Genomic DNA, 72,089 nt, shown 5'->3' with positions numbered 1-72,089 from the left:
GTGTCACACCTTTCCGGGCAAGCCTTGCGTGCGACTTGCAAAGAACAATTTTTACTGTCCGGATGTCCCCAGAATGAGCCGCACATGACAATACCTAGCACGTATCTCACCCGCAGTTACCCGGAGGTGTGCACGCAAATATTTTTACCCGCAACCATGTTTAGGCCCTGTCACACCTTTCCGGGCAAGCTACGCAGGCTTGTTGCGTGTAGGAATTTTCCAGCATACCGGAGAATTTCTGAGGGCGAACAAGGATGTGGGCGAGTCAATGCATGTGTCTTACTTGCTGGACGCGTTCTACTTAAATTCTACATGCGGGTATACTGTGTGACCTTTGTACCAGTCGCGTGGGGGCTGACAACTCAGTGATGGAATTCCTCTGAAGGAATGGCAGAAGTCCCACGGAATGTCATTATCTTGGCGGCATACGAGGACTGCAAAGTACCTGCGTGGGAGTTGCCTGCAAAGTGATACCGCAAAGGGCCTCCTACTGGCGTTCTGCGTGGACCTTTCTGGGCATCCCCGCGACTCACCCGGAACAAGTTTTGGTCATGCTCAAAACTTGGCTGCGGTTAAATCGGACTTGCGTGAGCACCTCCGGGTAACTACAGGCGAGATACGCGCTAGGTGCTGTCAGGTGCGGACCAACTGCGGAGAGCTCCGAGTAACAAATTTGCTTCCCCGCAAGACAAGCCGCAAAACTTCCCCAGATACGGTATGACAAGGCCTTGAGTATGCTTAAAACTTGTTCCGAGTGACTCGCGGGGTTCGCTCGCAGAGGCACACACAGAATACCAGTAGGAGACCCTTACCGGCACCACCTCGCAGGAGTTGGCTCTCAAGCAGGTCACACGGAACGCACGCAAGTAGAAGCCAAGTAGCACGTCGGTAAGAAAGAAATGCGAAAATTGCAAACATTCTTGTTATCTCGCGGAAAATTGTGTACGTGCTGGAAACTACCTCCTCGCCACAAGCCCGCGCAGCTTGCCCGGAAAGGTGTGACACGGCCTTCAAACAAACCCATCAAACTAAAAGCTGCCGATAAAATCAATTTGACGTTTATGCCAGCAACAGCTTACCCCTATCCACGCGCATCCAAAACGCATAATAAAGACATTCTTCCATCATATACACTAACACACAAGCACATGCACCCACACACACACACGCACAAACGGACACTCAATTGTCGTGTGCGCGCGCACTTATACATACAGTACTTCCTTGGAACCTCACCATGAGTTTTTACATGGCTTGTTTGCATGGATGTAGCCATGTAAGTTATGTTTTGGTATGTAAATGACTATGTCTTGAAAGAATGATATTACCCAGCAAAATGTGCTTCGAGGGCGGTCGACAATTTTTGTCACCAACCCTTATCATAAATTGTCGCCAGACGACAATTTATGACGGGATGACAATTTAAGGAGCCATCTCCGTCAAAAATTGTCGCCTGTTTCAGGGGGCGACAGTTTTTGACGGGGCGACAATTTATGTCGCAACACACGTATTTACTTCATAAAAAGTATTCATATACATCGCATACATGGTATATCATTGTTTATCACTTCAAATTTATATATGCATAGGGCGCGAGTTACCAAACTACATAGCATCGTGGAAGACCTCACCTGACAGGTCGAAGTCTTGTCTCCGATGATCTTATAGAAGTCCGCGTGGAATTTTGAATTCGTTATTGTCACTTTGCGCAGTACACTGCTAGAACACATTCCCTCCGCCAATTCACGTGACGTAGTTTTTCCGCAGTTGACTTCGTCAATAGATAACGATTTCTGATGTATGAAGCAAACATCAATTCATTGAGGTAGAACAATAACGATTCATAATATTGAGGTGGAACTCCAATTAAATGCAGTAGCATTATTTCGGGGGTGGGGGCAATTAATAAGGCGTGATATACTGTATTCATGCTTTTATTCATTTTATGCCTTTCTGGTCCTGGATGGTAATTATGTAAACTGAGAAAGAAGACATGCGTACCCTGCTCCATTTCTTTACAGGGCTGACCCACAAGTGAGGTATTGAGACATGGATTTATAATACATTGTACTTTGAGTCCGAAATGTACATACAAAAGAGTGTATATCGTATCGAGCTATTAAGACAGAAAACCGTTTAGAAATTGGTCTGGTTTGTCAAGAACATGAAAGAGTTGCACTTCTCTCTCAATAAATATCTCTATTTCTTTTTGTCTTTTGAAACACAGTAGCTTGGTTCGATCGAAACATTTCAAGCACACTGTTCATGTGACATTAAACGTCGTATTTATATCATTAACAACACATACAGACAATTCATAACAGTTTCGTATCAACTCAAACGTCATCTTCATTGATAAGACGAAAGCATTTTAAATTAAATGCAACATTATACATCTCAGTGCTAAGATAGGCCAACGACGATCAGATTAAGTTTTCAGAATGTTAATGATTATATAGCACAGAAGGTTGAAGAAGTCACACTCAATCACACAGAAGAGAAGACATCACTAAGAAAACTCACCAAAAATATTACACTACCATTTTTCATACATGTAATACACTTTTCAAGTCGATATGCAAGTTGTGTCACTTACAGCTTGATCATAGCGCACCATGAATGCTACTCCTGATTTTGTATGTTCCGGCATATTCGATGATATCTGGTATTCTTCCCACCCTTCTCCAACTGTTCTGGCGGCCTCCTCAGTATGACATTCAAACGCAACATTAATGCAGAAATACTTGTCAGCCCACCTTAGAAGATCTTTTATGATATCACGGCCAAGTTCTTTCCCTAATGATGAGGCGAAGTAAAGTAGGTAGTTGAACTCTTTATGTCGAGTACGAAGAAGTGTTTGTTTCAGCTGGTCGTACTTAGCACGATCACTGACGTATACATTCGCAACATAAACCCCTCCAACATATTCTTGGAACAGTTTATGGGGGAAAGACACCACTGACTTAACGACAGATCGAGTAATAACATCATGTTGCCGTTTCCCTCTGGTGACATCTTTATCTATTGTTAGAACTCCGACTCTGCAGCATGTTTCCATGGCTTCATGACACTCCTTGAAGTGTTCTTCAGGAAATGAAAGCGTTCTGTCAAGCAAACCGTTCAACGCTTTTTCACTTATACCTTGAATCGCTTTTTCAGCTTCCGTCAAATGATCAGCAACCTCTTGATCCTGTAAATGTTTACATACTTTTGATGCAAAGTGTTCTTTCAGAAAAGAGATCATTTCTCCAAAAATCTCAGAAAAAGTTTGTAGTTTTGTCATTTCTTTCCTTTTTTCTTCACTAAAGTCATCCCACATAAGGCAAAGCATTGCACAGTAGATGGGAAACGGGGCCATGTTCGACCGGATGATATCATTTTCCTCCATAAAATTGATCAAACTGTCTGCAAGAGCGTTCTTTTGCCTAATCGTAAAGTATCGTCTGATATAAGTTGTTAAATTCTCTTGGTTAAATCCGTCCACGCTGATAAAAGAATAAGTTTCAGCAAGTTCTTTATTCATCTTGAAACCGTAGCTTCTCCATGGTCTTGTGGTTACTATCACCTTACATGACTTATACTGCTCTATTGCTAGAATGCGAACAACCTCACTGTTGCTCCTTTCTTTTATATCTTCGCTAAACTCATCAAAACCATCAAAAACAAGAAGAATTTTGTTTAGTGTTGCAGAGATATAACCGTTTATCTCGTCCGGTGTTGCTGCATTATAATCAGACAAATAGCTTTTCACAATAGCACCAATACTTTTCTCAGCAGTGACATCTCGAAGAGGAATTACGATTACCAAATCCAGATCGTGGAGAATTCTTCCCTGGCACCAGTCCCAGGCGATCTTGGAGGAAAGCGTTGTTTTACCAACACCTCCCTCACCCTCGATCAGAAGGCGCTTTGAAAGCTTTCCGCTCTCGTCATTGGCCAAAATGTCGTCGTAGGTTATTGGTGTTTTGCGCATGTTACCTCTGTCTATTAGGCTCAAATTTGTGTAAATGTCATCCAAGTTAACACGTTCCATAAAGTTGAGTGGATCCACCGTGACCGTACGCCGTGATTCACGGTAATAATTCTTCAGCTCTTCCTTGCATTGCTGTACTTGCTCTTTCGTAAGCGAGGATGGGCTTTGTGGACTCGGTGGACACAGTGGGCTCATTGGGCTCGTTTTGCTGGTTGGGCTGGGTGGGCTGGGTGGGATCGTTGAGCTCGTTGGGTTCGATGGGCTGGATGCTGATTCTTGGAAGCGAGGCAAAAGACAGCCAAACATAAATAAATGCATTATGTGTTCATCTATATGTAACTGCATCACACGATCAATTTAAAGTGTCACCCCTTGATTTTACGTGAGGTCTGAAAAAAAAAATGAAACGGTCCAACCATGCCAATTTCACATTGTCCATGCTTTCTGAAAGAATTATTCCTCTTCTACATCATTCCTACGGTTGAGATTTTAATTTGAAAGGAAAGTGTCTTTGCAACAGCTTTTTACTACCATTTTTGTGTAGATTAGATATGTCGAGGCTTCTTTTCATTTCAAGAAAATTCTTTGCATAATCTTTACTTTTAACTCTACTAACTTTTGAAAGTAAAATGCTACTGCTTTGAATATTTCATGGAGAGAATATGATAAATAAAATTACAACGTTTCCCATACCTAGCATTAACTGATCCTCCTCATCGAATCGCTTTGGTTCGAGTGGTCTCCGCCAGCAGGGATTCCAGCCACATCCTGTGAAACATACATAGTATCAATGACGGCAACAAAGTTGCGGCAACCGTTGAAGAACTATGATGATGATATATATTATATCATCATAAACAATCATAGATTGTTAATATGTATACATATAATATTATACAGATATTGACTGGTACGGGGTGGAATATAACATTCTTTGGACCGCCAGGGAGTTATATTTTCCCAAGGGATTATATTTTCCCGAAGCGCGCAGCGCTGAGGGAAAATATGATCACGAGGGAAAATATAACTCCCTGGCGGTCCAAAGATTGTTACATTCCACCCCCTACCAGTCGATATCTGTTATATTAGATGGCCTTGCCCTCGATTGTGCTTTGCAGAAGAGCCTACACTAACGACGTATAGCCTAACCGTTTTACTACGCTCATATCAGCCCGACCAGACGCTGTATGCACGCAGACTGTCGCGATGTTGTAGTTGTAAAGCGGCGACTGGACCGTGTAGTTGCTAGGCTCACGTCCTCTATAAACGACAGGAGGCCCTAGGGTCTACTAACGTTAACGTTAGGCTCAAAGTAACGACGCTTTAGGGCCCTATATAGTCAAATTAGGCTCAAGTCCAAAAGATGTTTTAGGGTCTACTCACAAAACAAATCTAACTTTAGGCCTTAAACGTTATTGCCTACTGTACTGGGCAATCTCTATCATTTGACATTTTGTTTCTACAGGTAGGCCCTAACTTTATCTATGTCTAGATTCTAACGTTAATTAGCTCTGAGTCTAACACATAGAACCTTCTGAAGTTCTAGACAACTAGGCTCTACATGTTTGTTAAATGTTATAGGGCCCACTAGAGATAGACTATATTATAACTGTAATAGACGTAGACCTAACGTTACCTTCTGTCATCAGGAATCTGCAGCAATTTCAAAATCAGTCTTTTTTCCCCTCTGTTGCAGAGATGAACATTGTAGAAACACAGTGATATGCAAACCAGTCTGCTCGGTGTCGAACAGTTTATAGTCCTCCACAACAGTGGTTTGTTCGATGTAACGTTAGGCCTGGATCTAACGTAAGTCTAACTCGTCGTTAAAGGACAAGTTCACCTTCATAAACATAAGGATTGAGAGAATGCAACAATATTAGTAGAACACATCAGTGAAAGTTTGAGGAAAATTGGACAATCGATGCAAAAGTTATGAATTTTTAAAATTTTTGTGTTGGAACCGCTGGATGAGGAGACTACTACAGCTTGTGAGTCATATGCGTACAACAGTATAAAGAAAATGTAAAGAAAATTCAACATATTTTCACTTTTTTCGCATAATAAAAGAGCACTTGACTTGCCTCTTTCTAAAGGCAGGGGGAATGATATTACCCATAACATTTGTCGGTAACGAGTCGGGGGAATGTGTACTTTTCTCAAAAGATGAAATTTTGTGAAATTCTCTTTATATTTTCCTTATATTGTTGTACGCATGTGACATCTAAGTTATTCACACACTGCAGTAGTCTTCTCATCCAGCGGTTACTGCACAAAAACTTCAAAAATTCATAACTTTTGAACGGATTGTCCGATTTTCCTCAAACTTTCACTGATGTGTTCTACTAATATTGCTACATTCTCTCAATCCTTATGTTTATGAAGGTGAACTTGTCCTTTAAGTTACGTCAATACAAAGATGCATGAATTGCCCTCGTTCTAAGAACTGAACTGAACTAAATGTCTCTAGACTATTAACTCGCTTGGTTTAGGCCATGTTTTCCTTATCCTCCAAAATCCTCGTCGTCATTAATATAGACAAAACGGGGCTCCATTTTGAGGTGTGAATCCAAACTTCGCGGGCCGAATGATACGTGCATACGTAAACGGTACATTGGGTAGCCTACAGTACTAGTATGTAGCATGTATTTATACACTGTACGTATATAAAGCGTAACGTTTAGCTTCCCGAATTCCATCCACATGTACGTATACCAGGCAGGCCTAGCGCATGACGCTACTCCGCGCCGCGCCGTCTAGTCTACTCTCTCACGCATCGTGTGTGTGTGTGTGTGTGTGTGTGTGTGTGTGCGTGGTGGTGGGGGGGGGGGGGATGAGTTGGAAAAGATTATATCGATCCTCGCAAACAGCATCACGTGATGAGCTCTCGACCAATCACGTACCAGAAACTGTCTAAGCCATCTATATAATATATATACTATCTACAATGATTTATAATGTGCTTGTCATCGGTGTCTTTAAGAGGCTTTTTTTAATCCACTATATAAAGTTATCAAAGTTTATACATCTATAATTATGAAACATTCCACTAATTCAAAATATATTTCCCATCGTAATATAGTAATCAGTCATTTCTTTACGAATATGTGTTATTATATGTATTGTGATTATGCTAAGATCTTAAAGAAAATATTATACAAAAATACTTTATTAACAGAATGTAAATCGAATAAATTTGACTATCAAAGATGGAAGATGATTTAGACACATGAATATAACCAACTCTAATTTTCTCAAACTGAATAAGAAAAATAAGAAAGGAGAGAAAAAGAATCAAAAACAACTATAAACCCTTTCGCGGAAGAGAATCAGGATGGTATTTTTGCAGACACTTTCCAATAAGGAGAAACATGATGGACACGGCAACAGGTATACCAATGATTAGTCCGATGATGAGACCAAGGTTGTTACGCCTTTCTGAAATTTGAAAGCAAAGTAAACATACGTGATTGACATGACTGATTTTTTTTTCAGGATTAGGAGAAATTCAACATGTTCAGAATTATAAATTGATGACTTTACAATGTCCATGTATTACACACGTTACTAAATAAGAAAGTGTTTACATGCGTTCAACCGTTATACATTATTATAAATGCAAAAAAAAATTGTCGTGATACTTAACAAAAAGAAAATGTAACTCCTTTCTTGTATATCTTACTTTTTGAGGGGGGGGGGTTCAGGAAACTGGAAGCTTATTTCATTGAGTGGCGAGGCATTTATATTTTAGTAAGAACCACCAACTATTTATATGTTACACGCCGTGAAATCAAAAACAAAAGATTTGTTACATCTTTGTTACGTCTCTGTTATGAAGACTGTGCAAAGAAAAGCTTAGTTATGACCCTTTAATGTTCAAAAACACAAAATTGATAACGTTACAAGAGACCTGATACAGGCAGAAGAAGAATTTCCTCAGTCGTTGTTCCATTCAGCTATATTACATATATTCAGTAACTTTACGTGTGTTATCAATGGGGGGGGGGGGCATTAACTTCGGCCAGGACTTGTTTTTAGAACTTCACGACATTAAACAAACTCTTAATGTGTGTGTTTTTTTCTTAATGTACTTTAGTATCGCCACAAAAGCTTAGTTGTAATTATTTCTTTATTTAGCAAATACAAAATGTATGATGTTTCACAAAACCTGGTACAGGCAGAAGGGTGATCTCCTCAGTCGATGTTCCATTCAGCGAGTCACCGATAGCCGTGCACGCAAAGGTTTGCTCAGTCCCATGTTTGGCTGAAACAGTGATTGTCTCGAACCTCTCGTATGTGTCGTCAGATAGTGTTTTCTGTCGTGAAACCGTAGAATTTAGTATCTTCCCAGATGTGGTCCATAGCATGGAGATGTTTGGTTTGAATCCACTGACGATGCACGTAAGTGTAAGAGAAGGAGAAGTCGACGGGTATTGGTGTGTACACCGGCTTTGATGGGATTGGCTCTTCTCGACGCATTCCTCAATTGCATGTCTTGATGCCATTGCTTTTGAAACAGGAAAAAATGAACAGGGCATAATGAGAGATGGGGTATATTTGTATATCGCATTGCAATCACATTATCTGTCGAGCTAGTAGAAAATGTGAAAATGCGTTTATGAAAAAAGAAGAAGTTAATTTCTTTTTTATGTCATTCTATTCATTGCCACATCCATATGATACAAGATTAGTACAAGGTAACGTTGACAATAACACATATGTAAACTTTCGGCAAGTTTGTACCGACCCTGAAGGGTTCTACCCAGGATCTCTCATTAAAAGAAAATAATAATACAAAAAGAACGAAAACAAAATGAAAGTACACTGACAACATAAATTAGGAAAATCGTAGAAAAGCAGACTTTATGAAGGCTCTAAATTTATGGCGCTCTGATCTTCGGACTAACAGACTAACTAAGAAAAAGAAATGTTGCCAAAATCTTTAAAATGAGTACGAAAATATGAAATGTAATGGCGCTTGCAAAACAGTAACTATGCTAAAGAAAGAAAGAAAGAAAGAAAGAAAGAAAGAAAGAAAGAACCAAAGCATAAACATGTTTGCTAAATCTACTGCAAAAGGTGTCAAATTGGATGCCCAAAAATGACTTTTAATGAACGAGTGCAGCATGTCCATGATAACGTGACTATGAAAGAATAAAACAATGGTGCCCTCTTTATGAATTTCAATTGAAGAAATTCAAATTAAAATGAGGCTAAAGGTAATTTGAATGCTCCAAAATAAATTTGAATGAGGTGATCATTAAATTGAAGTACTAGTCATGTACGCCAAATTTTGCTACAATATGATGCAGCAATTAGGAATTGAAGACCTGAAAGAACGACCCAATTCCAATTTGTGGTCAGATTCAGTTTGACATGGGAAATTGTAGCTTTAATATCCATGGACTCATCTTGTCTATAAATGATAAATCCTAATTACCCTGGGAAATGCCTGATATGAATGAGTTAAATCTTATATGAATGTAAGAATGAAGGACTTGGATCATTCTTACATTCATATTATAGCGCGCTCTCTCTCATCCTTCTCTCATTTCTATAGCAGAATATCATGTATATGATTCAAAGAACGACCCAAGTCCATATGATTCAAAGAACGACCCAATTCCATCACACAAAATGACCTCTCCACAATTGATGTAAATGTTAATTGTCATAATAGTATATGTTCTAATTTGTATAATGTGACCGCGCATCACAAAACAAACAGTGGCACACACTGATTTGTGTGAGGACTGAAAAAAGGTGAAATGGGTCAACCCAGCCGATCTTGACTTTTTTTATTTTCTGAAAGAGCAAGTCTTCTTCTGCATTATGCTAAAATTTGGGTTCATAAAACGAACAGGAAAGTGTGTCTTTTATCAGTTTATTTCGAACAATTTTTGGTAGAATAGTTGTGTCTTTAAGAGTCCCCTGTCTATTTCTTAAAAACTTTATATACACTTCATTTTCAACTCTAATAACTTTTGAAAGGATAAAACTGCTGTTTTGAAAGTTGGCGTTAATTTAGGACAGAATGTCTTAATAAAGCATATCACATTTCACTTTAATCTGATAATCCCTTCACTGTTCTTATCCTGGTGGTTTACATCATGATTTTTGTCCCATTCATTGCACAGCCACCACGGCTTGGTAAAGATTAAGCGCTTGAATAGACACCGTACTTCAGAGCCTCTTTTCTCAGTTCACACTTTTCCTGAGTGTGTGCTTTCTTTCCAATATTTAGATAGGTTAGGAGAGTCAAACTGGTTTGAGTTATACATCATTTTAAAACTAAAAGTCTGTTCTTTCAGAATATGCTCTTAACTAAAATTTCATGTCTGGCGACTTTCTGTTTGTTTTGTGATGCAGGGTCACATATTCTGAGACAGGAAGGTAGTCATGCTTTGAGAAAGAATTCTGTTTTTCCAATTTGTATAACTTCTACAAATTTCTGTTAAGATGAGCATAATAGCAGGTAAAGTTAAAGAGGAATGCCAAGCTTTGTTTCGACATAAATTGTATGACGAATCTATTTTCATTTTTCTTTTGAATGACCAGTTGCTAAATTACTGTCAAGGCATGACTTTTGCACATAAGATCGTAACCAAAACTTAGAATGTACTAGAGCAAATCTAGTTGGGAATACCGCTTGATAGTCAATCACCACACAGAATGCAAGCCGTATAAGAGAGGAACAAAAGCACGATAAGCGCTTTCATTGTGCCCCGGGATTAGCAGTGATTAGCGATTTATCGATGAGTTTCGGCGGCTTTGTTTGTTGAGCAGAATATGCGAAGTTGGCACGACGTCGACTGAGTCGGACGTGCGAACATGGCACATAAAGATTTAATCAACGAAATCATCTGACACATATACAAAACAAATGTGCACTTTTACATTGAAAAATAAATAAACTTCTGCAACAAAACGAGAAGTGGATATATCTGTTTTTGCTGCAAAACACATTGAAACTATAACATTCTTATTTCTTGCCTTTCCTTTGATCATTTAGAGTCTAACATGTCAGCAGATATTAGATGACAAATCAGACTTCAAATTGCGTCAAAAACAGAATTTCGAAAGTTTTCACAGACTCTGTTGAAATGAAATCACACAAGATTTTCTTGGCTATAGCCGTCAGCGACTTTCGCATACCTTTGATGTGACAACTCACAGTTACCATTCAAACTGCTAAATGCAATCGTAAGCATAACCTTAAAAGGTATTTGGAGTAATATGAATGTCTGATATCTAATATGCACATTCATAGTAAATAGTAATGTCTGAGAAAGACTATTCCACGTTGAAACCTAGTTTGCCATCAAAATCTCGGTCATCCATAGTCATTATGTACTCTTTAACTTGGTGGTTACTATGTCAACTACTTTGTAAAAATTGCTGAATAAGGGCTCTTCTAAGAGAAGTTCGTGAAAATGCACACATTGCGCTTTTTTTCACTGTACTTTGCTTCATTATGAAAATGCCAACTCTTCATCGGGTATATACATGCAGTATTATTTGAAGGACACCAGAACAGAGTGCAGTACAAAGTGAAGGGGTCGTTGCATTATAGTGCTGACCGACACAATGCTCATTTTGAGATAATCGCTTTTGAAAGTTTGAAAAAATCCAAAAATCAGGTTAATGACTCGAGAAGACCAATTTTTTCGTATATGAACCTTAACATACTCAAGATTGAATAGTGTCTTGGGGAAATGTACTACACTTATATTTTGGTGGATTCAAGAGAATTTTTCAAGTCACATTTTGAATTTGTGGCTTAGCACTTTATTGCAGCCAAATCCGTCGTGTATACAAATACTCTTTATTTTGTGAAAACTCACAAAATATCAATATCTCTTCGCTAAAAATGGAAAATTAATGTAATATTTGAGTTTCCCTCCTTTGTGACGTGAAATTAAAATAAGATATACTTGTTTCTAACTGTCTGTATTGTATAATCTGGGTGAATTATGAAGACAAAGTTTGCATATATTTCAGACGCACACACGCGCACAGAATCAATCATATACGCATAAAGACATCTTGAAATGTGGGTATTAAACAATTTCAACAATTCAAGTTTTAAAAGACAAAGCATTCAGTGTCATACAAAATAAAAATATGAAACAAAGCAGAAAAAAAACAGGGAAAGAGTCCCTTCTTCAGCATTATGCATATAACGCATTTTAAATTTAGAGTATCTAGATCAGAGAAAATAAAGTAAAATGGTACATATCAACATTATTCCAGAGATTATCATGTATTTTGTTAAAGGAAATAAAATACCATAAGGTAAACATTAAGGCCTTGTTTAGCTATATTGGTTTTCTTGTTTAGGGTATCAAAATCACCAATAGTACTCTAAAATCCTTCTTTGTATGACAACGAATTTACCAAAAAAAAAAATAGTGTTGCATGAGAATTATGACTGTATATGCCTCAATGAATCCTCCTCCTCCATGTTCGTTGGTAAATGCAGGCTGTGTGAAATTATGCAGGAAAGTTCTTATCACAAAATGAATGACTAACTCTTAATGGCCAAAAATCCATGAAAAGAACATGTTTAAAAATTGGGAAAAAATCTCTTTGGAAGTCTGAACACTTATAGATTTCGTATTATTCGGACAGACCATACATGCTGAAATACAATGTGCCGAGTAAGACTAAAATAGTCTACGTATTATACCAAGTAGGTGTGTTTATACACATACATTTTACCCCATATGCACGTTTTCAGACTACATTTTGATCATGAAAATCATTTAGGAACAAGAAAAAAAAATGTTCTTATGTCAAAGCTGTTACGGTGACAAAAACAGACACGAAAAAGTGAAAAATCTATATGCTTTCAATAGTTTTATCAATCACAAATCTCCAAATTAATTTGAAGGAAACTTTCTATTTTGTAAATTAATCTTGAAAACAACCCTGTGAAAAAAAAATAACTCTTAAATTTGTAACAGAATACAACAAATACATTTTCTTTCCAACATGGTGACTTCTTCATAAAAATGCATGATAAATACCGAGTTTAAAGGGTAAATTCAGTAGTGGAAAAAGGGAGGTATTGACTCACAATTAAATTACGTTAAAAAACACTATACTATGAGCATTGATGCTTTAATTTCCGCATTGATTGCTTTCAACGTTTATTGATTTAAATTGAGAAACCATATGTGACCGTGCACCTCAAAACGAACATAAAGTCGCACACACTGACTTTGCATGAGGACTGAAAATAAGTGAAATGGGTCAACATAGCCGAACTTGACTTTTTCATATTTTCTGAAAGAGCGGGTTTTCTTTTACATTATGCTAAAATTTGGTATCATAACACGGAAGGAAAGTGTGTGTTTTTAGCAGTTTATCTCGAACATTTTTGGTAGAATAGTGTGATTAGGTGTGTCTTTAGAATCCCTTTTTCATTTCTGAAAAACCTTGTCCACACTCTTCACTTTCAACTCTAATATCTTTTGAAAGGATAGTGCTACTGCTTTGAAAGTTGGCATTAATTATGGACAGAATGTGTTAATGAGGCATACTTAATTTCAGTTTAATCTGATAATCCCTTCATTGTTGTTACTCTGGTGGTTTACTTCCTGTTTTTTTGTCCCATTCATCGCACAGCCAGCACGGTTTGGTAAAGATTAAGCGCTTGAATAGACACTGTACTTCAGAGCCTCTTTTCTCAGTTCACACTTTTCCTGAGTTTGTGCTTTCTTTCCAATATTTAGATAGGTTAGGAGAGTCCATTTGATTTGAGTAATACATCATTTTAAAGCTTAAAGTCTGCTCTTTCAGAATATGGACTTAACTAAAAATTCATGTCAGACGACTTTTTGTTTGTTTTGAGGTGCATGGTCACATATAGAGGTAACAACGTGGAACAATGAATTTTATACGACAGCGTTAGGTTTGTAAAATAATGTTTGCAGTTACATCATAGATGTAACATCCTTTCAAAGGATGTTAAACATATAAGTATCGTGTCTCGGTTATGTAAGAAACTACAGGGAAGCACAGCTGTATTGACAGCGGTATGATTTTTTTTTTAAATTTGATGTAAATTAATCGATATTAAAAATGCATTTCGTTTTCATCCATTTTCTACTGTCTATAGCTAATCCCCCTAAATATGGCTGTGAAAGCATAGCAAAATTGCATTTTATTCAAAAGAAGTTACAAATTAATCAGTGACAATTTCAAATGTTGTTTCACTAGTGATCTAACTCTGTAAGAATTACTAACATATAAGGCACATGTCCAAACATCCAGCTATCCGTACATTTTTTTTTTTTACCTATATGAAAATTTTCAGATCACACTTGCATCGGGAAAAAATCATAAATTTAGAAACAATACACTTATTACAATAAGCCATTTCGATGAAAAAAAAAAACCACACATAACAAATGAAGATTTATATTTTGAATATATTTCATCAGTTATTTAACTACTGATTAATTTTGAGGAAGCTTTCCTTTTGAAGCGAAATGTCACCATGAATAAAGTGCTAACCCACTAATGAAACTTTAAGGTGCTGGGACAGACCATGAATGTTGATTAATTCTCTTATAGGTCATAATGCACAATGCTAAAATACTCCTAAAACCAGTGATTGTGGTATTTTCCTGATAAGTTCAACAAAATAAAAAAACTGGCGAAAAATGTCATGATCAGTAGAATTAGCATGAAAATAGTGCTAACCCCGACAGTACAAAAATTAACAAAAATACTTATCAAATGCTTAAAATTTCATTAATGTTTATGTCATCTCCATTTTCATAACTGGCAGAAAAACCTAACCTGGAATGATCATATACGTTATGTTACAACCTGTATTTCTAGAAATATGGGTGTTCTTTCAAAGATGAAAAGTTATCTTCCTGAACATACTCTTTTTTATGCTTTAAAATTCTTTAATCCTATCATATATTATGTATTGTAATCTAGTGTGGGCTACAAGTTCAAAAACTAAACTCATCCCTATGTATTTACTACAAAAGAAAGCCATTCGCATTTGTACTGGATCACAATACTTAGCCCACACCAGTTCACTTTTTTTATCAGTTAAAAACACTGAATATATTTGATATGAATACATTACATTCTTTGCTTTTTATGTATAAGTATTTGAACAACTTACTTCCAAACATTTTTTCACGAATTCAGTTTAAAGAAATTTGGTATATTGTGTCTTCATTCATATCCCACTCGTAATTCGCAAAATTTTCATTTAGTAAATCCCAGATTATTAATTGCACAAAAAATCTATAAGACACAATGGACCAAATCTTTGGAATACACTCCCAGATTATGTTAAATCGTGTAAAACTTTATATTCTTTCAAGGCTAGATTGAAAACTACATTACTGTCAGATTACAATCTATGAATTTAGCATTTGAATATATATTTTGTTTTGTATGATCACATTTCTTTTCCTGTAAATTGGATTTAAAACAACAATAAATATACGCAATGTTTCTGTGTCTATCGTTTCATTTCATTCCCATTATCTTCAGCGTCACCACTATCACTTTCATCTTCATTATCTCATTTTTCTTCATCATTACCCTGTCAACATCATCATACATCATCATCATCATCATCATCATCATCATCATATTTCACGTTACTCTTATTCGTACTTATGCACTATACATATATAAAAAACATGATGTATTTACAGTGTTTTATATTTTGTAGTATTTCTCCATTCCGCAAACAATATAATTTTTCGTGTATTATGTAGATACGTCCCTGGGCTGCCACGTGCTCAAGCTTTTGCTTATAGTGGCAGTCCTTCTTCCGCATAATTTCTCAGATAATTATTTTGAAAATTGGTAATACGATTTATAATTTGTAAATAAAATTAATTTACACATCGATTTTCCTTCTTTGAATCATGTACTTGTAATCTGCTTACTGATATTCCATGTGATATTACTGAAAATAATTTTGATTTATGTATGAAATTGTTTTGGAAGAAAAATAAATCAAACAAACAAACAAACAAACTTTTCTTTTCTACGCAAACTTTTCTACGCAAAAATGAAGAACTGTCGGTGGAATTTAAGCGGGAAATTTGAACTTCTGACCATACTGGTCAGTGGACTCATCTGTGTACTGAGAGCAAGCCCAGTACAATATGAACTACTACATATCGGCACGGCATTACCGGTCAGCCGCATAACACGACCGAGACACTCTTCTCAGACTCGCCGGGTCTGACGGCGTGCGCAGGTCCGAGCCTGACTGTCATGACATTCCAGTGGAGCTGAAACGTCGAAAGCGTGGACGAAAAGGAGGAGTTAGAGCTCGTCTCAAAAGGCGGAGTTTTCGCCCGCTGTTGCCCTCAGTCATATCAGGTAACTGTCGTTCCCTACGAAATAAGTTGGATGAGCTGAAAGCGTGTGTACTATCAACGGCGTAGCCAGGATTTCATCTTAGGGGGGGGGGCGGTTAGTCTGCGAGGGAGCGAAGCGACCGAGCCCGAGCGAGCGTAGCGAGCGAGGGGGGGAGGGTGTGGGAGGGGGGTGTCCCCCCTCCCACGGTAAGAACTTTTTGCATTTTGATGTTGTAAATGGTGCAATTTGATGCATGTTTTTGCGCGTTTTATCGACATGAAACAGTCCCACTTGTTTAAGGTAGCAGTTTATTTTGATGTCGATTATTATTGAACAATTTGCCTGTAAAATTGTATAATTTAAATACACTTCTTGTATCAATTCTTTTCACTGAATCATGAACGCGACTGAACCCGAGCGAGCGGAGCGAGCGAGGGGGAGGGGAGGGTGTGGGAGGGGGGTGTCCCCCCTCCCACGGTGAGAACTTTTTGCATTTTGATGTTGCAAATAGTGCAATTTGATGCTTGTTTTTGCGCGTTTTATCGACGTGAAACAGTCCCACTTGTTTAAGGTAGCAGTATATTTTAGTGTAGATTATTATTGAACAATTTGCCTATAAAATGGTATCATTTAAATACACTTCTAGTATCAATTCTTTTCACTGAATATCATGAACGCGACTGAACGCGAGCGAACGGAGCGAGCGAAGGGGGAGGGGAGGGTGTGTCCCCCCTCCCACGGTAAGAACTTTTTGCATTTTGATGTTGTAAATGGTTCAATTTGATGCATGTTTTTGCATGTTTTAACGAGTTGAAACAGTCCCACTTGTTTGAGGTTGCAGTATATCTTGATGTAGATTATCATTGAACAATTTGCCTGTAGTATGGCATGATTTAAATACACTTCTTGTATTATTTTTTTCATGAATATCATGAACGCGACTGAACCCGAGCGAGCGGAGCGAGCGAGGGGGAGGGGAGGGTGTGGGAGTGGGGTGTCCCCCCTCCCACGGTAAGAACTTTTTGCATTTTGATGTTGTAAATGGTGCAATTTGATGCAGTTTTTGCGCGTTTTATCGACGTGAAACAGTCCCACTTGTTTAAGGTGGCAGTTTATTTTGATGTAGATTATTATTGAACAATTTGCCTGTAAAATTGTATAATTTGAATACACTTCTTGTATCAATTCTTCTCACTGAATCATGAACGCGACTGAACCCGAGCGAGCGGAGCGAGCGAGGGGGAGGGGAGGGTGTGGGAGGGGGGTGTCCCCCCTCCCACGGTGAGAACTTTTTGCATTTTGATGTTGCAAATAGTGCAATTTGATGCTTGTTTTTGCGCGTTTTATCGACGTGAAACAGTCCCACTTGTTTAAGGTAGCAGTATATTTTAGTGTAGATTATTATTGAACAATTTGCCTATAAAATGGTATCATTTAAATACACTTCTAGTATCAATTCTTTTCACTGAATATCATGAACGCGACTGAACGCGAGCGAACGGAGCGAACGAAGGGGGAGGGGAGGGTGTGGGAGGGGGTGTCCCCCCTCCCACGGTAAGAACTTTTTGCATTTTGATGTTGTAAATGGTTCAATTTGATGCATGTTTTTGCATGTTTTAACGAGTTGAAACAGTCCCACTTGTTTAGGGTTGCCGTATATCTTGATGTAGATTATCATTGAACAATTTGCCTGTAATATGGCATGATTTAAATACACTTCTTGTATTAATTTTTTTACTGAATATCATGAACGCGACTGAACCCGAGCGAACGGAGCGAGCGCGGGGGAGGGGAGATGTGGGAGGGGGGTGTCCCCCCTCCCACGGTGAGAACTTTTTGCATTTTGATGTTGCAAATAGTGCAATTTGATGCTTGTTTTTGCGCGTTTTATCGACGTGATACAGTCCCACTTGTTTAAGGTGGCAGTTTATTTTGATGTAGATTATTATTGAACAATTTGCCTATAAAATGGTATTATTTAAATACACTTCTTGTATTAATTCTTTTCACTGAATATCATGAACGCGACTGAACCCGAGCGAGCGGAGCGAGCGAAGGGGGAGGGGAGGGTGTGGGAGGGGGTGTCCCCCCTCCCACGGTAAGAACTTTTTGCATTTTGATGTTGCAAATGGTGCAATTTGATGCATGTTTTTGCGTGTTTTAACGAGTTGAAACAGTCCCACTTGTTTAAGGTTGCAGTATATCTTGATGTAGATTATCATTGAACAATTAGCCTGTAATATGGAATGATTTAAATACACTTCTTGTATCAATTTTTTTCTCTGAATATCATGAACGCGACTGAACCCGAACGAGCGGAGCGAGCGAGGGGGGAGGGGAAGGTGTGGGAGAACTTTTTGCATTTTGATGTTGCAAATGGTGCAATTTGATGCATGTTTTTGCGTGTTTTAACGAGTTGAAACAGTCCCACTTGTTTAAGGTTGCAGTATATTTTAGTGTAGATTATTATTGAACAATATGCCTATAAAATGGTATCATTTAAATAATCTTCTTGTATTAATTCTTACACTGAATATCATGAACGCTGTCTGTTCAGCAATCAAACAGAAAAAGCATGCACACGAGGGTGTAGATGATAGGGGCATATCCCCTCCCACACGAACGTGATTTTGCGTTTTCAGACCTGAAATTCAGCGATCTGGTGCAAATTTTTGGTGCAATACTTTTTCATCGAAGTGTTAAAATCACGGAATTTAGCTCTTATTCCGAATGTGCACCATCTGTGTGTATGTATAAAGTCTAGTGAGGTAGAGCTTAGGGGAAGGGGGATTTCCCCTCCCGCTCGCGGAGCTTTTGCGTTTTTAGAATTGAAATAAAGCGATCTGGGTATAGCCACAGTCTACTTCTATGCATGGCGGAAGGGGGGGGGGGAGGGGCGGGCGAGCAGGGAGAAGGCGTGGGCGAGTGTTATCTCCACCATTCCCTTCCGATGGAGCTTTTGCCTTTTTGAGGTTGAAATTTAGATATCTCGTATACGCATATTTGATGGAATCAACATTTGGGAAATCACAAAAAAAAAACCAACTGATGGGGAGGGGGGGACTGAGGGAGGAAAGGGTCGATTAAAAGGGGAAACTCCCCTTATACATGAGGGAACCTTGAGTTTTCGGAATATAAGTGATAAGTCTTGTGCACTCAGAATTATTCATAATTTTTGTGCAAATCTAAAAAGTGTACTAAGCTAGGGAAAGAGGCACAGAGGGGGAGGGTTTGGGAGGGGGTTTCCCCCTCCCAAGCACGAGAGATTTTGCATATTTTGAATTGAAACTCAACGATCTGGTGCACAATTTGAGTGAAATATTCAAAAAAATATCTTATTTGATGAAAGGTTGCAAAGGAGACCCGCTTCATGTGCATGCATACAGTATACACGCATTTTTTTTTCCGCCTCCCAAATCCCCGGTCCAAATCTTAGGGGGGGGGGGGGGGGGGCGACCGCCCCCATCGCCCCCCCCCCCTGGCTACGCCAGTGTGTACTATCGCTATGGATACCGTTAAAGCTTTTTGCTGTGCTTTACTTAAACCTGGTTTTCATCCAAAGACACCACATCTGATTCGTAAAGAGATGGTTTTGTGTGTGTTCGAGGAGATCGTACAGAGGCATCGGGAAAACAGGCAGGAGGAGGAATCTGTGCATATTTCAATGAAAGGTGGTGTGATGAAAGTAATATAAAGATCTGTGACAGTTTCTGTTCTGAAAATATTGAATTATTATGTATTTCGGCCAGACCACACTACCTACCACGAGAATTTTCCAACATCTACGTCATGGTTGTCTACATTCAACCAACTGCAAATGTTGACATTGCTGCTTCTAAAATACAGGATATCTCTTCTAGGATTGCAACTTCATCTCCAGATGCAGTGCAGATTGTGCTAGGAGATTTCAATAGCTGCGATCTACGCTCTGTCATGCCACATTTTTACCAATACGTGAATATACTTACGCGAGGTACTCGCACATTGGATAAGTGTTATGGAAACATACGTAATGGTTATAAAGCGTTTGCTAAGCAACCCATGGGAAACTCTGATCATAACCTCATTCAGTTGATTCCACAATATAGGCAGAAGTTGAAACGTCAGAAGCCGACAAAAGGGAGGGCGAAAATCTGGACAAACGATTCTACAGCGACTCTTAGAGCATGCTTCGACTGTACAGATTGGGACACTCTTCTGGATTCTTGATCCCTGGACAGGGCTACAGAATTGGTAACAGATTACATTAGATTCTGTGAGGAGATGATTGTTCGGAAAAAAAAAAAGTTAAACGATACCCTAATAATAAACCGTGGGCGGATAAACATTGCAGACAATTTATTCATCAGAAGAATGTAGCTTTTTGTAACAATGATAGGGAAGCCTTGAAGAAAATTGAGAAGGATTTTAAGAGGCACATTAAGGCTAGGAAACGAGAGTTTGGGAAAAAGATAGAAGACAAATTCCAAGAAGGAAATCCTAGGGAAGCCTGGAAGGGTTTGAAACTGATGACAGGGTTTGACACAGGTACTCAAAAGAAAAAAAAATACAGTATTATTTTGGATGATGTTTCTGAATTTGTTCAAAAGTTAAACGAGTTTTATTGTAGATTTGATAGGGTTGACCAAGTTTTTTTTTCAGATTCTTTTGTTCACTGTCAACAGGAAATACAGAAAGAGATATTTAGTAGTGATAGAATACTGATATGTGAAGGAAAGGTGAGGAGGGTCATGGAATCAATTAAAACAAACAAATCAATGGGACCGGATGGTTTATCTGGGAAACTTCTCAAATTATGTTCACAGCAGTTATCCCAAGTTTTGTGTCAGTTCTTTCAATGATCTCTTGACACTTCTCAATGTACCCAATATTTGGAAATGTGCAACAATCAGTCCAATTCCAAAGGTTCCTAAACCTGCTACACTGAATGATTTTAGACCAGTTGCTCTAACACCTGTCATTATGAAATGTTTTGAGAAACTGGTGAGAGAGATTCTGATGGAACAGACAAAGGAGCACTGTGACCCACTTCAGTTTGCCCATAGGAGTAAGAGATGTGTTGACGATGCACTTACCTACCTGTTACATACTATTATCAAGCATTTAGAGTTGTCCAAGTCATATGTTAGAGTATTGTACGTTGATTTTTCGTCAGCTTTCAATACCATTGTACCACAGTTGTTAACTGGAAAGTTGCACAATGTCATGAAGGTTAACCCATATCTGTCTCTGTGGATAGGAGAGTTCATGTCCGACAGGTCGCAAAGAGTACGCCTAGGGGAGGTAGTTTCCGATGATAGAACACTGAATGTTGGGGCACCACAAGGATATGTGCTCTCACCCATTTTGTTCACTCTCTTAACAAGTGATAGCCCAGTAAGTCCATGTTGTCATATTGTGAAATACGCAGATGACACATGTATTGTAGGATTGATACGTAACAATGAAGAAACAGTTTACAGGAGAAGTGTTGACAAGTTTGTGGAATGGTGTCAACAAACATCACTGATTTTAAACACCAGGAAAACTAAAGAGATGATTTTTGATTTTGGTAAAACTAGTAAAGACAATCATGACAGGATTTCCATTGGGGTAGAAACCATAGAGTAGGTGTCAGAGTACAAATACCTTGGAACAATTATAGACGATAAACTATTAAGGTGGGATGCAAATACTAAGAAAATTCAGTCAAAAGGAAACCAGCGATTGTATTTCCTTAGAAAACTCAGGTCATTTAATGTGAAGAGTCAAACACTTGTTCTGTTCTATCAAAGTGTAATACAGTCTGTTATGTGCTTCTCATCAGTAGCATGGTTTAGTTGTTTAACAGAGAAAAAATAAGTCCAAATTGACAAGGGTTGTATTACAAGCCAGTGAGATTATAGGAATGCCTGTACAACATCTAGAGGATATTGTACAATCTGCTCTTGTGTCTAGACTTGATATTATAATGAAAGATGAATCACATCCGCTTCATGATGAGGTGACTGTAAATAGATAAGGTAGAATTAGACTTCCAAAAGTAAAGACGGAGAGGTTCAGACGGTCATTTCTGATCGCAGTATGTAAAGCTTTCAATAGCAGATTTAATAGATGACGTTATGTTTTTTGTTATTTATAGTACATGTCATATGTTTAAAATATGTGAACTGTTTTAATGATTCATGATTCATGAGTCGTATTTTGCAAGTGCCAGATGACTCGGCCCAAGCAGGGCTCTGAGCTATCTACATGCACTGCATGTGTTGAGCTTAACTACCCCTTGTGCAATGTATTTGTGGTGTGAAAGTCCAGTATGTGTGCACTTGATGACAATTGTATTGTTCGTTAGTTATGTTGAATTATTACATATTTTTGACTCATTGCGAAATAGTTGTACACAAATTTGTAAACAGCAGCAGTGTCATTGTGGATGAGCCAACAGTAGACCTGGCAAGTTTTGAGCTGCATGTCTTGCCAACCCTATGACCTATGACTGAATTGAATGTTTTAGATTTTGTGATGAAATATTTTTAATTTATTATATATTGTATTTGTTACTGGAACATACGCAGAAAAGGAAAGAAGAAAAAAGAATTAAGAGAACTTAATACAAATATGATAACATTATTGAGCATTTGAAATACGTCACACTGCCTGCTATATGTTAGTATGTTGTATGAATGTCTCTGTCTTTTTATAGCCTTTGTCACGCAGCAAATTCTCTTTGAGATAATTTACTGTCTCCTATCCTTGCCCAGGCTTTTTGTGTGCTGGAGCGCTCTTTCATGTTGATTAGACGGGTGATAGTTTTGGTGTATGTGTGTGTGTGTGTATACGTTTATATGGGTGTAACTCGCGGGTGTGGGGTATGTGTGTGTGCGTGTGTGTGTGTGTGTGTGTGTGTGCGTGCGTGTGTGGGTGTGTATGTGGAAATGTACTCTGTGAGAGTGGGGGGGGGGGGGGGTAGTGGTGGTGTGTAGAACATGTGTTAAAGTCTCAACTGGAGGAGTGCCTGGATGGGGCGAATGGGGCGAAGGGGAAAAAATGCATACTTTGTATATGCTTATTTTTCTCCTGCAATATTTCAACTTTTTTGTATTAAATGTATGTATTTTATGTATGTATGGTATAAAACTCATGTTAAGTTATTTCATGATTTATATTCTTCATTTATGCACCTCTATCTTTATGTATGTCCGAAAACAAATTTTATGTATATTTTATACATGACAATAAATTATCTTGAATCTTGAATCTTGAATCTTGCTTGATTTCAAGATGACATTTTTAGGGATTATAGAGCAGTGATTCAGGATGGTGTAAATACATGTAACTCATTTTTCACCAAAGTGTGGGTTAAAACTATAATGCACCGACCCCTTCAATTCCCAGAACGTATATTTATGCAAGCGAATAATTGAAATAAAACCAAATAAATACATACAATGGAGTAGAGAATTACATGGATCGATCGATAGATCGATCGATAGATAGATAGATAGATAGATAGATAAATAGATAGATAGAAAGAGAGATACATAGATAAATGATACCTTACATTATAGATTGTATACATACATCCATACATAAATGTTTACTGACTCGTAGATTGTCCAACAGTGATCGAAGTGGCAATACATATATGCATAATTCAATTACTTACAGTCAACTGTGAAAAGGATAGAATTCTCGAAATCATCGAAATTCCGTAGAACCACTTGACACAAGTAGAGACCCTCGTCTGCCACCTCCAAGTTGGCAATGACAAGGTTAAAGTCCTTGTCGATGTCGAAACGTTCCTCCCAGCTCACAAACTTCTCCTCGAGGAATCCAGCCTTGGCGGTCCTTGTCTGCTCATTTGAGTTGCCCTCCTTGACCCAGACCACAGCTTCAGGCTCTCCTTGGAAGTGACATGGCAGTCTGATGTCTTCTCCTTTCCATCCATGAACGCTGAGGGCAGTGTGTACCACTGGGAATACAAAGACAGAAATGTGAACATTATAGCATAGTCGTCCTCCATCGGAATTATGATAAAAAAACCATTGAAGTGTTTCGTTTCAGTTTTAGCAAAAATCAGAATGATATCAGCTTGGTTTAAGTAAGAGATTGTGTGTTCGTGTGTGTGTCGGTATGTCTGTGTGTGTGTGTGTGTGTCTGTGTGTATGTGTGTGTGTGCGTGTGTGTGTGTGTACGTTTGTTTAAGACTGTACTGTTAATTCATAATATGGATGAGCTATCCACGGATGTGCGTGCTTGTAATCGTTTTGACAATATACTCTACATGTTTGCGTATTTTTTTCTCTCTTTGTATCCAAACATAATGTTCTTTCTAATAAATGAGATTTTAATATTTATAAGCTCATGAAATTAAAAGAATCATCGGGGTAAACTGTAACACAAAGTCAACTAATCAATCTGATTGAGGGCAATATCATCAATAATATGAATCTAATACACTGAAAAAAAAACCAGGAAATTGTTTAATCCGGGTATAGAACAATATTCCGTAATAATACAAAATACATATTTAGACGAGGAAGCGTTACTCCATGCATATTTGCATGCAAACAATTTGCATGCAGTTTCATGTAGATGCCGTTCAAATGACAATTTAAGCAAGATAAATCCAAGAGGTCAAACGCTCTTCGAGGATAAAATCTTCTAAAGAACAAGTTAAGGAGATATACTCAAATCACTACTCAAATGATTGAGAAGAAGGGTGAGAGAGATAGAATAAACAACAACAACGATGTAGTCAAAGAGAAGTGAAGCCATGTATTGAGAGAAAACCAAACCAAACCAAAACAAACACACAAACAAACAAATAAACTAAACGGAGACCAGGGGAGAGGTGTCTCACGCTAACTCGAGTATCGCAATTTCACCCTGGGCGCATTCTTGCAGACAACTACTTGAGAACACTGCAAATCGGGGAGTAGGGGACAGCATTGAGGGCTTCAGTCTATTGTGGCATGGTGACCACTGTGCATATTCCATCACACTGGTAAAGGTACCTGCCAAGTACCCTATATTTACACATTGTAATCATCATATTATGCAATAAAAAATGAATAATAGAAAAAAAGCCCCCTCCCATCTCCACCCAACACCTCAAGGATATAGAATTGTCATGACGCAAATCTCTCGTTTGAAGAGGCTACACCCCCGTAAATAATGTCAGTGCATATCTTGGCAATCAATGACTTAAAATCAAAGATATAAAACACCTGTTTCTTGACCCTGGCCTAATCTAAGCATCAGTCATCGCCACAGCACCACAGGAGGGGGGGGGGGGGGGGGGGCACCGCGAGAGGAGGAGATTGTTTTGGTTTTGGCATGGGCTATGTAGCTCCATGGTGCGTGTGTGTGTGTGTGTACGTGTGTGTGTGTGAGTGTAGACATTCAGCGTATGCAGACAGAGCATGCCTGTACTGCAGTGACTGGAACTATTGTCATTCCATTTTGTCTCTCCCCTTCTCCCTCCCCCATCTCCCCCCCCCCCCCCCCCCTCTCTCTCTCCCCCTCTCTCTCTCCCTCTCTCTCTCTCTCTTTCTCAGCAGGCTGATTGTAACCAGGGAGGTAGTCTCACCTCCCCGTTGTAACTCACTGCCAAATAGCACATTGTCAGCACCGGCAAACTGGCAATGCTCTCCTTCTTATTCATGTATTTTCGTTATTTACGGGTCAATTTTTTTCGTTCGAAATGTAAAATGGATGACCATAGAATTTCTCAATAGAATATAAAATTGAAAACTTAAGAATGGATAGAGAAAATTGAGTTCACTTTGAATGGTCTGCCACAGGCAGATATCCTTATCATGCTCTTACGTAATACGACAGCTGCTTTCTCAATAATCCAGTCAGCAGGCTGATTGTAACCAGGGGGGTAGTCTCACCTCCCCGTTGTAACTCACTGCCAAATAGCACATTGTCAGCACCGGCAAACTGGTAATGCTCTCCTTCTTATTCCTGTATTTTCGTTATTTACGGGTCAATTTTTTTCGTTCGAAATGTAAAATGGATGACCATAGAATTTCTCAGTAGAATATAAAATTGAAAACTTTAAAAAGGATAGAGAAAATTGAGTTCACTTTGAATGGTCTGCCACAGGCAGATATCCTTATCATGCTCTTACGTAATACGACAGCTGCTGGAGTCATCAAACCCTGGCTTGGCCTCCAGGTTTGTCACGTCTGAGCAGAAAGTTTATTTGCAATGGACATGTACTTCGACTCCCAACTCCCAAACGACAAATATACGCACCCCACTTTGGGAACCCCAGTTGAGGACTCGCCTCAAACGACGGATTGACGCCTAAAGTTTAGGCGGTTCTGTTATCCTTATAATGTATAAACACATAGCATGCATGTATGTCACCCTTGTGATAGGGAACTGTCTGACTGTGTTGGCACATCCTTGACTATGTATTTTCAAGAAGATAAATAAAATTTGTTGCACCCCAGGCATTTGTCGCCAACCATTCCTTAGCTCCCCTCCCCCCGTGTTGTGGGGATAGTGAGTGTTTGTACACTCAGTCTCGCGATGATACCTGCCAGGTTTGGAGAAACTGTGACCATGCATTCTCAATAAGAAGGTAAAAAAATATAAAATTGTTTATGCCCTAATTTGGACCTCTCTCCCCTCTCCAAGGAAGCATCAATTGGTTTGCCGTCAACCCGTATCATTTGGGAACCTGGTAGCTTGTATACTTATGTTTACGGGGATTTCAGGATTCAGTATGAAACGGGTTAACAAAATATTATAGAAGCACACATGCATTAATGCACTTATAATATACTCATAATGTTAAATGAGCTTTTTTGTTTCTGGTTGTAAAAAAGATTTTTAAGATTACTTCAATTGGGGAAGGAGAAGGTGGTGGAAGCCCTAGGGCCTCCAGGGAGAAACATGATGCCCCTTTATACCAACTTGAGATCCTGTCTGCCTGAGGACGCTGACTGCCAAGTTTGGTTGAAATCCATCATGACATTTTCAGTAAGATTATGATCATGAGAATGCATAATTTACGTCCCTATTTGGACCCTTTAATCGTCCCCTCCCTCGGCCCTAATAGGTAGGGGCACCTCTGGGTCCACCACGAACAAAATTGAAACTACACTCATTAAGTTACTAGCTCAACGTAACACACCTCCACCACTTTGAGTTCTAGAGGATATGTTTTTTTCCGATTTCCTGTTTTGTTTGTGGGATTTTTTTTAAAGTGGGGGGGGGGAGCTTTAATCCGATTCCCCTAGGGATGCTAACAATAAAGACTGGCACGTTCGGTGAGAAATCGTCATGAGGTTTCCAAAAGCAAGATGAAATGTACACTGTTTACACATGGCGCACGACGGACAGTCTACCAATTGGACGAACTGGCGTAATGTGGACTAGCTGGAAATTTGACCAAATGGAAACAGCCTATTAGACTTAGTGAAAGAAAAGCCTAAAGTCATTGGACCAATTGCACGAAATTTCAGTAGAAAAATAAATATGAAATTAACAAAATTAGATGTAGACATGTGGACAATTAAATACCAAATGTTACCCATTGATCATAAAACCAATAAAAAGTTATAACGACATGGATTTTTAGTAAAAAGTAGACTTTTACAGAGCAGACTTTAACCATTTAGACGATGTATATTTCAATTTCACTGCCATCACCAAACCTATCTGAATATTAGAATAACAAACTCTGGAAGAATTGTGAACCGAGAAAAGAGTCTGAATAACAGAGTCTATTCAAGCCCTCAATCGAACATCAAAAGACATCAAAAGACATCAAAGAACATCAAAAGACAAGAGGACCCTACAGAGGTGTGCGAATACGCACTGCCTAAATTCACCTCCAAATTCTCTGAAATTTGCGGAATTGAATTGTCAAAGTGAACTCTGCGTTGCACCAACATATAGAAAGAGCACTTCTACTACCACTTGACTGACATCAGACTCATATCTTCATCAGAACTGGCTAGTATTTCAGCAGATATTTGAGCAAGGATGGTACGCACCAGGAACAAACCAGGTACATCGGAAGAAACCCAAACTCTTCATGGGACGGAGCAGGGGACCATCGACTCTGATGTACCGTCAGAAGAAAGTGCTGGTCACCCAAGTGAATCATCAGTCCCAGGCAAAGGAGGTTCAATGTCCCCAGATCTGCTTCAAAAGTCTATTGTAGAAGCTCTCTGCGTTGAAGCCACACAAAAAAGGCTGGTTGACGCTATTGTTGAAGTCATCGTGGAAAATGTTACGCAATCGGTGTACGAAGCAGTACGGCTTGATCTTGACCAACAAAAGGATGAAATTACGTCACTCACAAAGAAGGTAAACAATCTCAACAAAGAAATCGAGAGGATGAAGAGTACATGTGAAACGCAGGAACAATACAGCCGGAGAAATTGTCTCCGATTCCATGGAATCCCAGAGAAGGCGAATGAAAACACAGATGACGTCGTTCGAAAGGTCGTCCAGGAGAAGATTGACATCAACCTTGCGGAGACCGACATCGATCGCAGTCATCGAGTTACCGCAAGATCAGGATCGAGAGCAGATGGAAAGCCACGACCATCATCATGAAATTTGCTCGCTACAGTGTTCGACAGCTGATATACAGCAACAGAGCTAAATTGAAAGGGACTCGGATCTACATCCATGAAGATCTCACAAGCCACAGACAAACCCTCGTGAATCTAGCCAACAAGTCTCCACATGTATCAAAGGTCTACACAACTGACGGACGGGTCAAAGTGCTGAAGAAGTCTACAGATAGGTGGGTAACTATCACATCGACGAAGCAAATTGAGGTACTTGAGTCATAAAAATATGAATTTGCCAATGTCTAGTGCTTCCTTTACACCTACGAATGTTGTTTACCCATGCATTTACTGCCACAAATCTGTCAGAAAAAATCAAGAATCAATTCTTTGTATACAATGTTCGAAATGGTCACATGTTAAATGCGGAAATGTCGCAGATGGTGCCGTTTATTCATCCGAAGACTGGATATGTAATGTTTGCTACATGAATGAACTTCCAGGATATATAGAAAATTCGCCAGGGGAAGAAATGCATTCATCTATTAAAGATGGTGAGTTTTCTGAATGTACACCTCATTATCCTCAGGGAAAAGGTATTAAGATCGCACATTTAAATGTTCGTAGTTTACGGAATAAGAAAGATGATATTCAATTGTTCTTAGAGTCAAACCCATAACATATGATATTTTTGCTATGACTGAGACGTGGCTTGATAACAACTTTCCCACCGGTTGTCTACATATAAATGGATATGTTTGTGAGAGAAAAGATAGAGTTAATGGAGGAGGTGGTGGTGTCGGATGTTATATCAAAACTAATATCATATATAAGAGAAGAGAAGATTTAGAAGAAAAATCCTGAGAAATAATGTGGATTGAAATTCATATGAAAAATCATAAACCATATCTTTTTGGTATTGTGTATCGTCCACCGAAGGCCACAACAGATGTGTTTGAAACCATGGAATGTAATTTTGAAAGTGTTTGTACTGTGACGGATAAAGTGTTGATTACAGGAGATATGAATTGTAACATGTTAACAGATAATGTATTGTAACAGAAAGTAACACGCATGTGTGAGGCTTTACAGTTTAACCAACTGATTTCAAAACCAACTCGCATTACTCCATTCAGTAAAACATTGATTGATTTGTTTTTTGTATCACAGTCTCTCGGCTCATTGACAGCTGGTGTTCAATCAGTGGGTATAAGTGACCACTCTTTGATATATGCAATCCTTTCTGAAAAACATGTTAAATCTCATCCTAAAATTTCGAACATGAGATCTTTTCGCAATTTTGACTCTGAAAAGTTCATACGTGATTTATCTTCTGTAAACTGGGACTGTGTTTTATCAGGCAAAGATGATAATATCGATGCTATGTGGTTGGAGTTCAAAGCAAAGTTTGTTGAACTGTGCGATAAACACGCCCCCTACGTCAGCATAAGAAGGAAGCGTAGTCCCGCACCATGGATAACGAATGAATATCTGATACTTTTAAAAGATAGAGATTATTACAAATCAAAATTTTATTATTGTAAGTCTATTTCTGATACACGATCTATGCAGCATTTTTGGATAGAATATAAACGCATCCGCAATAAGATAAATAATGTGAATAAGAAGTTGAAGCGAGAATATTATTGTAATAAATTTCAGAGTGTTATGAATAAGGATTTAAAACAGAAGTGGAAGGTCATTAATGATCTTTTGTCGAAAACTAAATGTGAAACAGAATATAAGTTAGAATATGAAGGAAAAGTTGTAAAAAGTAAATATGAAATCGGTAATGTTTTTAATAAGATATTCAATACTGTATCGGATAGAATAAATATGTCAACCACACGAAACCGAAATCAAAATGACGAGGACAGCTGTCTCCAAGATGTACCTGTAACTGACAGCATATTATCTTTTATGGATATCACAGAAGAATTTTTAATAAAAGAATTGGAGAGTATTGATGTATGTAAAACATATGGTCTTGATGGAGTGCACCCATTGTTACTCAAAGTAGCTGCGGAAAGTGTTGTAAAACCATTGACTTATATATCTAATTGTTCCCTTAAAACGGGAAGTATACCAAAAGATTTTAAATCTGTCAAAATAATGCAAATATATAAAAGTGGTGATAAAACATACCCTTTGAATTATAGACCTATATCTGTATAGTCAATAGTAAGTAAGATATTAGAAAAAGGAATTTATGAACAGTTGTATGGATATTTGAATGAACATTCTTTACTTGCCAATAATCAATCCGGGTTTCGACCATTACATTCTACAAATTCATGTATTCTTGATATAACTGAATATATTGTACAAAACATGAATTCTGGATTTATAACAGGTGGTGTATTTTTAGATCTTCAGAAAGCTTTTGCTGTCATACCTCATGATAAACTGTTAAAGAAAATGTGGTTATATGGTATAAAGGGTACAGAGTATAGATGGTTCGAGTCATATATATTACAGACAGATCTCAATGTGTTTCAGTCGAAGGTATTTTGAGTGACTCTCTTTTGGTGAAAACAGGAATCGCCCAAGGTTCCACCCTCGGGCCATTGATTTTCAGTATGTATGTTAATGATATCTTAGAAATGAAATATATGCCATTGACTAAACTCTCATTATATGCTGATGATACTGTAATTTTTTGCAAAGCAAGAACCAAGGAAGAATTACAGATTATATTACAATCTCAGTTTGATATGATAGTTGATTGGATGGATAGAAATGAAATGTATATCAATGTTGACAAAACAAAGGTTATGATATTTGGTTCTATTAAAAAAATAAGAAATTGCAACATTGATATTATATGGAATAATTTCAGATTGGAAGTTGTAGATAAAATGAAATACCTCGGGGTTATTTTTGATTCTCATATGAAATGGACAAATCATGTTGATAACCTTGTGAGTAAGCTTTCATGGGTAACAGTACATGTACGTAGAATTAAAACATATTTGAATCAGAAGAATTTGATCGATTTATATTATACTATGTTTGTTCCTCATTTGGATTACTGTAGCATTATCTGGGGGAATACGACAAAATGTAAGATAATAAGATTACAACGCGCTCAAAACAGATATGCTAGAATGATAATAAATGCTGATAGATATACATCAACTGATAATTTATTAAAGTTGCTTAATTGGCAATCAGTGCAACAACGGATTAAATTCAATCATTGTAAAATGATGTTTAAAATTATCAATAATCGTACACCCATGTATTTAAAGAAACTAATTTCCAACAGACCGATATATTATTATACAAGATATGCTGCAAACAATCCTCTTTGTGTTCCGAAACCACGTACAGAATATATGAGGTCAACATTTTCGTATCAAGGTACATTGAAACCTAATATGTTACCTATTCAAGTCCAAACTTCTGTGTCGTTTGAAAATTTTAAGAAACAGTGTAAACGTTTAAGTTTTGATTTATGATTTTTAATTTCTATATATTTTACCCATCTGAGGTTTTACCCAAACCAAACAGTGATTATTTATTTATATACGAATTTATGTGTAGTTTGAATATTTAAAGAAATTATGTAAATATGAGAGTTTGATTTTTGTTTTCATTTTAGCTGAACATATTCTTGCCGACCGTACTCATCTTTTTTTTTTTCTACCCAAAAACATCTTGCCGCAGCTACTACACTGTATTATCCGGAAGGGGGGGGGGGTGCGGGGTGGGGATAGGGGATAATGGATAGATTGTATTTTTTTGTTTGTTTGTTTTTTCAATCATGGGTGATGTTAAACTGGTAATAATAAATGTATATTGTTATCCTGAATGTAAGATGTAAGACGTATTTTAATTCTACATTGTTATACATTTTATTTAACTTATATCATATTCAGTTTTATACTTTGATTGCCGTTTTAACTTGTCGTATTTTGTATTGTACTTTATGTAATATATTATTATAGATTGTAACATTATAATGTTTCAAATTTGTTTCGAATTGTAAAATATTTTAATATTTTATGTAATACAGGGCTCTCTTGTAAAGCAGTTTTATGTACTGAAGAGACTACCCTGTATAAAGAAGACAGAATAAATGAATTAAAAAAATTGTTACCAAGTCGTGTTATGTCTGCGATTAATTGGACAAAATCATGATGTAAACCAACCGGAGCAACGACATTGAAGGGATTATCAAATTAAGCTGAAATGTAGTATGGTTTATCAACACATTCCGCCCATACTCAATGCCAACTTTTAAAGCGGTACAATCTTTTATAAAGTAATTAAAGTTGAATGTGAAAAGAGTGTACATTTTTTTAAGAATTCAAAAGACACAGCTAATCACACTATCTTAAAACGATAACAGTGTTTCTTGTACCTTTTATCACAAATGTACACACTAGTAGTTATGAACATGATGTACGGTATGTATGGTTGTTTTAATGTGTATGTACACAAGTTGACCAGATTAGTGGAGAACATTCTATTTGGTATATAGTACATACAGGTTAACCAGATTAGTGGAGAATTTTCTATTTGGTATAACTACAGTACATGCATGTAACCGGAAATACATTATAGCTCACTCAATCTAGAATGATATCTCACCCAATCCAGAATGTTCTAGGAAGTGCTTATATATTTGGCTTCGTGATGCATGGTCCCTGTAGCCCAAAGTGATTGGTAGTTATTTTTGGTAGGAAGTTATGACCACTCTCATTTGATTAGCATTTTCTTGGACTTCTCCAAGGCCTTCGATACAATCAATCGTGATATAATTGTTTTACAAGTTATCACATTATGGAATACGTGGGAAGGCCTTGGAGTAGTTCAAGAGTTATTTATCCAATAGAAGACAGTTTGTTACAATCAAAAATGATAACTCGGTGATCACAGAAGTTAAATGTGGGGTTCCTCAGGGAAGTCTGTTAGGGCCATTGATATTCATTATTTATATCAATGATTTTTGTGAAGTATCTGAAGCTCTTTCTTTTATTCATTTTGCTGACGATACCAATGTATTTCTAGTTCATAGCGATATTGATGTTCTTGTACGAAAAGTTAATTGCGAGTTGAAGAAAGTAACAAATTGGGTCAGAGCTAATAAGCTCTCTTTGAATATTCAGAAAACGAAATACATGCTTTTTAGTAATACTGTTGGCACTTTAAGTACTGACATAGTTTTGGACGACACTCCTTTGGAAAGAATTTCACATTTTAAATTCCTTGGGGTTATTTTAGATGAGAAACTTTCTTGGAAATTGCATATCGATTATATTTGTAATATAATTTCACGTAATATAGGCGTTATTAATAGACTAAAATTGTGTTTACCTAAAAAAATCATTACTTATGTTATACTCCTCATTGATATTGCCTTACCTTAATTATGGACTTTTAGTCTGAGGCAACACGCACCAAAATCTGTTGGATAGAGTGTTCCTTTTGCAAAAGAAAGCTATTCGTGTCATTTGTTATTCTCCCATACGTTCTCATAAGGATGCACTGTTTGCCTCTAATAAGTTGTTAAAATTTTGAGATTTGTTTTTATTCAATTTAGGTCAATTTATGTATATGTCCAACAATAACCTTCTTCCTGATGTTTTCCATTCCGTGTTCCTAAAAAATAAGTCATTTCATGAATATCCAACTCGACGCTCTAACGAATATCATTTACCTCTTTTCCGTACGATTTTAGCAAAGAACACATTTGTTTATGCTGGCCCGAGCTATTGGAATTCCATGCATCCTGATATTAAAAATGCCCCCTCAATATACTCATTCAAGAGGAAATTGAAAGTTTCTTTATTGCAACCTTATTCTTCTGAATAGAATTAACCCGCTGTTATAACTTCTTTTCTAAGAACCTACGTTTTCACATATTGATTGCCAAGTATACTTTAGCTCTTGTATACTATATTCATATAATGCTACGATATTTTTCCGATCATATGTCTATTGCCCTGTTCTTTCTCGCGTCACTTTTTCTCACTTTCTCGATATACTTCTTACGAGATCGCTGTCTCTGTAGAACGTTTTTGTCTGTTCTGTTCTTTTCTATTATGTTAGCTTTGCCTCATTTTGTCTCGCGGTCTCATAGTCAACTCTTCATTGTATTGTTACTCCTACTCTAGTCTCATTTCATGTTTATTTGTTTGTATATCTGTCTGCTTTTGTTGATCTATCTTTCTAGGGGGTTTCCAGACTATTACTTTTTTTTTCTCAGCTGATGTTTTTCCTCTGAGGGGCCGACAATCTACAAGCTTTGTCTTCTTAGTGGGTCCCTCCATTTTTCGAATTTTGCATACTGTATAATTACTTCTAATCACTTGAGTTATTTGATAGTGTATAATTATTATGAGGTGGTACAATCATTGTATATACATTCTTTCATGTTATACTTTACGCACCTTAATTTCTGTTATCAAAAAAGTGATGTTCATATCTGTATTGTCGAAAAATGAAATAAAACATTGAATTGAATTGAATTAAATAGTTAGGCAGTGAGTCAGCTAGGATTTCTGGAACAGTTTAGGACTTGCTAGTATATACAAGTGTATAGCCCCGGGTTGGAGAAATTACAGAATATTCAAGAAAGGGGTAAATGGACGTATAAGCCGGAGAAATTTTGAGATAGGCAGAGTACCCAACACCTCTGCTCTGAGCAGTACGTCACTTTTGGCTCTGAAGTGACTTCTTATAGTCAGTCCTTTGTTATCTGTTGACCTACTATATTTGTGAAGATAAGGCCTGGGAGACATTTTGTCTGCAGAGAATTAATTTGCCTACATTTGAAATAGACTCCATTTTTATCCCAATAGACAATGCTACTAGTGGGGGGCGCATGGGATTTTTGGTTCAAATTTTTCCAAAAGCACCGAAGTTTGGCACACATGTAGCCCAAGCCATACTATTTCGATTTTTGATGGGCGCCAAGAAGGTCGCCCTCTGGGGCGGCCATATTGGCAAAATCCAATATGGCTGTCATATAGGTTTAAAGGTCACTTCCATTTGAAAACATAAAAGGGTTACAATAATTTAAAAAGTCAGGTTGAACGGTTTTCTGGGTCAAGGAATTCGAATCTGAATTTGTTTTTATGGTCTGACGTCGTTTTTTCCTTTATAAGGTGACCTTAAGGTCATTTAGGGGTCAAGCCATTGTATTCACAACAGTTTATTGAAAAAAATGGCTTGCCCATGGTCATTATTCCAGGAATACCAACCTTAGTAATAGAATTGCAGTTGTCGACGGCTGAACAAAGGCGTATTTCTTGGGAAGGGCGCCCTCCGGGGCAGCATATTAGCAAAATCCAATATGGCTGCCACCTACGTTTAAAGGCCAGTCCATAACAAAAAAAAAACTTTAAAGTTTTACAATAAAGTGTCACAATAATTTGAAAAGTCAGCTTTAGAGGTTTTATGGGTCAAGGAATTCGATTCTGAAGTTGTTTTTATGGTCTGATGTCAACTTTTACTTATAAGGTCTCCCTAAAGGTCATTTGGGGTCAAACCATTATATTCACAATAGGTAATTTAGAAAATGGCTTGCCTATAGTCAATATAGGAGGAATGCCAGCTTTGCTAACAGAATTGCAGTTGTTGAGGGCTGTTGGAGAGGGAGAGGTGGGCTTTCTCACGAGTAACAGCAATATATCTGCTTTCGTTTTATACACTCATGAATTATAATAAGAACCCCTTTCTGAGAGTAATTAGGTTTAAAGGACAAGTTCACCTTCATAGAGATGTGGGTTGAGTGAATGCAGCAATATTAGTTGAACACATCAGTGAGAGTTTGAGCAAAATCGGACAATCCGTTAAAAGGTTATGAATATTTGAAGTTTCTGCTCAGTCACGGCTGGATGAAAAGACCACTATAGCTTGTGATGTCATATGATTACAACGATACAAAGTAAGAAAAAGAAAATTCAACATATTTCCATTTTTCTCGCATAACAAAAGAACACTCGACTTCTCTCTTTCAGAAGGCAGGGTGGAATATTATCCGTTATACGTTAGTAGCAAGTCGAAGAAATGTGCACTTTATTCAAAAAGTAAAGTTTTGTGAAATTCTCTTATCATTTTCCTTATATTTTTGTACGCATGTGACATCATACACCAAAGCAGTCTTCTCTTCCAGTAGTGACTGCGCAGATACTTAAAATATTCGTCACTGTTGAACGGATTGTCCAATTTTCCTCAAACTTTCACTGATGTGCTCTACTAATATTGCTGCATTCGCTCAATCCTTATGTATATGAAGGTGGACTTGTCCTTTAAGGGATCTTACTCAGATCCTTATTTCACAATCAAATTTGAAGACTTGGTAACCCTTCAATTTCATTTTTAATGATTACTTACGGTAATTTTTTTTTTTCTGCATCATTTCAATTATGGCCTGTTATGATATGGCTACACAAGCTTTTGAGTGAGGTTCTGTCCAAAGCTGTGGAATATCATAGTTCATGTCACAATCATTCCATTAATTATTTTTACATTACAGGCGCTAAGAGGAAATGTCCTCACCGACTGGTAATATTTGCGGAATTCAATTTATTTGCATTTGCTTTAATGACAGCCAAAAGAGCTAGTTAGAATTATGGGTAATGCCCTTTAAAATAGTTTTCAAGATTTGATTATTGGATTATTATTTTCATCTTCATCTGCAAGGAATGCAATAAAAACATACATAATCCTATTGCTACCTAATATATTAATCGTTTAGCAGCAAGGGGGGGGGGGGGCTACTCTCTATATTACCAGCGTCTTTGACGTTGCCACTAAAAAGAGAAGTGTTTTTTTATTTCTCTGTTGCAGTTCAGGGGTCCTCAATCACAATACATATTCATAATTCAGATTTAAATTCAATGGAATCATGACTATGAAGATCACTCCTAATCTGGATGAAAGAGAGTTTTTAGTACATCAGGTTGGCATCAATTTGCTATTTTCGAACTTGTGTAAGAAAGTTCAACTCTAAAGTCGTTATAGGAAATGTATGTGCCTCCTCAGCTAAATATGCCGTTCAGCATGTTCAGAGAACATGACGGCCCTGGTGACGCCATGTAGGGAACAAGCATATTTCACAGGTACTCAGTGACACCATTAACAGCGTGCAGATTGGATATGCTATAGTACAACTTTCATGACACCTTCTAGGGTCTATTAAGATTCTATCCAAAGTGCTTGGACGCAAGTTAGTATGATATCACAAAACTTAATAAGTTGGTATCTCATTGGTCTGAAGACTATAGGTTGCAACTCTACTCTCCGTAACATCTCTACGACGCACGTCTCCTGGATGCAGACGGGCCCAATCTCCAGGATTCGCAGGAGAATCGAACATTTCCGATTTTTGCAGAGACTATTTTCGTCTTCCAGCTTGTCTCCGAGACGTCTCTGCGAAGTCTCCATCACTGTGGCCATGTCGTGGGGACTAAATTTGTCTGCAACATCATTCTTCGAGATGTCCCCGCATCTTGTGGAGACCGTAATAACAGAATGGCGACGAAAGGGAGAAGTGGCTGAGAAAAGACGTCTCTGATAAGTCCCTGCGACGGCAAAAGCCGTGCCAACATCCCCGTGACTTCTAAGCAAACAAGTTGTCCCTTTTTATGAAGACGTCTTGGACATCGCCCTGAAAATTGCGTTAGTTATGACAGCGAAAATAATTTCTTTGAGACGCTGGTATTGCGACAATGTATCCCGTCAGATAGGCCCTCAATCCCCCCCCCCCCCCACCCTAAGTTTGCAGCAATATCAAACTACTGACCATGGCTCGTCTGACACCTGCTCTACATTGTGCATTTATTTTCACCTTCATTCATTCATTCATCTCATTGGTCTGAAGACTATAGGTTGCAACTCTACTCTCCGCAACATCTCTAAGACGCACGTCTCCTGGATGCAGACGATCCCAATCTCCAGGATTCGCAGGAGAATCGAACATTTCCGATTTTTGCAGAGACTATTTTCGTCTTCCAGCTTGTCTCCGAGACGTCTCTGCGAAGTCTCCATCACTGTGGCAATGTCGTGGGGACTAAATTTGTCTGCAACATCATTCTTCGAGATGTCCCCGCATCTTGTGGAGACCGTAATAACAGAATGGCGACGAAAGGGAGAAGTGGCTGAGAAAAGACGTCTCTGATAAGTCCCTGCGACGGCAAAAGCCGTGCCAACATCCCCGTGACTTCTAAGCAAACAAGTTGTCCCTTTTTATGAAGACGTCTTGGATATCGCCCTGAAAATTGCGTTAGTTATGACAGCGAAAATCATTTCTTTGAGACGCTGGTATTGCGACAATGTATCCCGTCAGATAGGCCCTCAATCCCCCCCCCCCCCCCCACCCTAAGTTGGCAGCACTATCAAACTACTGACCATGGCTCGTCTGACACCTGCTCTACATTGTGCATTTATTTTCACCTTCATTCATTCATTCATCTCATTGGTCTGAAGACTATAGGTTGCAACTCTACTCTCCGCAACATCTCTACGACGCACGTCTCCTGGATGCAGACGAGCCCAATCTCCAGGATTCGCAGGAGAATCGAACATTTCCGATTTTTGCAGAGACTATTTTCATCTTCCAGCTTGTCTCCGAGACGTCTCTGCGAAGTCTCCATCACTGTGGCCATGTCGTGGGGACTAAATTTGTCTGCAACATCATTCTTCGAGATGTCCCCGCATCTTGTGGAGACCGTAATAACAGAATGGCGACAAAAGGGAGAAGTGGCTGAGAAAAGACGTCTCTGATAAGTCCCTGCGACGGCAAAAGCCGTGCCAACATCCCCGTGACTTCTAAGCAAACAAGTTGTCCCTTTTTATGAAGACGTCTTGGACATCGCCCTGAAAATTGCGTTAGTTATGACAGCGAAAATCATTTCTTTGAGACGCTGGTATTGCGACAATGTATCCCGTCAGATAGGCCCTCAATCCCCCCCCCCCCCACCCTAAGTTTGCAGCAATATCAAACTACTGACCATGGCTCGTCTGACACCTGCTCTACATTGTGCATTTATTTTCACCTTCATTCATTCATTCATCTCATTGGTCTGAAGACTATAGGTTGCAACTCTACTCTCCGCAACATCTCTACGACGCACGTCTCCTGGATGCAGACGAGCCCAATCGCCAGGATTCGCAGGAGAATCGAACATTTCCGATTTTTGCAGAGACTATTTTCGTCTTCCAGCTTGTCTCCGAGACGTCTCTGCGAAGTCTCCATCACTGTGGCCATGTCGTGGGGACTAAATTTGTCTGCAACATCATTCTTCGAGATGTCCCCGCATCTTGTGGAGACCGTAATAACAGAATGGCGACGAAAGGGAGAAGTGGCTGAGAAAAGACGTCTCTGATAAGTCCCTGCGACGGCAAAAGCCGTGCCAACATCCCCGTGACTTCTAAGCAAACAAGTTGTCCCTTTTTATGAAGACGTCTTGGACGTCGCCCTGAAAATTGCGTTAGTTATGACAGCGAAAATAATTTCTTTGAGACGCTGGTATTGCGACAATGTATCCCGTCAGATAGGCCCTCAATCCCCCCCCCCCCCTAAGTTTGCAGCAATATCAAACTACTGACCATGGCTCGTCTGACACCTGCTCTACATTGTGCATTTATTTTCACCTTCATTCATTCATTCATTCATTCATTCATTCATTCATTCATTCATTGTGTATGTGTATGTGTGTTGTGTGTGTATGTGTATATGTGAAAGCGTATGCTTCATGTTACCATCCGATTTGATTAAATGAAAACTTTCAATGATTAGCTTATACGGTACATGTATCGTAATTGTGTTATAAAGCCATGTATTATTACTGTATTACAGTAATGTAATGTTAGTGAGGAAACTGCACTATACAAGTTCGCTTTGTAGCAGCCCGTCAATTTTCATTTCCATCAAGTTCTTTAAGAACCAATATGTATTATTATGTTCCAAGATATGTAATCATCTGAAGTGTATTATCTGTGTATTGATTGGAAATGAAAAACAAACATGCATGTGAACATGCATGTGTGAAATGAAATGAAATGACAATTCATTTCATTTTTTTCCCATTTCCATGTTTTCCACCTCCAAATGCATGCCTTGAAACAGCTGTGGTGCAAAAGAATGAAATTTGGTACTGAAGCATTGCGGAGAGTGGCTGATAGTACTACTAATTGCCACTCAGTGAAGTCAGGGATTACATCAGATAGGGTAATTTCTGATGATCTGCTCCCACGTTGACGAGATGATGCCTCCCCTCGTTAACGCAGGCTGCCCCATAAACCTTGTTGCTCATCAGTCCTTGCTGGACATGAGCACGATTATCAAAGTAGTTAATGTGTCAGTGAGCTCTGGTTTGCTGACCCATACTACTTAGGCATTTTGCATGCCACATCAAAGTAAGTCTGAAGTAATATCGCACCCTGTCAGTGCCTAATGTTTGGCTCTGGAAGAGAGGTATGCTGTACAGGAAAGAGCTAAAAAGGCCTTTATCTTTTCAATACCACGACCCACCCGTAACGTCCCTCAGATCGAAGGGATAAAAAAAACAGTACCGAAAAAGTGATGTTATGTTCATCCGTGCGATTGTATACTGTTTTCAGAAAATGCTTTCAGAAAATATAATGACATCCTTTGTATTTAAAGGATATCTTTGCATAGATCGCATCTAAGTTGTTGGAAAGCTGTAGGGTTGTGTGATTACAATTCCTGTTGGATATTTCCGTCTCGAATCAGGTGCTCAGGATGAGTTGTCCGTCCCATTTATTCTTGGATATCTATGCGCTGATAAATGAGGGCAGTTCTTTATTTTTCAGTCTTAATTTTCAGGAAGCCGCTATGCTCTTCCAATCATAATTTGAGATTTGAGTGGTGCCATCACCATCTCTTGTCAGAGGACTGCACAGTTTTGCTGCGCAAAAATGTTAAGATTATTTTCTTCAGGATCAGTATCCCATACAACATCAATAGGTGTTCGGTTTCCCTAGTCATTTACGCTTTCAGTAAAGAAACGGTTTCGTTTGATAAAAAGAGGGGAAAAAAAGATAAGAAAAAACCTTCAGCTGAATTGTCTTCACCTACTCTGATACGATACTGCCATTAAAGGAGTTTAATGATTGAATGTTAATAGTTAACTGCCTCTAGAATACTGGTCTGACCTGGATTGAGGAGCTCGATTCCCCGGAAGCAAAGGAGAGCAAGCATGTACACCAACTTCAGCAGGATGAGAATCATATCGCTTGCCAGCTGGAAAGTTATATAATTGACCATGAAAGGTGACGAGGTGGCTCAGTCGGTAGCGTATGGCTTGCGATCTAAAGACTTGTGTCCCGGGCACGGGTTCGAATCCCACTTATCTCAAGTCTAGCTGAGCAATGGTGTGTGTTGTCATACGGTCCCCTCTGGTAGAGGCACAACACTTTGCACCTCATCACTTGGATATAAAAAGTGGAAGTCCCTTGTGTGAAAGAATCACAAACCCAGACACATGAAAAGATCCCGAATCGGCATTCCGTTATCGGAAAACTCAAGGTGCATAAACCGGTAAAGTGGTCCACCCCAAGTACATACAACTGACCAGCTAGTTGCATACGGGCTATCCAGCTATCTCGTCAGAAGGAAAAACGAAGGCAAAATAAGATTAGGCGTGTTTATTACCCTCTTTGCCATTGCACCCTGATTCGGCACCTTTGAATAGGATGGCGGCCTTATTTAAGCATGTTTAATATATATATGTATATATTGAAACAAAGAAAGAAAAAACTGACCAGAAACAATTGATTAATAGTGAAAACTATGAGCAAAGAAAAAGAGAAAAGAAACCGAAACCGATAGAATCGAATCCTATTTTCTGTGCTCAAAATGTCAATATGTATGTATATATATATATATATATATATATATGTTCATACATCTTAAATATATTTCTTTTCATTTATTTGTCATAATCATTATTGATAAGTAGGAATCGCTCTTGGCCCTAATTGACCATTGAAGGAGTATGGAAGAGATGACAAATGGGACAAAATAGGGGTACCAGTGAATTGCAGTTGAATGCTCACAGACGCCATTTCGAAAAATGCACAAAATGCCTGATTTGACCCTTATTTCACCTTGAAAGTGACCTTGAGCGCTGATAGTGACCTTTAATTGCAGAAATGATGTTTAGAATCACATATTCTAACCCTGTAGAATCTTCCACATGGGATTCATAACGTCAATCAACCTTTTCAATTTGTAACTGCAGTTGAAGAGTTTGTTTGCAAAAACCGATAAGTCCATTTTTGAAGATTTTGAAGTACGATCTCTGTCATAAAGTACAAAATAATACCTTTTAAATGATACATTGGCCACTACATATAAAGGTACATTTTGAAGTTATGGTCAAAAGAAACAACATTTTTCTTATTATTCTCTTTTTTCTTGACCTTTAATCGCAAATATCTCCATTTGGCAAATATGGACTTATCGGTTTTTGCAAACAAACTCTTCAGTTGACATTTAACCCGGATGGCGGCTATATTGGATTCCACCAATATGGCGGCCCCAAGTGTTTTTAGTCTTGGCGCCCATCAAAAAACGAAAGAGTATGGTACAAGGGTCCTATGAGCCAAATTTGGTACTTTTGGAAGAATCTGAACCAAACAACCCATTTTGAGCCCTTAGGCCCCCAACTATACGGCAAAGCAGTGACGGCTGGATTCCTAACTGGATATTATTGAGCGAATCATCATTCACCGCATCCACTGGACGCGGTCGTCATAACGTTCGGATTTTGCACATTTTGCTGTGGACGTATAACCCGGATCTTTACCCTGAACAATATACCTTGCATTATTGTACCCCGTGCCTCTGGATTTACGTCGGAGGATTGATTCATCGGTGATTCGAGGATCATTCATCTGTGCTTCGAACATCGTATTTGGACATTTTCAGGGGATTGCATGAACCTTGTGATTTAAGATTTGGCTGTAATGCATGCGTGCAAGTGAATCCGTGAATGATTTATGATTGTTTCTTTTCGATATTATTGTACTGATTTGAAAACCGATTATGAGTCTGCACCCACAATATCACTGTTAATAAACCACATTAAAATAAGTTGATTGTTTCGTTTCGTGCGATCTTTTCAGTGTGATTTTGGTGGTAACACTTTATAATCAAAAAAAAAATGCCGTGATGTTGAAGAAGTTTTGCTCTCAAGTGTGAGTTTGTTTTTTCAGTCTGTCTCCCTTTACAAATTAAATATGTTAAGATCGCAACTGCTGACCTGTAAATTAACAAACATGTCGGAAAAAGGGAACCAGTGGGACTCGAACCTGTCATCTACTGCTTTCTGGGCAGCGACACTACCACCAGGCTTTCCTGGAACAAATTCCTATAGCTCCGAAATCCAAACCTTGTAATTTTAAGTAGTCCAAGGCGGGCAAGGCATAGGACAAATAAACGAAAGATATTATTCGGAGGGGTGAAGGTTCAAGTGTCAGTTTCTTCAATTTGTCTCCTTCTACAAATTAAATTTGTTAAGATCACAACTGCTGATCTGTAAATTAACAAGAAAAGAAAATAAGAAAATAAAGAAAATAAAGAAGAAAATACAGATCGGCACCTGTGATCTTAACAAATTTAATTTGTTGAGGGAGACAAGCTGAAGAAACTCACACCCGAACCTTCACCCCTCTGAATGATATTTGTCTTTCATATAATATTTGCTCTTTAATGAATGTTAAAAAAGCCCTCAAATTGAACCAGGTTCACCCACTTCACCTATTTTCAGCTAACACACACACACACACACACACGCACACACACACACAAAATAAAGTGCAACTTTTTGTTGTATTTGTGATGCACGGTCACAATTAGTTAGACGAAATTAGGCGAATTTAGGCAGAATTAGATGACGTTAGTATTTTTTCGCTAGAACGTGAAAAACTGAGATTACTATAGATGTTCAGACGTTTCCTTTTTTTTTCTCCATTCTACAGCTAAACTAATTTATGTTTACATAGGTAGAAGCTTTACGGGCTGCCACGTATTTAAGCATGGACCATTGAAAACGCGGCAGCTCTTCTTCTGCACTATATCTCAATAGATAACTATTTGCAAATTTGGTAATACAACACATTTTGGTAATGAAATCAAGAAAAATACGTATCTATATGTTCTCCTTTGAAATATATACATTGTAATCTTTGTATCAAGTTTTTCTGGGGTATTAATAAAAAGAATTCTGATTAATGTATAAAATTATTTCGAAGAAAATAACTTAAACAAGCAAGACGGACTGATTTGGAAGCAGACCATCTGACATAAAGTCAAGTGGCAATAAACCGTAACACTTACCTTCTGTAGTTGGGCCGCAACACGCAGACGCGGTCAATGTGATCAGAAGCAGAACGGGGTGGTACCTTCTATCCATCACGGGTAGTTACAGACTGGGATATTTTCAAGAAAAGTGACCGCAAGTTTCATTCCCAACGTCCGGAAAGCTTTTCAAATAGTCATTATAACATGCATGAACATACTTCTCCAAAAATTGCCAGATTCCGCCACATCCTTTTAATGTACCCTTAGTAGGTCCTGGAGTTGAAGCTCAGTTGATAGACTAGAGGCAAAAAAACACGATGTCCCTGAGTCAAGGGTGCTGTACTGCCGCGGTTCTGTTTTTGAGCAAGGCCTGTCATTCTCATTGCAGAGTCCTACGGACGGCCTGAAGGCCTAACGCTTCCGTGGGTGTGTGCAGATAATGGAATTTCATTTTTATCCGATACTAATAGCGCAATGACTAAAACTCAAATCATTTCTAACCGATTATGATGAAATCTATTCAGTTATATTGAGACAAAATGGCGCCCGTTCCTACAAAGAAGCCCTTTGCTTGTTAGTTTGTGGAGATATATATCTTGCAGGAGATCATGTGACATACAACATAGAGTTGACATTGTCGTTTATAGGAGATAATTATAGTCCAAGGTTCAACGAGGAAAAGATAAGTGTGTTTGGTCGTATATGATTATTGATCATGATTTTGAATGATGCAAAACACGACGTGTTCTTATCGCTGTATTCATTGCATTTTGTTTTTGTTCATCGACCAAAGGGTGCTGCATGAGTAGCCTTGCAGTTTGAGTTAGTGCGTGCAGTCTGTAATCAATGTAACGATAATTTTGGTAATTCAAGCGTAAAATTACAAAAATATATTTGCACTGTATACAGCCAAACGCTTCAAAGTCCGTAGAAAATTGAGATTATACTATGATTTACCTGAATTATAACTTAAGTCGGTCATGTATTCCGAAACCTAAGCGCGCAGTCCCCACTTTCAGTACTAACTGAATCAACCCTTTTAGTGAATGTTTCATGATTGTGTTCTGACATCGAAAAATTATAAGATAAAAAGGATGATGTCGTGGGGCAATATTGTGTACGTGTCATTTCGTCTTGTTTTTTTATAAGCAGCGAGGCGTGCAGATGGCTGCATCATTCCCTTTTACGTACCGTCACTGATGTCATTATTTAAGACCGCAAGTCCGTGTTCACGTCCCCGTTGAAGTCAGTGATTACTTGTCTCTGTCTCCGTTCTCTGTCTCTGTTCGTGTCATTGGTATCATTAGTTTTCTATGACCTCAATTTTCAACATGTCTTATATCACTGCAAATAACATTTATTCAGTTTTTGTTTAATTCATTGCCGGTTATGAAACACACGTAGAATTTCACTTTAAATAATCAGATGACTCTTCATTTTCCTCCATATTTTTTTTTCTTCTTTTTGCGCATAGAACGACTTATGACATCATACAGGTCATGTAGGTTTTTTTTTTGCAATATTTTTGTTTTTTGCGTTGAATTCGTCTCTTGGTTTCTGAAAGAACATTTACGTCTTGCACAATTAGTATGACAACTAGTTCGCAATCATTGTTATCATTATTATTATCATTATTATTATGATTATTGGTATTGTCTTGGCAAATTGCACTTTTGTGCTTAATTCTTTGGAAGAAAATTTTGTGTCACTAATGGAAGAAGATACACCTTTAATAAAGATTGACCTACCAATTTGCCCCTATTCTAGATAAACAATCTAAATAAATCTTAATCTAAATAAATGAATAAATCCGAAAAAGTGTTCATTTTTTTCGTTTTTATAAGCGTATTTACACATGTTATACCAAATTGTTAATATCTTGTTCAGTAATGTAATAAATGAAATGATATTTACATACTAATTTTCATTATAACTTGAAACACAAAACAGAAATTACCATAATGCAAGCAACAGATTTTGTGGAATCAAGCAGAGTCCAGAGTCCACAGAGAATTGATGACTGAATGTGACTCGGTCGAGAGGACCTTGGAAGAGCAAGCTACACTTAATCGACGGTCAGCGCATGCGCACACAGACATCTTATCCGTTCATGGATTTGAAATTTGTGCGCATGTGATGTGTGCGCAAGCGCTGGCCGTATTATTCAGTGTATGTAGCTCTCCCAAGGTCCTCTCGACCGAGTCACATTCAGTCATCAATTCGAACAGAAAGGGACTATTGGCAGAACCAAACGTTGCCCGAAGCCTGTTTTTAATACTTCAACTTCATTGGTAAGTCTTCAAATTGAAGGATTTTTTGGATTTTAAGTTGATATTTACCCGCGATACTAAATCTGTCATGATCCTGAATGCTACAATGCGAAGCCCCATTACGCTATGCGTATGGGGCTGCTGGTCGCTGTGGGTATGGGGCTGCTGGTCGCAGTTAATTGCATAATTACTGAGACATGAGAGCACTTTGGGGCGAGTAAGTCTCACAGTGTTAGTTATATATGAAAGGTACTTTAACCTGAAACACAAACTAAGACAAGGAAATTCAGGAAAACTTTTGAGGTACCAAAACTTTATATTATCTTTAACAACGCTCAAAGATAACAAGTAGGGGGGGGGGGGGTGGTGACACCCTTTAGGCCTATATTCCTTGATGTACTGGTGCAAAAAAAAAAGTGGGTGGGGGAGGGGGGCGTGCGGGCCCCTTGGGCAGCTTTTCCGCCGGCCCTGATCTAGTCAATTCACAGATGAATATTGATTTATTTCTTATCCCAAATTAAATCTCACAAATTATACAATTAATGTTATATTTTGTTAAAACAATTATTTTCATTTTGTCCGAATGGGTGAACAAAAAGAAAAGCCTCAAATTACACTGACTGCTTATCTTGTTTCAGCCCTCACAAGTTCGTATAACAAAAATCCAGATAGCATAATGTTATGCAAACCTTGTCGCAGAGGGCAGCAAACTACTCAAGAAATGAATCTATCCAGACTGTGCGAGATTGCCATGTGCGGTACTACAGGGAGGAGAGCACCCAATCAAAAACGTTCAGATTCTGAACTACTTAACTCAAGAGGTAGAGTGGATGATATGAAAGTACAGAATAATCATATGTCACTCAATTTTCCCAAACAATAAGTTTAAAATTCTGCATTATGAAGCTGAATTATTATTTACCCCGAATTTATGATCATGTATACCGTCTTTTTTTAGAGACCTACCGAAACTAAGAACTTTTGCTCTGCTCATACTCTAAATGCTGTCTTAATTTTATCAAACTTAAAATTGATTCACCTATGTCTTTCATGATTTCTGTATGTGTCAATTATGTTTGGTTGCTGTTGTTGTTTATCTGATTGTCTGTTTCATTTTCTGACTGAATAGAGAACATTCAGTGTCCTATCATTCTGTATACATCATTCATTGATGCTTCACTCATCAAGGCAATGATCTCATCATTAAAAAATAATCGCATGCATATATCCAGTCTTGGCGGTATCAAAATTCTACAGTATTCGCAGTGACACCATGAACATTTTAATACTGGTCATTTACACTAGGAGAAGGTTGAAAGATCCAGACTTGTAGGTCCCCCACCTCGCTGGAAGGATTATTGTACCTACTAGATCCCCATTCTTATAGGATTCTTAGTGCAGGCAAATCAGTAGGCATGTTACCAAGCTCTTTTCTTGTTTGTTTTTCTTGTGCTGAAAAACAGACTGATGTCCACAAATACTTTATATCACACCATATGCTCATTTTTTGAAGCAGATAAACTATTTGTTAGAAGAATGTGTGCTGTTTCCACTTCAAAAGAATTCGGATTGACATACATGTAGTCACTGTAGTTCTGGCTGTGTGTTTGTGTTTGTTTTTGTTGTTTGTTTTTGTCTTTGTTTTTTAGTTTTTAGTTTGTGCCTAGTTGAGGTGTTTTGTCGGTTGATGCATATGTCATGATACCAAATGCATAGTACTGAGAAAATGAACACTTCTTATAAAATGGCCAGGGTCCCTTTCAATGTACACTTATAGGTCCTGGAGTTGGAGCTCAGTCGATAGACAAGAGACAAAGAAACACGATGTCCCTGAGGCAAGGGCGCTGTCATTGCAGAGTCCTACGGAGGGGACTAAAAGTCGAATGCTTCCATGGGTTTGTGCAGATGGTAAGATTTATATTCTCCGATACTAACAGCGCGATGACAAAAAACTTACATTATTTCTAACCGATTCTAACGGAATCTATTCAGTTATATAGTGAGACAAACATGGCGTCCGTTCTTGCAAAGAAGCCGTTTGCTTGTTAGTTTGTGGAGATAAAACCGAGATAAAATCTCGCAGGAAATCAGGTGAAATACAGCATAGAGTTGACATTGTCGTTTAATAGGAGATAATTATAGTCCAATGTTCACCGAGGCAAAGATAAGTGTGTTTGGTCGCATATGATAGTTGATAATGATTTTGAATGATGCAAAACAGGACTTGTGCTTATCGCTGTCTTCATTGTATTTGGTTTTTGTTCATCGACCAAAGGGTGCTGCGTGGGTAGCCTGTGCAGTTCGAGTTAGTGCTTGCAGTCTGTAATCACATGACTGTAACGAGCATTTTGGTAGTTCAAGTGTAAAATGATAAAAATTTATTTGTACTGCATACAGCCAAAGGCTTCAAAGTCTGTAGAAAATTGAGATTATACTATGATTTACCTGAATTGTAATTGTGACCCTGCACCTCAAAACAAACAAAAAATTGCCAGTCATGAAATTTTAGTTAAGAGCATAGTCTGAAAGAGGAGACTCTTAGCTTTAAAATGATGTATAACTCAAACCAATTCGACTCTCCTAACCTATCTAAATATTGGAAAGAAGGCACACACTCAGGTTAAGTGTGAACTGAGAAAAGAGGCTCTGAAGTACAGTGTCTATTCAAGCGCTTAATCTTTTACCAAGCCGTACTGGCTGTGCAATGAATGGGACAAAAAACAGGATGTAAACCATCGGAGTAACAACAATGAAGAAATTGTCAGATTAAATTGAAATTGATCATGCCTTATTAACACCTTCTGCCCTTAATTAATGCCAACTTTCAAAGCAGTAGTGTTATCCCCTCAAAAGTTATATGACTTGAAAGTAAAGAGTGTGTACAAAGTTTTTACGAAACGAAAATGGGACACACTTAATCACACTATTCTGCCAAATAATGTTCCAGAAAAACGGCTAAAAAGCACACTTTCTTTTCCGTTTTATGATTCCAAATTTCTATCATGATGTAGAAGAAGACTTGCTCTTTCAGAAAATATGAAAAAGTCAACACTGGCTTGGTTGACCCTTTTCACCTATATTCAGTCCTCACTCAAAATCAGTGTGTGCGACTTTTTGTTCGTTTTGAGGTGCACGGTCACAATTTAAGTCTGTCATGTATTCCGACACTTAAGCGCGCAGTCCTCACTTTCAGTACTAACTGAATCAACCCTTTTTGTGAATGTTTTATGATTGTGTTCTGACATCGAAAAATTGAAAGATAAAAAGGATGAAGTCGTGGGGCAATATTGTGTACGTGTCATTTCGTCTTGTTTGTAGAAGCAGCGAGGCGTGCAGATGGCTGCTTTTCATTCCCTTTTACGTGCCGTCACTGATGTCATTATTTGAGACCGCAAGTCCGTGTTCACGTCCCCGTTGAAGTCAGTGATTACTTGTCTCTGTCTCCGTTCTCTGTCTCTGTCCTTGTCATTGGTATCATCTGTTTTCTATGACCTCAATTTTCACCATTTCTTATAATATTACTGCAAATAACATTTATTCAGTTTTTGTTTAATTCATTGCCGGTTATGAAACACACGTAGAATTTCACTTTAAATAATCAGATGACTCTTCAGTTTCCTCCATATTTTTTTCTTCTTTTTGCGCATAGAACGATTTATGACATCATACAGGTCATGTAGGTCTATTTTTGCAATATTTTTGTTTTTTTTGCGTTGAATTCGTCTCTTGCTTTCTGAAAGAACATTTACGTCTTGCACAATTAGTATGACAACTAGTTCGTAATCATTGTTATCATTATTATTATCATTATTATTATGATTATTGGTATTGTCTTGGCAAATTGCACTTTTGTGCTTAATTCTTTGGAAGAAAATTTTGTGTCACTAATGGAAGAAGATACACCTTTAATAAAGATTGACCTACCAATTTGCCCCTATTCTAGATAAACAATCTAAATAAATCTTAATCTAAATAAATGAATAAATCCGAAAAAGTGTTCATTTTTTTCGTTTTTATAAGCGTATTTACACATGTTATACCAAATTGTTAATATCTTGTTCAGTAATATAATAAATGAAATGATATTTACATACAAATTTTCATTATAACTTGAAACACAAAACAGAAATTACCATAATGCAAGCAACAGATTTTGTGGAATCAAGCAGAGTCCAGAGTCCACAGAGAATTGATGACTGAATGTGACTCGGTCGAGAGGACCTTGGGAGAGCCAGCTACACTTAATCGACGGTCAGCGCATGCGCACACAGACATCTTATCCGTTCATGGATTTGAAATTTGTGCGCATGTGATGTGTGCGCAAGCGCTGGCCGTAGTATTCAGTGTATGTAGCTCTCCTAAGGTCCTCTCGACCGAGTCACATTCAGTCATCAATTCGAACAGAAAGGGACTATTGGCAGAACCAAACGTTGCCCGAAGCCTGTGTTTAATACTTCAACTTAATTGGTAAGTCTTCAAATTGAAGGATTTTTTGGATTTTAAGTTGATATTTACCCGCGATACTAAATCTGTCATGATCCTGAATGCTACAATGCGAAGCCCCATTACGCTATGCGTATGGGGCTGCTGGTCGCTATGGGTATGGGGCTGCTGGTCGCAGTTAATTGCATAATTACTGAGACATGAGAGCACTTTGGGGCGAGTAAGTCTCACAGTGTTAGTTATATATGAAAGGTACTTTAACCTGAAACACAAACTAAGACAAGGAAATTCAGGAAAACTTTTGAGGTACCAAAACTTTATTATCTTTAACAACGCTCAAAGATAACAAGTAGGGGGGGGGGGGTGGTGACACCCTTTAGGCCTATATTCCTTGATGTACTGGTGCAAAAAAAAAAAGTGGGTGGGGGGGGGGGGGGGCGTGCGGGCCCCTTGGGCAGCTGTTCCGCCGGCCCTGATCTAGTCAATTCACAGATGAATATTGATTTATTTCTTATCCCAAATTAAATCTCACAAATTATACAATTAATGTTATATATTGTTAAAACAATTATTTTCATTTTGTCCGAATGGGTGAACAAAAAGAAAAGCCTCAAATTACACTGACTGTTTATCTTGTTTCAGCCCTCACAAGTTCGTATAACAAAAATCCAGGTAGCATAATGTTATGCAAACCTTGTCGCAGAGGGCAGCAAACTACTCAAGAAATGAATCTATCCAGACTGTGCGAGATTGCCATGTGCGGTACTACAGGGAGGAGAGCACCCAATCAAAAACGTTCAGATTCTGAACTACTTAACTCAAGAGGTAGAGTGGATGATATGAAAGTACAGAATAATCATATGTCACTCAATTTTCCAAAACAATAAGTTTAAAATTCAACATTATGAAGCTGAATTATTATTTACCCCGAATTATTAGTTACCCCGAATTTATGATCATGTATACCGTCTTTTTTAGAGACCTACCGAAACTAAGAACTTTTGCTCTGCTCATACTCTAAATGCTGTCTTAATTTTATCAAACTTAAAATTGATTCACCTATGTCTTTCATGATTTCTGTATGTGTCAATTATGTTTGGTTGCTGTTGTTGTTTATCTGATTGTCTGTTTCATTTTCTGACTGAATAGAGAACATTCAGTGTCCTATCATTCTGTATACATCATTCATTGATGCTTCACTCATCAAGGCAATGATCTTATCATTCAAAAATAATCATATGAATATATCCAGTCTTGGCGGTATCAAAATGCTACAGTATTCGCAGTGACACCATGAACATTTTAATACATGCCATTTACATCAGGTGAAGGTGGAAGGATCCAGGTCGGCAGGTCCCCAACCTCGCTGGAAGAATTATTGTACCTACTAGATTCCAATTTATATTGGATTCTTAGTGCAGGCAAATCAGTAGTCATATTACAAAGCTCTTTTCTTGTTTGCTTTTCTTGGACTGAAAAACGGATGTCCATAATCATGATATACCACAACACATCCTCCATACCTTATGCAGAGGAATAAATTAGAAGGATGTTTGCTGTTTTCCACTTCAAAAGGATCAGGATTGACATACATGCAGTAGTTCTGGTTGTTGTTTCTTTTGTTTAATTTTTAGTTTGCGCCTTGTTGAGGCGTTTGTAGTTTTTCTTTTGTTTTGATGTTCGATTGGTGCATATGAAATGATTTCATATGCATGGTACTGAGACGATGAAGCTGTTGTTTCCTATAGTAGGGATCCAATCCTGATTTTATCTACTCAGGGCATCCCACAGCCCTCAGAGCCAGATGATACTGATCTGAGAGTGTTACTTGCAACCACTTGAATGCTACATATTAAAGAAGTCCTGAGTATACTTAGGCAGGCGTGTACAGGAAATGTATGTTATAGTAAAATCAGCACATCCTCAATTGGTTAATTCATGCAACATAATCGAAGTCATTGACCTGATGCTATCTAAACTTTAAACACTTTAAACAGTCTCCTAATTTTGTATTTGGATTCTAGCTTGACAAACTTGATATCTGATAACCGTGTGATAATAGCACAGTTTGGTGCTATTGTAAAACTTTGTGGCTACTGCCCTCTACTGTTCATATTTTGTGTGATCGACAATGTCGCAGTGCTCTGATGTATAATGTCAGTGAGGCTGGCATAATGTATAATTTTGTATTTTTAAGCTGGGTGAACTGTATCATATTCTGTTTTGCTTTTCTATCATCAATGAGCCTATTGCTGAAATATCTACTTTATCAGAAAAATTGATAGGTTTGGGATGATATTGATGCAAACTGTATTTTATTCTTTATTTTTACCAAGAAGGAAATTCATATGTTGGAAATAGGTAGAATTCAAGCCTGTTAGTGTCACTATCTCTCATATCAAAAGTAAGAAAAAAAGTTTGCTGTCTTAGATCCACGTAATGTTTTACAGGGGCACCAGTCCTCGTTATAATACGGATCTAACAATCATGACGATAACCTTGTTGTACCATTTTTTAAACCGATTTTAGGGTATAATATAAAAAGAAATGTACAGATTTGATATCTAACTTTATGACATATCCTATGTCTCTACAAGGAGATCCCATTCTTCAAGTTACATAATTGACTGAAGAGGTGTGTCTATGACTTTGATACCAACGGGATTGTTAGTGCTAAATATTTTGCACGAATTTGCATAACTGATCACTTTTGTCCAGTAAGTATAAACTTGTCTGTGGACACGGAAGTATTTCATAACCATGAAAGTGAGTTTAAGCCATTGCTTGTCATTCAAAATGATATTTGTGTCAGAGATTTGCGACGTACCATGTCTATGACTAGTTTTGTTGCTGTTATTCCTGTTTTAATTCCTGCTTTAATTCAACAATTACATTTAGAATCTTTGTCACATGGTTCAGTAACAGCTATTGCCACGTGTACCTTGTTTCGCCACATGGTCAAATAGATAGATTCTGCTGTGTGATCACACGATACGTTTTGACATGACATTGTGTCAAAAATGAAATGTGTATTTTTTCTGTTCATGTATGTTGCTATTTTTTTTTTTATTTGATATGAGCGCTATGATAAAATGTATCTGTAAAATAGTGTTCAAGCTGAGTTGTCAGCCTCTTGAAGAAGGAGCATACATTCTTGTGTCTGTATTTCTCAACATGGAGAAAATAAAAAAAAAACATGAACTGTGATATGATAAAATTCACATTTATGATGAAATCTGAAGCCTTTGAACCAGGGTTTCTGTTCTGAGTCACTATTTCACAACAGATTTTTATTTTCTTATGAGTAAATGCCGTTTGAGTGAGAGAAATGTGTGTGTGTGTGTGTGCGTTGGTGTATGTGCCTTTATACAAGCTCCACATCATGCACAGGAAACAATGCACTCACATAGATTTTTAACAAGTAGATGCTATTTTGTTCAAACCTTTGAGATGCACAGAAAAATAAGAACAAAGATGAACCTCAGTATAGTTGCATATTCCAAGGTTTACAACATTTTTCTGCATGTATGTGTGTGTGTGTGTGTGTGTGCATATGTGTTTGTAGTCTGTCACTAAAAACAAAAACAAAACAATCACAAAAGCTGGTTAAATGCTTTAGTTTTTTTTTATTTATTTTTTTTACCAGAATAATTGTTTTCTGATTTTGGCATTTAAAATTATAATCATAATCTAGAGTTTTCCATGGGAGGGTTTTTTTTTTCTTTTCTTTTTTTTTTCTTTTGTACTGGTAATTTCAAAGCCGGATAGATACGGTTTAGAAAATGGTATATGCCTGCATAATGGATATCTATTTGCAGTCAGAAATCAATTTAGACTATATTAAAAGTTTTACACAGAGAAACGGATTTCTAAGTATTCAAAGGGTTCTAAAACATTTTGATTTGGACAAGAGAAACTTTGAATCTCACCTTGCTATCTTCAAATAAAACTTGGTATTCACTTTTTTCTGTAAACTAGCATCGATACCTTGGTTCAAGGAAGAGAGTCACAATCACAACATCATGAAAAAGAAACAAAACGTGTTAAGGTTTATTAATAATGAGGTTGACATATAAGGCATACCAAAGCGAGATTCGTGAGTCCTTGACAGCAATACTTTTGATTTCAACACAATTTGTGCAACTGCAAGTTTAAAAAAAATATCAATATGCAAATTGGAAACCAAAGGCAATGATGTCTGTATGTCAAACTCTTAATTGATAAACGTACTGTGTTTTGCGTTTTTATTTTTTTTTTTAATGATGTTCTGATTGGGGGTCACGTCACATGACCGACACCAAGGAGTCTAAAGCCCACGAGTCATACAGCTCACAAGTCTTACAGCCCATGAGTTACACGGCTCAAGAGACCTACAGCCCATGAGTTCAACACTATTAAAAACTAACATTTAAGCCCCGTGATGTATTACGCTTGTGGAAATCGTGGGCTGTCTTTACCAAATGTCGAACTCGTGAGCTGTACGACTCGTGGGTGTCGGTCTGGCGGGATGACCCCCTTTCATTAATGCACGAGAATCTTCACAATTCGGTAACTGTCTGTCTTCATTTCATTTGTTCTTTCTTTCGCTCTTTAATGCTTTCATACTTTCTATAGGACTACGAAATTCGTTTTTCCTTCTCTTTCGTCTGAACTTGGTATGGAGTAAATTCTTTTGATCTATTTCATCATTTCTTTTCCACATCCGCACACAACAACCATGTTCAATAATGCAAAATGCATAATTAATACTTTTGTCCATTTCTCTTGCTAAGTCTTAGCGATTTTTGTTGTCTTTATCTCTTTTATTGAATAATGTATGGTTTCGTTTAAAATAGAATAAAAACCTGTCAAACTCTTAACCTTTTCTAAATGTAACATTAAACAAAAGGTTGGAAGGGTTGACAACATTTAGATATTGATTCACCATTTCGTTTTTGTGTGTATTTTTTTGTTTTGTTGGTTTTGATGTTGTCTTTTTTATTTCAAGATGTACTAGGTAGAATGTGTACATTTTATAGGTCCACACATGTATCAAGTAAGTGACGTCGGATGTTTCTTTTGCAGTTGTCTAATTGCAATATTTTACGAGCTCACAAAACAAATGATTCCTGTTTTGCCATAGTGTGATTCTATCAAGCTTCTTTAATGACAAATACACGTAGACTGCGACTACGTCTTCACGTATGGGTATCAATCGATCGTGAAAAAAACAACAAACAATACTAACCTTTACTGATTAATGGTACATGATGTTTTATACAAGTATACATGATATCAAACCAGTGCAAACAGACAATGCATAAAAAGTGTCTTAAGTACGTATTGCCCTTCTTGAACAGACATAACCATTTGTAGCAGGTTGCGTTGTACTTTAATACGCGATAATACACACAAAACTTTGCGTTAAAATATCATACGATACCCCCCCCCCCCCCAAAAAAGGGAAAAAAATCAAAATAGCTAAAACACGACTTAGCGTGGGTATAGACTAGCATAATATTTCCATTTCTGTGTCCTCGTGTTATGTACACTTGGTAGTGGCAATCTTCTTGGCCAATCTTTGAAGATATTAGGATGCAGGAACGTCCTCTTAAATGTGTTATACATTGCATCAATCAATAGTGTGTTATATCATGTAAACATCATTGTTGGAAATGAAATGACATAAAATGAAATACATTTAACAAAATCTTGCACTGACCAACCTCTGCGTAAAATGATTACCAGACTGACGTACAATGTAATACAGTGCAAACATAGAAATCCAAAACTAGTAGGATCGTAAATCTCTTTCTCTCTCTCTCTCTCTCTCTCTCTCTCTCTGCATGTACGTTATAACATCTAGTGTAATTACAACTACGTGAAAGATTATAACACATACCGGAGTATCATCACAGTCATCTTCGTATATGCATCATAATATGATCAGAAGAGTGCTGACAAATATTTTGTCAATGCAACAATGACGCCAAATCAAAAGCCATAATGCCAGGACGTTCTAGCTCCTACGTATTGTCTCCTGTAGTCGGGTTCAAAAATATTTACGTAAAAGGCCATAGTCCAATAAATAGCGCCTGTAACAAGGAAATCATGATTATGTTGCGAAAAAGAAAAAGATGTGTCATCATACCATACTCCAGCATAAGTACCTTCTATTATGTAGGTTTAATGACATCAACACATACGATCGTGTATATATGCATGGGCTTAACAAAAATACAGAGAAAATGCATGTGCTTCCACGTACCCGCACCACAAAATTCCAGAACATTACATATACATTGTATGTAGGTACTAAATGATAAGGACAAACTATAAAACAAAACAAAAAATGCGCATTCATTTATATTTACAATTTGACTCAAACATCAATATGCATGCGCTTTATACAGTGTATACAGGTGAGAAATAGAAATATACAGAAATGCAAAACACACACCAACGTAATTACCCAAATAACCTATGTTTGATATTTCCACTGGACCTCATAAGCTTTCATAAGTTCACATTCTCATATCCAATAAATACAATTCAGAAGCATCGTAACGAATTAACTCACAGATGACAGGCCTAAAAAGTAAGTTGTAGCTGGGTGCTTGTCCATGTTTACAGAAAAGGTGAGCATGTATACTAAATTTTGTTCCTCTTCACAAAAAGTAATAAAAACAACAACAAAACGAAACACATGAAAACAAACAAGTCCCATTGCCAATTATAATCTAAAACTGCTGGCTGACATGGCGGAGTTCCTGGCTGCCACCTAAACTTGCACATGTGCTTGCATGTGGATTGTCTCTGTTGGCCTTCTCTCTCTCTCTCTCTCTCTCTCTCTCTCTCTCTGTTTCGCCTAATGACCCTTTTTGTTTCCCTTGGCATCCTGCTGGTAACGTGAAATGCGCAGTACTTTGCAGCGATGTGCATTTGACAAAATTATTAAATGAGTTAATACATACTTTAAATACGCCAATATCAAACACGTCACACGTCCAATTAAGTGTGGTTTTCATCATAATGAGATATCCTACACGTTGAGATATTTTACAGTACAAAGCATTGACAACAACAAACACAGACGTATTATACCATGCACTTACGGGATTCAAGAGTCATTAAGGAATTGACAGACAGATTGCGTTGCCTACAGTTTGTAGGCCCTCCACAACCATTCTTTTTCTTATTTCTGTTAAATGTTGTACATATAACAGCAACTTGTAACGATGTATCTCCAGTCAGTCATAATGAAATATATAATGTATGGCGCACAAAGGCACATCAGATTCAACTAACAAAAAACAACAAATATCATAACTGCGTAGACAAAGATTTGTTCAAAGCAGGGAGGTGAGACAAAAAGGAGTGGGCACTCTGCCCTGAGGGTTTTCCCTATCACTCAACACATGATTACAAGGGATCAGTGCCCCAACGAACAAGTAAACGACCTCTTACGTAACGAGGTCAGTCACTCTGATCGTTATCACTGCTGTTTGATGTTCGATCCTCGGGGCCGCGGTGATTTGGCCCTCTATCGTTAGGAGTATGGACAGGCCAGTTGACTTGTGTGTGTTCACAAGGACGTGTATGAGGGTTTTACATTCTTTATGCAGGCTCACAGGGCATATACTCTTGGGACCTGCTAGTCTAAGAATTCAGCTCTCGATAGATACAAAAATTTTGAAAATCGGTCAAGAAGAAGTTGAGTTTTGACAATGTAACCGTTTAACAATAGCCATTGTTTTGTTCTTGTCTTAATCAAATTACGACGCAATGTCAAGTGTAAATCCTGACTAGTGCTGACGAAATTCACCTGTAGATCAGCAGATGTTGGGGTTTTTCTTTAGTCTGATGTATCACTTCATTGTTCGCTCGTGTTGGTTCTCTTGTCATATTTTTTGGGAAACTTGCGTACATCCGCCAAGACATATTTTTTCTGGTCCCACTAACATATTTTTGAGAGCAATTTTAGTTCTCCAGGGGATGAAAACACTATTTGAATGTTTTTTTGTTGTATAGGCCTACTTGGGATATATTGAGGCAGGAGGGCTCGAATCTACAACAGAGTGGTCATGATGGAGACTACTATAGGACCTTATCTTGGTGAAATAACTTGCCTCCTTGCCTGGTGTATGGTGAAAACATGTGAGAGTTCAGTGAGAGCTGAACTATCTCACATGTCCTGTATCACTGTATGCCTGATAGTGATAAGATATTCACCATGGCGCTTTTTTTTGTCTGTCTCTCTGTTTTTGTTTTATTCTTATTTGAAAGCTGAATGGGTATTTGTATGATGGTTGTTGCTGTTGTGGTTGGTATTTTCTGTGCTAGCTTGGTATTAAAATTATTATTATCATCAGACATTATTAGGGCCTGTGTTCCACTACTCAGCTGTTCATGTTTCCTTCATATTCTTACAATCAGTATATTATTATTGGTGCTGCTAATCATAATTATTAAATGTTTTTAAGTCTGTGTTAATTTGTTTCCATTTCATGTAAAAGTTATTTCACCATAATAGCATGCAAAGTACATTTGTTCCCAAGAAATCTTATAGTACATGGACATGTAAATGCACACAAATTATAATACCTTGAATACTAGCTGCAAAATTCAAAATGTGACCATGCAACCAGTTCACTGCACATCACAATGCACCAGTGTTGTTTGCAGCAGGGAGGTGACCTCCCTGTTTGCAGGCACAGCAATGGGTAATAGACCAGTAATGCACCAGTATACACCACGTGGAGTAATCCAGGTTCTGGCCAGGGAGGGGTGAGACCCACCAGCCTGTTGACAAGGATTGCGCATGTGCACTGTGCGGCCAAGCGGCAGTAATCTAGTTAGTGGAGTGGTCTCTTGGGGAGTGCGGCTCCGAGGATGGTTCAAAAGACACTAATCCAGTGCCCACTCCTTTTCCTCTCACCTCCCTGTTCAAAGTTAAAGGAAGGATGGGAACATCATGTTTGACTTTGTTGTGTTAAATACATACTTGCATTTAATCATCTGTTGAATTCATTATGACATATACAACAGTTAGAAATCATATCTGATATAACGTACAATAAGCATGGATAATTCCTATACTTATCTCAAAATTTGGAAAAGATACTACATACAAGTTTACATGAGATCAAACCAGTGCAAACAGACAATGGATAAACATGTCTTTAAGTACACATTGTTCTTCTTGAACAGAAAGAGCCATTCATAGCAGATTGCATTCATATTGTATTTTATACGCGATAATACACACAGAGAGCACAAAATACAGTTCTTGTTTTTTTAAGCATAATATAAGTCATGACTAGTTGAAAATTTATGAGATTGCTAAACGACAGATTTTGCATTACAATATCACATGACACACACACACACACACACAAACAAACATAGCTAAGCCACCACACGGCTAAACGTATGTATACAATACCATTAATATTTCCATGTCTATGTTCACGTGTCATGTCGACTTGGTAGTGGTAATCTTCTTGGCCAATCTTTGAAAACATAATGATGCATGATCGTAAATGTGTTATACATTGTATTAATAATGTGTTATATCATGTAAACATCATGTAAGTCATGTAAATACTACTGTAAATGAAATGAAATATATATAAGTAAAATCGGGCTCCTTCCCTGACCAACCTCTGCTTGAAATAATTGCCATACAAACATACAACGTAATATAATATAAACATAGAAATGTCAAATTAATAGGATCGTAAATCTCTCTCTCTCTCTCCCTCTCTCTCTTTCTCTCTCTCTCTACTTACGTAATTACACCTACATAGTTACAACTACATAAGAATCATAGCATAATCAGGCGTAATATCAAAGTCATATTCGTATATGCATCATAATATAATCAGAAGTGTGCTGACAAATGTTTTGTCAATACAGCAATGACGCCAAATCAAATGTCATAATGCCAGGAGGTTCTATAGCTTCTATAGTCTCCTGTACACGGGTTAAAAAGTCAAATAATTGGCACCTGTGACAACAGGATCATGATTATGTTGCAAAAAAAGACAGTGCAATCATCAAATACCATACTCCCGTATAAGTACCATGGACTATAATATGTAGGTTTGAATACATCAATACATACGACAATCTGTATACACATGCATGCGCTTAACACAATTACAGAGAAAATGCATGTGCTTCTATGTACCTGCACCACTAGCAACATTCAAGAACATCACATATATATGGATACTAAATGATTAAGACAAAATATAAAACAAGAAACTGCGCATTTATCTGTATCTAAAATTTGACTCAAACTTCAAATTGCATGCTTTTCATATATAGGTACGAAATAGAAATATACAGAAATACAAAACACACACACCCACGTATACACACATAGCCTTGTTTGATAGTTTCATTGGACATTAATAAGCTTTCACGAGTTCACATTCTCATATCCAATAAATATAATTCAGAAGCATTATAACAAATTAACTCACAGATGTCTGGCCTAAATAGTAACTTTAAGCTGCGTGTTTGTCCATGTTTAAAGAGAAGGGGAGCAAGTTTAATCTTGTTCCTCTTCACAAAAAAACAACAACAACAACAACAAATAAATCCACGAAAAACAAACAAACAAACAAGCAAGTACCCTTGCCAATATAATCTAAGAAAAATGCTGGCCGACATTGCGGAGTTCCTGCCTGCCACCTAAATCTGCACATGTGATTGCATGTGGATTGTCTCTGTTGGCCTTCTCTCTCTCTCTCTCTCTCTCTGTTTCGCCTAATGACGCTTTTTGTTTACCTTGGCATCCTGCTGGTAACGTGAAATGCGCAGTACTTTGCAGCGATGTGCATTTGACAAAATTATTAAATGAGTTAATACATACTTTAAATACGCCAATATCAAACACGTCACACGTCCAATTAAGTGTGGTTTTCATCATAATGAGATATCCTACACGTTGAGATATTTTACAGTACAAAGCATTGACAACAACAAACACAGACGTATTATAGCATGCACTTACGGGATTCAAGAGTCATTAAGGAATTGACAGATAGATTGCGTTGCCTACAGTTTGTAGGCCCTCCACAACCATTCTTTTTCTTATTTCTGTTAAATGTTTTACATATAACAGCCACTTGTAACGATGTATCTTCAGTCAGTCATAATGAAATATATAATGTATGGCGCACAAAGGCACATCAGATTCAACTAACAAAGAACAACAAATATCATAACTGCGTGGACAACGATTTGTTCAAAGTTAAAGGAAGGATGGGAACATCATGTTTGACTTTGTTGTGTTAAATACATACTTGCATTTAATCATCTGTTGAATTCATTATGACATATACAACAGTTAGAAATCATATCTGAAGTAACGTAAATAAGCATGGATAATTCCTATACTTATCTCAAAATTTGGAAAAGATACTATTATACAAGTTTACATGAGATCAAACCAGTGCAAACAGACAATGGATAAACATGTCTTTAAGTACACATTGTTCTTCTTGAACAGAAAGAGCCATTCATAGCAGATTGCATTCATATTGTATTTTATACGCGATAATACACACAGAGAGCACAAAATACAGTTCTTGTTTTTTTAAGCATAATATAAGTCATGACTAGTTGAAAATTTATGAGATTGCTAAACGACAGATTTTGCATTACAATATCACATGACACACACACACACACACAAACAAACATAGCTAAGCCACGGCTAAACGTATGTATACAATACCATTAATATTTCCATGTCTATGTTCACGTGTCATGTCGACTTGGTAGTGGTAATCTTCTTGGCCAATCTTTGAAAACATAACGATGCATGATCGTAAATGTGTTATACATTGTATTAATAATGTGTTATATCATGTAAACATCATGTAAGTCATGTAAATACTATTGTAAATGAAATGAAATATATATAAGTAAAATCGGGCTCCTGCCCTGACCAACCTCTGCTTGAAATAATTGCCATACCAACATACAACGTAATATAATATAAACATAGCAATTTCAAATTAATAGGATCGTATCTAAAATCTCTCTCTCTCTCTCCCTCTCTCTCTTTCTCTCTCTCTCTACGTACGTAATTACACCTACATAGTTACAACTACATAAGAATCATAGCATATACCAGCGTATCATCAAAATCATATTCGTATATGCATCATAATATAATCAGAAGTGTGCTAACAAATGTTTTGTCAATACAGCAATGACGCCAAATCAAATGTCATAATGCCAGGAGGTTCTATAGCTTCTATAGTCTCCTGTAGACGGGTTAAAAAAATCAAATAATTGGCACCTGTGACAACGGAATCATGATTATGTTGCGACAAAGAAAGTGTCATCATACTATACTCCCGCATTAGTGCCATATATGTAGGTTTAATTACATCAACACATACGACAATCTTGTATACATGCATGCGCTTAACAGAATTACAGAGAAAATGTACGTACTTCTATGTACCTGCTCCACTATCAAACTTCAAGAACGTTAATCGATACTAAAATTATTTAATGATAAAGAAGAAATATGAAACAAGAAACTGACCCAAATTCTGACTCAAACTCAAAATGCATGCTCCTATTTTATATACATGCGAGAAATAGAAATATACAGAAATGCAAAGCACACACACCCATGTATACACACATAGCCTTGTTTGTTTGATAGTTCCACTGGACCTCAATAAGCTTTCATAAGTACATATTCTCATATCCAATAAAAATAATTCAGAAGCATTATAACACATTAACTCACAAATGACAGGCCTAAAAAGTAACTTGAAGCTGCTGCGCTGGGTGTTTGTCCATGTTTAAAGAGAGGGGGAGCAAGTATACTAAATCTTGTCCCTCTTCACCAAAAGTAATAAAGACAACAACAAAAACGAAACACATGAAAAACAAACGAACAAGTAACCTTCCAATAATCTAAGACAAATGCTGGCTGATATGGCGGAGTTCCTGCCTGCCACATAAATTTGCACATGTGCTTGCATGTGGATTGTCTCTCCTTGCCTTCTCTCTCTCTCTCTCTCTCTCTTTCACATAATGACGCTTTTTGTTCACCTTGGCATCCTGCTAGTACTTTGCAGCATTAGGCTACACTTGACAAAATTAATCGTGTAAATACGCACTTTAAATACGCCATTATCAAACACATTACACTTCCAGTTAAGTGTGGTTCTCATGATAACGACATAATTTATTATACACATTAAGATATTTTACTGTACAAAGCATTGACAACAACAAGCACAGACGAATTTTACCATGCATTGGCGGGATGCAAGAGTCATTAAGGAATTGACAGACAGATTGCGTTGCCAACAGTATGTAGGCCCTACACAACCATGATATTTCTTATTCTTTATTTTTTATTTTTTTTTTTACATAATCATACAAGCCATATACAACAACTTGTTACGATGTTTCTTCAGTCGGTCATAATGAAATATACATGTATGGCGCACAAAGGCACACCTAATACATCAATCTACAAACAACAAATATCATAGCTGCGTTGGCAACGATTTGATCAAAGTTAAATGGAAGGTGTGAAAATCATGTTTGTCTTTGTCGTGTTAACTACATACTTGCATAATCTCCATTATGATACAAACAACAGAATCTGTTCGAAATCAAATTCTCGTTGGCGTACAACAAACATGAATAATTTCCAAACTTTCTCAGAATTTGGGAAAGGTAAGAAAATGAAAACAACCGATGATAAAACGGTGTAGTTATACATGTAGTAGGCTCCTCTAGATTATGTATTATCATCATTACTCATAAGCTAACATCCGAGGAGAAAGGTGGGGCACGAATAAATCATCTATCTAGACTGGTTTAATAGCAAATGGCGCACACCATCGGTTATTCAAAGAAAATGTGTAGAATTTTAGAAGAAAATTGTTCAAAGCGGTACTTTTCATAACACACACTGTACATAACGTTCTCCAAAGGTACACGGTAGTGACCCAGATGAGTAAACCTATATACTGTACCAGTATAATTGCTATAGCTGACACGGCCATAAAACTTGAGCTATGTCCGTAGACCTTTCAGATAGGTATAAATTCCCTTTCTAACATAGTCTTTTTTCACAATAAGCCTATCATCTCACCGTAAATTCTCTTGCAATAATTCAGAGGTCATGACCAATCGTGGACATACCCTTAATCAGTTATTGTTATATCTATTAGATAACTCTTGGAAATATTTATTTGCATTAAACATTGCTAAATCAATTTAGATCAGCATTCCTCTTTTGATCATGCTGGAAAAGAAAAGACATTGTGAAATGATTGATCAAAACGATTTCATACTGCCTGTATACAGATATAGACAAACAAAAACGAAGGAATTTGCTTGAAGTAAGTGTATTGTCCATGTATAATGCATGGTTTCATTTACCGTTTCTTGGCATCTTGATTTGACCTTCACTTCTGCAAAGATTATTGGAAGGTAGTCTTATCACGTAGAAATAGGTATATAGTGGAAATAATTATTGTCCAAATCGCCACGCCCCCAAAAGTAATATATATATGTATACATATATATATATATATATATATATATATATATATATATATATATATATATTTGATGTATTGAAGTGTGTCTTATTAGATATAATAAGTATAATTCAATAGATAAATCTTTAGAATGTAAATCAAGAATTCTCGCTTTGAGAGTTTGTATGAAACACCGACCGCTACCTTTTCCAAGACGAGATGACCGATTTTCTAGTCATCCTTGTGTGTGTGTGCACCTGTGTGTGGGTGAGAGAGAGTTTCCCTTTTTATTTCAGACGTCATTCAGATATGTGTTATTTCGTTAGTATGGGTCTCTGTGCGTGTACGTTATTTATATTGTCGCCAAATATTACTGGTTGCTGAGCCAGAAATGTGAGAAATGTATGTGAGTTTAGTTTGTTTTGTTTTGTTTTGTTTTGTTTTTTTAATGGACTATAACAAAAGATATATGATACACAAATGTCTTCGCAAGACCTGTCCATCAGGCATCTCTCAGATTAAAACAACAATAACAATAACAACAACAACGACAACAACAATAAGAACAACAACAACAACAACAACAATGTAGAGTTCTCAAATTACTCCGGATATTAGTTCATTTCATTTGGCTCTCCGAGTCTCGTCGTGGAGTCATTCATTAGGAGACCTACGTTCAATTCAATATGTTTTCACTACGGCCAAAGGTCTCGTCTACTCATCTACTCCTACCCCTTTCTCTTTCTTTTCCCAAGCTGTTTCCAGATGAATTCTGTCTGGTTCAAAGTGTCTCTGCCGATGGGTTTGTTATCGTCTTCCTCAGCCTCCTCTTCCCTTCCGTCCATCTCTCCATCTCTGTATGCGTCACCTCTACCTTGTTGGTCCCAGCTTATTAATCTCGTAACAGCTGTGTAACATTCTTTACCATGTTAAACCTGGGTAAATTCTAGTCTGACATTTCAAGTCATTCTCGTGTCTTTCGTGTATCTCTTCCTGGTCCTCCCGAGAAATCATTTCCTCGGACATGGTTCTATCTCTGCAAGTTGTCAGTTTTATTCATAGCTGCTGCTTACCGACAAAATCTGGCCTGTTCCGTGACCTTTCTCCCCTTCTGGGCTGCTAACTCTGCATCTCTGTGTCAGACTATAAAAAAAGTCATTGATAAGACAAACATTATGTAACACTGCCGTTTTGCCTCTACTCTGATTTTATGTTAGTCCATTCTAGACCAAACATGCTGTCTGTGTTTGTATGTTGTTGTTCTATTTTGTGTCTACATCTATGATAACATGGCTAATGATTTACTAGATTTAACTACAAGTTCGATTAATATTATATTCCGAAGTTCATGAATTACAGAGCAACGCGAGATGAAGAAATAAGTTAAGATGCTAGAACGCTAAACAGGTTCAGAAACAATCTCTTTCCATTGATGCAGACATAATTATGGTGATGTTTTTACTCGCCTTTATTTTTACAAAAAAAATATTTTAAGAACACTAATATTACAGTTAAATGGACTACAATGCGGGAAAATGAGCAAAAAGGGCTGAAGAGCACGGCACTTTAATTTACGTCATCAACTAAAGTGGGAAAGGGCACTAGCTAAGATTATCGTTAGTATTAAAACTGAAACAAAATGTAGACAGTAACTAGTAACTCATTCAGCATTTCTGAATGAGTCGGTAGCTTCTGGTTAATCTAGCACTCATCCGCTACTGCGCTTTGCTTTGAAGTGTTACCAACTTCTTCCCACCATGCTAATTTCCAAGAATACACACAGGTCAAAATAATGACAGTGTATAGGTTATACGCTGCAGTAACCGCAGTAAAGGAATCGCACATTGAACAGCTTTTTTTTTTCTAATTTCACTCATTCGTCGTATGGCAAAGACAATACTGATATTACAAACGAGGAAAAAAAAATGTGTTTAGAGAGTGTTGAAGGATAAGGAGATTCACTAGTATAATCTATACGTCACCCTGCATCACAAAACCAACAAAAAGTCTTCAGACATAGTTTTTTTTAGTTAAAGGCAGATTCAATTCTGAGCTTTAAGATTATGTATTGCTCAATTCAAATGGACTCCCCTGAACTTTCTAAATGCTAAAAAGAAAAGAGGCTATGTAGTACACGGTCTATTCAAGCGCTTAATCTTCACCGAGCTCGCTGTGCAATGAAAGGGACAAAACACAGGATGTAGACCACCCGAGCAACAACAATTAATGAATCATGAGATTACACTAACTTAAGCATGGTCTATCAACACATTTTGTCTATGATTAATGTCAAGTTTCAAGCAGTAGATTTATCCTTTCAAAAGTTATCAGACTTGAAAGTGAAGAGTGTGTAAAGGACTTCAAGAAATGAAAAGGGGACTCTTAAGACATACTGATCATTCTATCCCCCCCCCCGAAAAAAAAGGCTGTATAAAACTGTTCAAAACACACTTCCCCGTGTAAGTTATGATTCCAAACTAAATGATAATGTAGAGGAAGGATCATAGCTCTTTCAAAAAATATGAAAAACTCAAGATTAACACGGTTCACTTTTTCACCTTTTTTGTTTCCTCATGTAAAATCAAGGGTTAAACTTTTTGAATTCCTTTTTATGATGCATGGTCACATACAGTCTGTTTCAGGGAGGACATCAATTACTTTATACTGCTCCAACTTGGCTTTGCCAATATTGCCTATATGCTCATCAATAAGACAGCAGAATTAGACGATCGAATTCGAGTATCTGAAAGCAAATCCTCATCTGCATTAAACATCATGAAACACACAATAAAATACTTTACAATAAAGGACGTACCAGTTCTGTGTCTTGCCTCCTTTACTTGTCACCGAAACACTGGTTTAACGGCCTGCCACTGATGGTAATGTCCTCAAGCTGTAGCGTGCACAAAAACACAGAAGCGAATCATACGACAGCTGCTGTCTATTACACCGTGTAGGCCTACATAATTTGTATAGAATAACTGATTCATTTTTCGTTTCCAATAGGCATTTGCTGTGTAACAATATTTCACTCTATTATGTTGGTCATGAGTAGTACAGCTTCTTGGATCTATTGTCTCGTCGATTTGATACATTTAGAAACACTGCACTGGGGGAAATGTGGTTAAAGTGGTGTAGCGGAGGCAAAAGACAATAATTTTTCGGAAAATGGATCACCCTTTCCCTTGAAGGATAGATATCAGATCATTAAACTTTTGTCGCAAGACCCTTAAGACTTCTGCAGTAGGCCTATATACTTTGATATCGATCCTATATTCCTATGAATGTAAATTATAATGATATTTCCTGCTTTAATAGCAAGGAGTAAATAAAATGGTATCTTGGTCAGAAAATACTCATTTACCTTGCAGTTTGCGGGCTGTGAAGCCATTCCTGTGAAAAACGTCTCAGGTAGGTCGGTGCAGTTGATATCGGCTCGTTTAAGATGAGGCATATGACACAGGAATTTGGCTAAGTGTGTTGCTGCTGATGGAGACATTGACGTCTCACGGTAATACGTTTTAAACTTCATCGAAAGTTTGCGGATCTGCAGAAAAAGACAAGAAGAAGGCACACTTACAGGAGTACTCCATTTCTTTTCACTCGTCTTCGTTATGCAATTTTTACGTGACAAACGTGGCCGGCGTCACATTTTCAAAAGGAGGGGGGGGGGGGTAACTTCCGGGTTTGAAGCTGTGGCAAGCAAAAAGATAAAGAAAGGTCTTCAACGCCTCAAAGTTTTCATTTTTTTTTAAGTGCCACTTCCGGGTTGAAAAAAAATATGTGCGGGGAAGGGGGGGGGGGGAGGGAGTGACAAAATGGTGACACCTCATGTATTATATGTATTTCTGTACGGGTTCCAACAAATTCCATCACCCCCCCCCCCCCCCCTTCTATCCCGTTTCGCCTTCCCTTATAAAAACCATCGTGCCATTGACAGATACACAACTTTATAATACAAGGTATAGGGAAGACTCACGACTTGCTACAAAGACGTACAGGACATGAAACAATAATGTCGATTATACCACCTTTGATGAATTCTCGAGGAACAACATTCTGTTGCAATTCTGACTATAAGTATCTGTCCGCTAACCTCTGAATTCACGTCAACCATAAACTTTTCTTTTTGATTCCCTTCTTTTTTTTTCTTGCTCGTCAGAATTCTATTTTTTTTTTATTTAATTAGAAAAAAAATAAAACATCCTTTAATTTGGCAATGTCGCGTCATTGCATATTCTCCAATGGAATCGTTTATTCTGCAAATATGGTATTCACTATTAAATTAAGTACGATCTCCTTATTCCAGGCCGTACTTCTGGTGTGCATGCTAACCACAAATGCAGATTCGACTGCAATGATGTTACTGTATGTCCAACAGAATACACCGCACAATGCCGGAAGCTCAGTGGGGTTATAATACTTCTTTATACTTTTCATGACTGCAAATTTCCAGATATTAGAGTCTTATAGAAAGTTCACATAGATTTGATTCGATCACTGTGACTTGTGCGCGTTATTGTCTTTCGTCTCGTTCTGCTTTGTAGACTTTTCTTTTTCTCTTCTTTCTGTAAGCAACTCATATGTCATGTGCAACTCTGCTGTATATAAAATGTAACATTATAAACGGAAGAGAATCTGTGGCAAGACAGCGCCGAGAGAAACCCGCCCCCTCCCCTTCCCCCCCCCCCCCAAAAAAAAAAAAAGTTTGCAACCCGTCGTACTATTAAAAGTATCACTTAAAAAAATGTTGGAGAATGGGAGTTTGTTTTCACTTTCAATAAATAAATACGTGATTTGATTTCAAATTTATATCCTTTGTGAAGTTCATGGTAACGACAAAATTGCTAAAGAAATAAGTACACATAACTCCTCTACTCCATCACCTGGTCCGTTGTAAAGTGAGTTGTTACCTTGGTTATTATTTTTTCTACCAAAGATTCACCTTCTGCCTTCACACAAACCATGTCTTCATTAATTCTGTTGTCATTTTTTGGAGAAGGAATACCCCTACCCCAGGAATGAAAAAAAAGGGGGCATGACATTGTAAACTTCAATGGGTCTTTTCACCGTGTGTTGGTTTTGTGATTTACAGTGATATTAATCTATCGGATTGATCTTAATTCAGGTCATTAAGTATTGTGTATAGGTCCTCCTGGAATGCACGCAATGCTTCCCTGCTTCTTGGGAATCCCCCCCCCCCCCCTTAAGAACAAACAAGAAATTGAATTGAAGTTATCACTGAAGAAGTTATTATTTCAAGTTATGAAATGCAAGCTGTAGAGGGGTTATTCTGTTACACTACACGTGTTGATACAAGCAGGATTCGGAAATGCTTTTCTCACTGAAGGACATTTTTTCAGCCTTCAGAGGATAATGAGACATTTTCTGTATAGGACAACTGATCTCAATACAAATACTAAATTTATTTTTCATCGAAAATGTGAGCTGTGTTTTATGTTTTATAGACCTGTTTAAAGGAATGACCTGTATTAAGGTTGAGATAAACACGTAGTTGGAAGTGGCGATGTTTCTTGTCTATGCGGAATTCCCCCCCCCAAAAAAAAGAAATAAAAATAAAAAAAATAAAAAATACAAATATAATATCAACATTATCCCTCACGACAAGAGTATTGTCGTGTGTCATGTTATGAAACATAACAGTGCACACTTAAATTTGACGTACCTGGCAGGATTGCGCCAGCGTTGCGGCTGTAGAGTAGAAATCATCCT

The sequence above is a fragment of the Diadema antillarum genome, unplaced genomic scaffold (genome assembly GCF_040938485.1).
Source record: "Diadema antillarum isolate AM-2024a unplaced genomic scaffold, OU_Dant_1.0 scf00000196, whole genome shotgun sequence".
NCBI lineage: Eukaryota > Metazoa > Echinodermata > Echinoidea > Diadematoida > Diadematidae > Diadema > Diadema antillarum.
The sequence above is the reverse complement of the archived record's forward strand: the minus strand, read 5'-3'. Positions refer to the sequence as shown.